A 72,089-nucleotide genomic window follows, 5' to 3' on the forward strand; every position below is an offset into this window, starting at 1 on the left:
AAATAGTTTTCTTCATTTATTGAGGATTTGCTAATAAAGTTTGCTAAATTTTAAGAGTAATGATATTGGTATAGAATATAATAAATCAAAGGAAAAGTGAAAAAAAGTCTATTTATAAAGATCCACTTCAAAGGGCATGGCTTAAAAAAAAATTGGGCTGAGCCCAATATTGTTACACATTTCCTTTGTTGATTTGCAATCAAAGCCTTGTGGCAAAGCACAAACAATAAGCAATATTCTTATTAGATAATGAAACAGCTTGTCTTTAGATATCCTTTTTAAAGAAAACCTTTGTAAGCCAAATTATAATGAATATGATAAGAGTGGCAAATTTAAAGCTTTGCGGGAATTTACATAATTATCATGTGTTTTATTCAGCCTTCTTTATCAAACACCTCTTTTAGATAAATATTACATGCATCAAAAAAAAAGACCCAATGATACAAAAACAAAGAAATTAATCACTACATGTTAGTTTTTATGACTATAATAAGATCTCTACTATGTTTGAACCCACCTTGATCCAAATAATTACATCAACCAATTAATATTAGTGGTTATTTTATATAGAACATATTACAGTATACCTTAGCCTGCCTGCCCCACCTAATATTTTTAAGCTTTTTATTTTTACTTGAACTTGGACCTAGTTTATTTATCATAATTGTTTTTCATTATTTGATACATATAAAAAAATATAATTTTCTAGACTTTTATGATCATCCTATGGGATTTGGATTTGAATATTATAATAACCTTAGTAATAATGATGAATGACTTATTTTACTAATTTTATAGTCATAACCATTACCACCATTTTTGTAAGTAGGACACGAGGTAAATAACAAGGTTGATCAAAGATTTGATCAACTAGTAATTGAAGGCTACTAATCATTTAGGATTTTTCCGCCAGTCCAATTAGTAGTATATCTAGGATGATAAATTTCGGATGATAACCCATTTATATACTACCAGATCAGTAAATAACTAATACTTATCTGGCATAAGTGCATAACGTTAAAAACAAATATTATTATTAATATGTATACTATCATACTCTGGCTTAAATTCTCGCTTCTTTACTATGTTGCTCACCCTTGACAAGAATGACAAGTTGATCGTAAAGATCGTCCTCATAAATTAATAGGCAGTCATAGAATGCAAAACTTTCAAGCATTGTACATGAGTCAAAGTCTTTTCCGATACGAACTGCAAAGAAATACGATCTGCAAATAGAGAAAACATCAGAGTAATACCGCAATTACATATTATCGTTTAGCTTTTAATGCTTTTAATGTTTATATTGAGAGTTAAAAAAAAGTTTATATGTAAAAGTTTATAAAAAAAGGTTTATATATAAAAGTTTAAATAAGTTTATATAAGACTGTTAAATTTATTGTAAATGATTATTTTGCCATATATTAATTATCATATGTTGCATAAAAATAATGGATATGATATTCAATTAAAAAAAAATGCTTAATTCCAGCTGAAATGGTTAATTTTGACCGGATTAAAATTAATTACAAATATCATTTTTCTGTATATCTTAATACACCGGATCCTAACATAATTTTTCATTTAAAATCCGATATAAGATTTTTATGTCTTGAATCTTGATATACCAGGATATTTTCTCTACTAGAACAAACCAAACCACTTATACAAAGAATATACCTATCTAATATTTTTAAGTTACCATTAATTAATCAATTTCTTTTATAAATTATAAATGCCAATCAATGAGCAATAGCAGTAATTTTGCATTTTTATATTATATAACCCAAATTCCTCCATTTCATCTTTCAACAAAAACAATTCCTCATGATCATAGACTTCATCAACTGATGTACTTTCAAAGGAATTTATAATAGCCGAATACTTAACTCTTTTCTTTTTCATAATATATTCTTTTATATAAGGCGAAATAACTTGAATATCACTACTAATGATAACATTCCTTCTAGGTAGAGTAGTTTTCTTGGAAATGATGAATACTTATCCTTTCTTACTTGTATTAGTTTTTTTTAACCCTATATATTAAAAAAATTAGCAATTCAATACATTAAGTAGTGCAGTTTTTCAAAATTGCCGTCCAATCGACAATATAACTTTCTGGTCTAAACTTTTCTGCTCCCTTTGTTTCTGCTTTCATTATTGCTGATTCATCTTCAATTTAATAATACTAAATTATTTAATGAATTTTTAGATCAATTGGTAGTGCTGAATGTACATATGTGCGGATACTAAGGGTATTCTGAAACACAAAATTCTAACAGTTCATTATTCAGCAATCCTAATTATGAAATAGTTGAAATCTAAATTGTCAATTCGAATTCCATAATCCTGGAAGGCACAATACTGAAATTTTATGATCATAAGCCTCAAAGACAAAATATTAAAATGAAAATCCTGATTAAATTATTATTAAATAAATTGCTTTAATTGTGAAAATTTTTTATTTTATTTGTACAGAAAATATTATTAAAATTTTTAGTTTTAATTTTTAAAATGTCAAATTTAAAGGAATAACAATAATCATAATGTTACATTTAAATAAAATAAAAAAAATAAAATTATAAGGAAATGTTGTGTGCAATTTCATTCCATTACAAAATGTCAGGAATATTTGTTATCAAGATTATAAAATTTTTGGATTACTTGCCCTTGATTATAGGATTGGGTTTATATTAACTTAGAATTATCAAATTTCAGGATTTAGAATATTAGTATACTATCAGGTTTTTAAGTTTTTCTTGGATTTCATACCAAACCCAGATACAAATAAATATAATTAAGGCTATGCTTGATAATGGAATTATGTTGCTTAGACTTCTTTTTCCTTTTCCTGCCCACAACATACATTTCTTTTCATTTATTTTCAACCATTCAACTTTTTAGTCCTATTAACAGTTTATTTTTTTCATTAAACAAGACAAGAACCTAATCAATGCATATATACAAAGAGCCCTTCATTTTTTTTAAAAAAAACAGAGAATCAAAATAAAATTTAAATTGTAAATCACAAATAAAATACATAATATAGCATAATTTGTATAAATTATGACGTGTCAATACTTTGTTTATATTGGATTTATTTTGTAAATAATAAAATTTATTAATAATCTTAATAATATATATTTATATATAAATGAATATTTATAGTAAAATAAATTTATCATATAATTTGTATAAAAGAAAAATTCCTAACAGATTACAACTAAATAATTAATTAATTTATTTGTTTTATAAACTTATACATGTTAATCAATGAGTCATAATAATTTTGCACTCTAATATTATACAACTCAAATTCATCCACTTCATCTTTCAAAGAAAACAACTCCTTATGATCATAGGTTCCATCATCTGATCTTTCAAAGGAATTTATAATAGCCAAATATTTAACTCTTTTTTTTTTCATAATATATTCTTTTATATAGGGCAAAATATCTTGACCATCTGTATTATTGATCAACAATTTTTCAATAAAAGTATCTTGAGAACTTTTTAGAAATATTTCAAAATCACTTGCTTTAATGGGAAGATTTAAATCTAAATATTCTAATCTAGGAGGAAGGGCTTGTCCTAAGTTTTGTAATATGATTGAATTACATTCCTTATTATCATTTGATACTACTAGATCATCGTCAATTACATTGATTGAAAGATAATTAAGACTTTGCTTAGTATTTTCAATTAAATTGAATACTAGATAAATAATCTGTCTTTCAACTCCATATGTACGAAGAAATTTGATACTATTTTTACAATATTTTATAATTGATTCAAGTATTTGTTGTTTTAATGGTAAGCTATAATTAAGACAAAATCTACACCCGAAGTTTTCTAAATAACTACCAGATTTTTGCAATAATAATAATAATGATTCATCGATTTGTGATCTCCCATTTATAAATAAAGATTTTAATTTAAATGGTTTAGTTAAACTAATAATTTGTTGAATAATACTAATATTTAGAAAAAGACAATAAATGATATGAACAGATTCTAAAACATTTAATTGTTCAAATATTTTGTCTAGATTGTTTATACCTTTAAAATTAACGCGATATAATGTAATAGTATTTAAAGTGTTTGAACAATTGTAATCTTTCGTTAATAACAATGATTGATATAAAGGAATACTGCCATAACTTAATAAAATTTTTTTAAGATTTTGATGTGAATTAATTACTTGTGATATACGATTTTTAATTAACGCATAACTATCATTGGTATATACAGGAGAACTGCCAATATAAAGGTTTAAATTTCTAACATTTTGGATAAAGTTATGATTTTGTAAAATTGATTCAAAAATATCATCATAGTAAGAATTCCAATTAGTATAAAAAGTGAAGATCTCAATGTCAAGAGTATGTAAATTTACTTCATTATCAATAAACATTTTAAATAGTGACATTTGTATTAACCTTCTAAAATTAGATACCGAATTAAAATTTCTATCTTGAGGTTTTAAAGTTCTAACAGCATTTTTAGACCACTTTTCAATGGAAGAAATAATTCTCCATGTATTCAAATATTTTATAAAACTAGGATAATTGAAAAGTGTATCTGAATGAAATAAATTATCTTTAATCCTATATTCATTTAATTTTGTTTTTAAATCACCATTTAAATTATGTAGGTAAATTCCAATAAAGTTATAATTTCCAGTAGGAATTGAAAATGGATTTTCCCATAGTAATGGAATAGCTAAACGACACCATAATCTGTTGACTAAAATACATGAATGTAAAGTTGAAAAATCATTCTGAAAATGTTTCATAATATCATATGTTAATTCGGGTAAATACCCTGAAAATATTTTTGGGCAAGACATATTGTAAGCGAAGAAGGAGAAAAAGAGATGTTTGTAGAATTGTGGTAACTATATGTTGACGGGATAAATTTGTATTACTTTTCGGGAACGGCGATTCAGGAATAGGCGTACAATATTGTCGTGTAACATTTTTAATAATTTGGCGTAAAACAACAGGGCGGACATACTCGTATTATCACATTGTTGCCGATCATTTTGCCGATTATTTGTTAGTTATCTATTCGATATTATCACATAACAAAACCACCATTTTGGGTTATTTTTGCAAATTCTGCTATACGTTATCAAAATTCATATAAAATCCTGAAAATCAATGTTTTCAAATCCAAAAATTAACTAAAACTCGGCCGAAAATGGTCTGAATTTTCAATAATTAGAAAAATTCAAAGTAATTTGATGATATTGCATCAACCAGTGATCAGAATTTAATGTTTTATAGCTTGTTGAATTCATCTCATCAAGACGAACATTTTGATAGTAAGTTCATAATATTTACACAAAATTGATTGAGAAATGATATTTTAAAAACCTCTATTTATTATATAAATTATAACAATATAATTGCAAATATAATTTCGACCATAACTTTTGTGTTACCTAAAATTTCACTGTGTTATTTCGGCTATAAATTTTAAAGCTGTTAATTTATAACCCATAAAAGTTTCAAGTTTTGCCCGAACTTCTGTGGCTTCGCCCGAAGCCTTAAAGTCCGATATCACCAAATTACTATATGATCGGAAATGATCGGCAAGGTGATATAAAGATGTCCGCCCTGTTGCGTAAAACAAGGTATTATGTAATGATGATCGTCATCACTCGTGACGAACATCACTTAATTCCGGTCAAAATTATAATTGGTTAAAGCTAGCTTAAATAGTAAATATGTTAATCGCCTAAAATTATTTTTTTTATACATTTACAGTACTGTAATTATTAAAAAAACTCAAACTTTTACAAAACAATTACTATCTACAATTCACATTATGATTATTGAATTTATGTTCCAAACAAAAAATCTTGAAGATTCAAAAAAAAAAAATCTACTACTGATAATAACAACAACTATTTTTTTTTTATCCCTCTATGTTAAATAAATTAGCAATTTAATACATTGAGTACAGTTTTTCAAAATTGCCCAGCCCAACGTAACAATACACAGTGAAATCGATATACCGGAACCTCCGATATAACGGATCATAAGCAAAATCTTGATGCATCGGAATAACGGAATTGGGTCTGATTATCAGAATTCTTGATATAACGGGTTTTGACAAATGTACTAATGGACGGATGGTTTCCATTATATCGAATTTTACTGTGTATTACTCTCTATTCTGCTCTTTTTGTTTCAACTTGATTCGTCTCACAATTTAACAATACATTATTGGATGAATTTATAGATCAATTGACAGTGTTAGATATAAATACTAAAGGAATTTGCTCAAAGTCCTGAAATTCAAATCCTGACAATACGTTATCCAAACATCTTATAATTCCATAATCCTGGAAATTATAATACTGAAATTTTATAATCATAACCCTGAAAAGTAAATTATTTAGTTGAAATGAAAAATCCTAAATACTAAATATTCATTTTTTCTTACTGAAATGTTTTAATCTTAATTGTATTGAAAATATATTATATCACATTTATTATTTTGAATTAATTTTTAAAAAAGTGAAATTAATTCTATTATTGAAATTAATAATTGCATTTATTAATTTTATATTAAATAAAATAAAGAAAAATAAAATTACAAAGAAATGTTGTGTACTTTCAACAAATATACAAGATTAATTTCTTCTAATCATGTATTAAAAATGTTGTTGCATGATTAGTAGTTATGAGCGAAATCAAAAATCCAAAGTCGAAACGTTTTGACGTTTCGTCGTAAATTCCAAAATTTTTTGAAAGTCAATACCAGCGAAATTACCACACTATAAAAATTAGTTCCGTGTTTTTTTTATTCCATATTATTTCCAAATGTACCACATTTACGAAATTTTTACAGAAATGATGGATAAAATTTTTTACAGGACTGAAACTCTTCGATATTGGCGAATCTCCCCGACTGACTATCGAAATAATTAATAACGTGATGTTGATCATTTTGCCAACGAGAATTTAAAAATTAAATATTTTTTTGTGAATTTCAGAAAATTTATTCAACTTATTAAAATTTAACAATTAATGCTTTCATAATGAAAATTGAAATTTTCAAATATTTGAGATTTAATTGCGATTAATGGTAAATTTTCAGGTTAATGATCGGCAAATAAATTATTACATACTAGGTTTTCAGAATTATAAAATTGCAGGCAATTACCTGTATTACCATTTTAAGGGTTAATTAAATAATTCAACCAATAAAAAGTTTTGGAAGTTTTGCTAATTTCGATAACTTTCGTCATAATTCGGTAGTTCGGAAATTTAGAAATCGGGCAAAACTTGTTTAGGAATCGACCCCTGGCGAAACTCAGATTTCACCCACAATACTAGCATGATTATAATACGATTGTAACAAATGTTGACATTGCTCAAATTTTAATAATAATACAACCACAACTCTAAGTTTAAAAGAAATTAAACAGGAACTGCGGTATGCATATGAACAATTTTATTTTCTTTGATATAGAATCGTATCATTTATATACTGTAAATGACAAATAATAAAACATATTAATAGAAATTACTAGACAAGTATTCAAATCATTTATGATATATTAGATTATATCAACAAATTTTATAGGATAATAAGATTACAAAGAAGCTTTATTTATAAAAATGAATATACATATGTGATAATTTCATATTATAACTAAATAATTAATCGAGGTTCTTAATAAATTGATAAATATCAATAGACAAATCATTATCTCTTTTAGCAATATATGACTCAAATTTCTTTATTTCGCCGCCTTTCAAATCTTCAATTTTAATGTTCCTAAAAGCCAAATAGTACTTAGTTCTTTTATCCACAATATATTCTTTTATGTAAGGTGAAATATCAACACCATAATCTTGTACATTATTAATAATTGATAATTTCTTAATAACAGTATTTTGAGAATTATTTTTGAAAACTTCAAAATCACTTATTCTAATATAAAGGATTAAATTTAAATATTCTAGTTTAGGAGGGAGGATTCGTCCTAAATTTCGTAATAAAATTGAACTACTATTATCTAAATGAGAAGTTTCACTGGCTTCAATAGTAAGATAATTAAGATTTGATTTAATATTTTCAACTAAATTGAGTACTAGATAAACAATCTCATCTTTAATTCCACAAATATCGAGAAATTTGATATTTTTACAATATTTTAGAACCGATTCGAGTATTTGTTGTTTTAATGATAGACCAGATTCAAGTCCAAGTTCGCCCTTGATATACTTTAAATGCCCGCACCCGAAATTCTCTAAATAATTACCATATTTTTGTAATAATAATAATAATGATTCATCAATTTGCGATCTATCATTTACAAACAAAGATTTTAATTTAAAAGGTTTGTTTAAATTAATTATTTGTTGAATAATATCAGTATTTAAAGGAGAACAATAAATGATATGAACAGATTCTAGAACATTTAATTGTTCAAACGCTTTATCTAGATTGATTATACCATTAAAATTGAAGCAAAATAATATAATTGTGTTTAAAGTATTTAAACAATTAGAACTTTCTGATTGTAACAATAGAGATTGATACAAAGAGAAATTATCATAACTTAATAAAATTTTTTTAAGATTTTGATGTAGATTAATTATTTGTAATACGCGATGTTTAATTGGCGTATCTTTGTTTTTGGGGGACGAGAAACCACGAGTTCTACCAGTATGAAGTTTTAAATATCTAATATTATTAATAAATTTTGTATTTTGTAAAATTAACCCAAGAATATCACCAAAATAAGAGATATGTTTACTATCAGTGAACTCAACGTCAAAAGTATGTAAATTTATTTCATTTTCAATAAATATTTTTAATAGTGACGTATGAACTAATCTTATAAAATCAGCATCTAAATTTAAAGATATGGTTTTTATAAAGTATCGTTTTCTGGGTTTCAAAGTTTTAACGGAAACTTCAACCCACTTATCAACAGAGAAAATAAATTCTTGTGTATTCAAATATCTTATGAAACTGGGATAATTAAAAAGTGTAGTCGAAGGTAGTAATTTGCCAATTCCATATCCATTTAATTTTGATTTTAAATTACCATTTAAATTATGTAAGTAAATTCCAATAAAGTTATAATTTCCGGTAGAAATTGAAAAAGGGTTTTCCCATAATAATGGCATGGCTAAACGACACCATAATCTGTTAACTAAGATACATGAATATAAAGTTGAATAATCATTACGAAGAAATTTTAAAACATCGTATGTTAACTCAGGTAAGTTTCCTGAAAATAGTTTTGAACAAGAAGGCATCGTAAGCGAAGAGAAAAAAGAAAGGTATTTGTGTATCACATTTCACGACCGGATAAATTATATTAATTTTGGGAATGGTGATTTCCGATATTGTCGTACAATTCGTAATTATTAATTTGTGTAACATGTTTAATAGTTATGAATCATTAGGCATAATAAGGTCACGATTTACAACATATCATTCCGGTCAAAATAGTGTTTGGCCATAGTCAAAAACCCGTCTTATTTGTTTTTACGTTTTACTTATTAAAACATATTTGTATTTTTCTCAAAACTTTCTGAACAGCCTTTTGAACTAGGAGAAACTTATTCTATACATAGATTTACATATTTATTTAGCTTCATTTTCAATTAAAAGTTTTTAAATCTATCACAATCAATAAGCTGATTAACTTTTTTCCTATAAAAAATTTATTCCGTGTTTTTTATTCCATATTTATTCTGCAAAATATTAACGGAATTTATAGCCCCAAAACATGGAAATTATCTGATTTTTAGTTATTTTCCCGTAAATGTATCATATTCACGGAGTTTTTACGGATAAAATTTTTTAAATCCTCTTTGTTAAATATAATTAGTAATTTAGTGTATTAAGTACAGTTGATTCTAATAGAATGATACATATGATATTTTGATCATCATCAATTAAGAAATACCAGATAATGATAAATTATTCAATTAACCTAATTATCGAATATATATATTTTTTGAATGAAAATTTCTTTTCTCTATAGGAATGATAATTATTACACTATTATTGAAAGAGTTATAATTTGTTGTACTAAGTTTTTTTTTTTTCGAAGGATGAAGGAATTCAAGTCACATAATATTAGTCCATATCTCAAAGATTGAAATTGATAATTTTATAAAGGAAATTATTGATTATTTAATAATGATTTAGAAATAATAGAAAATAATGATCTTTTGCTTATAAATTTACTCATTATATATATAAAATTTCCAAATATTAATTTTTAGATTGTTGAAAAATTTTTATTATTCATGAAAGACAATATATACATATATATATATGGTTCAAAAACTGAATCAATAATATGAACAAATACGAAATATGTGTTGGCATTGTCACAAATTTACGCAGATTAAGTTTATCAAATATGTCTAATTTTTCCATTATGTGATTTTAGATTAGTTGTAATGCTGGATGTATAGATTCTACTAGTATCCATTAGGATGTCAAAACCGGATCACGCAAGTAAATGACAGAAGGAGTTCAATAGTGTAGAAAATAATTTTTAATTAGGGGCTTACAGGGTAGTCAATTTTTCAACAATTGTACGCTTATTAAATGAGTTTAATAAAGAAGATTTAAAAAAGATTAATGGACTTCTTGTTGCTAAACCCGAAATAAAGAATCAAATCATAATAATAGGTTATTCTTGGTCAAAAAGGTTGTTGTTAAGATAGTTTTTGAGAAAACCCGCAAAATTTGGTTTCAAAAATGTTTGAACACCAGTTCATTTGTGCTCCGAAGATAATACGCAGCCATACGCACGTGATCGGCAGTAAGTCTGGCCATATTTATAATTCCAGCCGGAATTAAAAATATATCCTAATATGGAAATTTGTGTAGCACACCCGTAATATCGGATATGTACATTACACTAATTTCCAAGTTAGGAAATATTTTAATTTCGGCCGGAATTATAAATTTTGCCAGAATTACTGTCAATCAGTTATGATGATTGAATGACTACGTATGAAAAATTCATTGGAGAAAAAATGAATTTGGTGGCTCAATATTTTTGCAATTAGATGCAATGAACAAAAAAGTAAAAGCAAAAATTTTAACTCTGCCAACTATAATTCTTGACGGAATTGAGTGATAAACGTGCTTGTAAGAATGAAAGTGTTACAAAAATTTCTTTTAGTTTGGTTTTTTTTATTAAATCTTATGTATACTATTACTAATAAATAAATAAAAAATAAAAGTGTTACAAAAATAAATAATAAGTAATATCCTGGCTAATTAGGAATAAGTAAAATTTTTACTTTAGAATTGGCCTATCGGCCGATCATTTATCCGATTCTACTAAATTTTACTTATTCCTAATTTATCCAGGATATTTATACTTACAAAAAAATATGTAAATCGTGACTTTATCAGTATTACAACTAGTTATTTATATCACACACAATAATTGTGCGACAATATCGGAAATCAAATTAATGCAATTTATCCGGCCGTGAAATGTGATACACAATTACCTTTCTTTTTTTTTTCTCTTCGTTAAAATGTCATGTTCGAAACTAGGAAACTTACCTGAATTAACTTATGATGTTATAAAATATTTTCAAAATGATTATTCAACCTTACATTCATGTGTTTTAGTTAACAGATTATGGTGTCGTTTAGCGATTCCATTATTATGGGAAAATCCTTTTTCAATTCCTACTGAAAATTATAACTTTATTGAAATTTACCTACATAATTTAAATGGTGAATTAAAAACAAAATTTAATGAACATGAAATTAATGAAATTCTGTTACCTTCCAACACACTTTTCAATTATCCTAGTTTTATAAAATATTTGGATTTGTTGAAGTTTTCTACTTCTGTTCGAAAGTGGTTTTATAATGCTAAAATTATAAATTTAAAATTGGTAGAAGATACTAAAAAACTAATTACTATATCATTATTAAAAATATTTATTGAAAATGAAGTAAATTTACATACCTTTGAAATTAATATAAATAATTATATCATATATATTGAAGATATTCTTGAGTTAACCTTACAAAATCCAAATTTCATTCGAAATATTAAAAATTTAAAAATTTCTATTTTAACGAGATTTAGGAATAATGGTTCGCTAATTGACAATCTTATATTACAAGTAATTAAATTACATCAAAATCTTAAAAAAGTTATATTAAGTTATTATAATCTTCCTTTTTATCAATCTTTATTATTATCAAAAGATTATAATTGTTCAAATACTTTAAATATTATCACATTATACCAAGTTAATTTTAGCGGTATAAATAAAATTTTTGAACAATTAAACGTTTTAGAATCTGTTCATATAATTCATTGTGAGAATTTAAATACTAGTTTTATTCAACAAATTCTTAATTTAACCAAACCATTTAAATTAAAATCCTTATTCATAAATGCAATATCAAACATTGATGAATCATTATTATTATTATTACAAAAATCTGGTGGTTATTTAAAAAATTTCAGTGTCGATCGTTTAACATATTTCGAGAGCGAACTTATACAACAAATACTTGCATTAGTTATGAAATATTGTAAAAATATCGAATTTCTTGGTATTTATGGAATCACATATGAGAATGTTTATCCAGTACTCAATTTGATTGAAAATATAAAACAAAATCTTAATTGTCTTTCCGTCAGCTGCGTATTAGATAATAGTACTAGTTCAATTTTATTACAAAATTTAGGACAAATCCTTCCTTCAAAATTAGAATATTTAGATTTGACTCTTGGTATTGAAATAAGTGATTTTAAAGTATTCCTAAAAAATACCCAAGGTACTTTTATTAAGAAGTTGTTAATTAGAGATTCAATAAGGAAAACTAATTATAATCTTTTACGTCATTTAAAAAAATATATAATGAAGGAGAAAAGAGTCAGGTATTTGAATTTTAGGAATCTTCATAAGGAATTGTTTGATTATAGAGATATAGTGAAAGAATTTAAGTCACATAATGTTAGAGTTCAAAAATACAATGATTTACACTTCGACATGTATCAATTTATGCAAAAACTTGATTAATTATTTAATTATCATTTAATAAATAAAGTTTCTTTATATGTTTATTTATTCTAGTTAAAAATATGATGATTAACAACTATAAAAAATTTGTTTGACATTTATATAAATAATTTGAATTATGTAACATAAAACCAGTGCATGAAATACTAATGATTTCTTTCATTTATTCAATTTTATTTTTTTTTTATTAAACCATATATTTTATTAAACCTATATTTGAGATCCTTAAAAAAAAGTAATTATAATTCTTCTCTTACTAGATATAACTTTTTTAGTAGAAATAATAAATTAAATGGTTCTTATAATCTTATATGTTTGATTGTAAAAAGTAGTTATTTTCAATTGAATTTATTTTAAATAAACGACGCGAAAAATATGAACATGTAAGATTTTTATAATAACTACAAATTAATAGTCTAGTAAATAGTATACAATCTTTTTAAAGTTTTGGATTTTTGTTTTGAAACATAATTCTTTCTTTCATTTTAATTTATTAATTATATTATATTCACTCTTCAATATAAATAATTCATGCTACAAAATAATAGAGTAACATTTGTAATGATATGCACAAACGGTTCTTGCTAATAAATTCTTACAAATTAAGCAATAATATTATTAACTAAACATTATGATGATCAAGATAAGGTTATTTTTAATTAAGACAAAAAGAATTTGCGAAAATTGTAACCATGAATGCTTAGCCACATTATATTGTCTGAAATTATTTAAAAGAAAATTTTTAAATTGTACATCTTAAAAAATGATGATATTGATAATTTAATAGAGAAATGTCAAATGGTATCACTCATGCTAAATATGGTGGCTTCATGTAGTAATTTAGAAAATATTAAATATTTAACAAAAGGTATATTCTCAGAACTTGTTTGTAAAAATAAAAGTGTTACAAAATAAATAAGTAGAATCACAAAAAAAAATATGTAAATCGTGATTTTATCAATATCACAACTAGTATAACAACTATTTACTCACTAGTTACAGTATTAAACATGGGGGAATCTTACCACACTACCCTGTCATAATATAAATAGCATTTTAAACGATTAAACGTCGGTAGTAATACAGCAGGTGACATGACAAATAGAGATCAGGCTAGTAAAAAAAAGCCCCCCTCAAAAACATAATAAAAAACGTAAACAGGTCATCACATGACGATGTGACAAATACATTACAGGGTAATGTGGTAAGATTTTCCTTAAATATGTTACATAATAATTGTGCGACAATATCGGAAATCAAATTAATATAAATTATCCGGTCGTGAAATGTGATACACAATTACCTTTCTTTTTTTCTCTTCATTTAAAATGTCATGTTCGAAACTAGGAAACTTACCTGAATTAACTTATGAAGTTATAAAATATTTGCAGAATGATTATTCAACCTTACATTCATGTGTTTTAGTTAACAGATTATGGTGTCGTTTAGCGATTCCATTATTATGGGAAAATCCTTTTTCAATTCCTACTGAAAATTATAACTTTATTGAAATTTACCTACATAATTTAAATGGTGAATTAAAAACAAAATTTAATGAACATGAAATTAATGAAAATCTGTTACCTTCCAACACACTTTTCAATTATCCCAGTTTTATAAAATATTTGGATTTGTTGAAGATTTCTATTTCTGTTGGAGAGTGGTTTTATACTGCTAAAATTAAAAATTTAGATTTGGTAAAAGATACTACTATATCATTATTAAAAATATTTATTGAAAATGAAGTAAATTTACATACCCTTGAAATTAAGATAAATCATTACTATATCACATATTTTAAAGATATTCTTGAGTTAACTTTACAAAATCCAAATTTCATTCGCAATGCTAAAAATTTTGAACTTTCTATTTTAACGAGATTTAGGGATAATAGTACGCTAATTGACAATCTTATATTACAAGTAATTAAATTACATCAAAATCTTAAAAAAGTTATATTAAGTTATTATAATCTTCCTTTTTATCAATCTTTATTATTATCAAAAGATTACAATTGTTCAAATACTTTAAATACTATCACATTATACCATGTTAATTTTAAAGGTATAATCAATTTAAGTAAAATTTTTGAACAATTAAACGTATTAGAATCTGTTCATATAATTCATTGTGAGAATTTAAATACTAGTTTTATTCAACAAATTCTTAATTTAACCAAACCATTTAAATTAAAATCCTTATTCATAAATGCAATATCAAACATTGATGAATCATCATTATTATTATTACAAAAATCTGGTGGTTATTTAAAGAATTTCAGTGTCAAATATTTAACGTATTTCGAGAGCGGACTAGCACAACAAATACTTGAATCAGTTATGAAATATTGTAAAAATATCGAATTTCTTGATATTTATGGAATCACAAATGAGACTGTTTATCCAGTAATCAATTTGATTGAAAATATAAAACAAAATCTTAATTGTCTTTCCATCAACTGCGGAGAATCTAGTTTAGATAATAATAGTTCAATTTTATTACAAAATTTAGGACAAATCCTTCCTTCTAAATTAGAATATTTAGATTTGACTCTCTACATTAAAGTAAGTGATTTTAAAGTATTCCTAAAAAATTCCCAAGGTACTTTTATTAAGAAATTGTTAATTAGAGATTTAAAACAGAAAGTTAATTGTGATCTTTTACCTCATTTAAAAAAATATATAATGAAGGAGAAAAGAGTCAGGTATTTGAATTTTAGGAATCTTCATAAGGAATTGTTTGATTATAGAGATATAGTGAAGGAATTTAAGTCACATAATATTAGAGTTCAAAAATACAATGATTTACACTTCGACATGTATCAACTTATGCAGAAACTTGATTGATTATTTAATTATCATTTAATAAAGCTTCTTTATATGTTTATTTATTCTAGATAATCATATATTTATTATTGATTAATATTACTAACAACTTTATATTAAGATCCAAATAAAAAATTTGTCTAAATAATTTGAATTATATAATATAAAACCAGTGCCCCCACATTATATAATTTATGTTACAGTATTTATGAAATAATGATTTTTTTCATTTATTCATTTTTTTTTTTATTAAACTATATATTTTATTCTCTTACTAAATATAACTTTATTAGTAGAAATCGTAACTGTGTCAAATCACATGATTATTCCACTGTTTTTGTGCGTCATTATTGAACGTCATACAACGCGTTGTAAGTGAAAAAAGTATTATCACTACGCTTTTTCAATTCACTGTAAAAATGGTTTTACTATGCCATTTATGTTATTGTAAACACACAACTAATGCACTGTATATTATATTGCAATAGCACATACTATACAACAAAGTTACAACACAAGGTGTATACGATATGTATTACATTGCTACAACAAGGTCACGACACGGCATAAATTACTATTATGCTACACTTTAGACGTTTTTACCGGTATCAACTGAAAGCTATACATCTCCGTCAATGACTTGAAGAAGTTCATCCAAAGTTATCCATAACAATCATTATAGAGTTAGTTACACCATCAATATCTGTCGATACAAGTCTCTGTTGAAACCTAATATCATGCACCACATTCGAAATAGAGAAAACTTCCACAACATTTTTAGTGCCATTACTACAAAGAATATTCACAATTAAAGTTCATCTCAACAAAAGATAAGATAGAATCGCCTTACTAAAATGATATTTGCACAAGAAGCTGCTACGGGCTATGATTAACTGTTTTTTCTTCATGAACCTGACGCGGTTACTACTACTATAAATACAACACATTCCTAAGAAATACGCTGGTTGGAAGAATGAAGACCCAACTGTTCAAGACTTTCAAGGAAACATTAAGGCTTTTAAACATCGTAAACGTAAAATCAAAAAAGGTTGTTAACTTTATCTCCTTTGCCTTTGATTGCAAAGGTGACCCTAAGTTATACTATTGTAGAGAATACCAAACTGATCTATCTATCTGATCCTAACGTGAAAATAAAAATTACACTAAACAAAGTCTACAACAAATTTATTACAACACTGTAATGAAATGATTAACAGATTTTTACAACTCTTTACAGAACCCATTATAATTGAAAACATCACCCCATTGATTAATTCTGACACTCAATATGCGATTTCAGACCGAGACAAGAATCTCTTGACCTATTTTTATGGTGTACTCCTCCACTGGATGATGATGCTAATATAATCAAAGCTACAGATCTCAACATGGATATTGACCAAACTGCGTCGTCTTCAACACCAAGTAAATTTCCTTATGTTCCGCAATGCCAGAACATTATTAGACATAATTTTAAACAATACCAGACCTCACTAATATATACCTGACAGTTATACGTATAGCACCTCAGTGAAAGAAAAATACGGATCAGCTTAGATAGCTTTTTTAATTTTTTCTCTGTTAGAACAGGCCAAGACTCAAGTTCTTAAAATAAAAGGTGGCCGGCTCCCTAGTTTTCTTTGGGTTTCCATGTATTTTGTTTAAATAGATTTGTATTTAAATAAAAGTTAAAATAAAGATTAAACTTTGTTAATTGTTACTAATAAATTCCAAGTAACTCTCGATTGAGTTGCAAAATTTATCTTTTTGAAAGTTGTTTATACATTTTAACATTAATTATTCTACTATCAGTTGACGTAATACTTACTGTATATCTAAACAATATATTTATTTACACTTACCAATATAATTGGTGTAACATCTTTTGAATGTCTTGCATTATATACCAATCAGATAATATTGGATTGAAGTAATAGATCTGTAGTAAGATTTACTAAGTCTTGCTCAATAGTTGAAAACTGATCATCTTTACCAGTCCGAAATACATCTGTAATTGTAAATTTTCATTTTCCAAGACTCCTTTATATGTTCAGTTACTGATATAGTATAAGCATCTTTAAAAGGCTTTGAAGTGGATGGGTTTCATAATTTTAATAGGAATACTATGACTCTTTACTGTCTGAAGTAAAAGTTGGTTATATAATAATCAAATATTTTCAATTATATGTTCAGTTCAAAAATTAGGATTCTTTAAAATGTATATAAGATCGTATGCCAAATGATTAATTAGTAAGTTAATAGCAAGAAGTAATTTCGTAAAAAAAATCAAACAGACCATGTTTAACTTACATATCATGTTTTTAGTAATCAAAACAGCATCATTTTTGTAAAATTCTAGAGATTCAAATTTTGTTTTGCCTTCTATTATCTCTTGAATAACCTCTATATTATTTATTTTTCACTATCAGTTAACAATTTTTTTGTTAGTTTCATCTAAAATAAAATCTGCATCTGACTATTCACTATTATTCAATTCATCTGAAGACAGTAAAATCAGATTCAAATTGTTCTAAGGTTTCGTATTCTTGATTATGATTTAATAAACCATCCTGTAAATCTTCGCTGCTATCATTTTTATTACTATGTAATAAAGCAGTATATTGTGGTTGTAAGCTTTATACTGCTTTTTGTATATTATTATTAGTAATTTTGAATGTTTCACATATTCGCAACGAAATTTTTTGTTTTTTGTTTAGATTGTTTAGAATTTATTTGCTTCATTACAATTTTTTAAACAAGTTGTACTTAGTGTTTCGATCCGGGTAGAAACCGTTACCCGGATAAATTAAAAAAATTATCCGGTTTTTATCCGGATTATCCGCCTCGGATAAAAATCCGGATATATCCGGATAGAAACCGAAATCCGGATAGAATTAATATTAATTTTTTTTATAGATTGGGAAATTCATGGCATATATTAAATAAAATTCATGGTATAAGTTTAATTAAGTTCCATAGTAACAAATTTGATTAAATTGGTGGCGTTTATTTAATTAAATCGTAGATCTTAAATTAAGGTTAGAAACTCTAATTTCGGCCGGCACTATGAATTTTGCCCAAATTATGCTGTAGGTTTGATTTTCCGAAATTTTTTAGAAAATGTGAACTTTTTTTTTGTCCGTGATCATCAAGATTGTTGCATGCTTTTAGTGCACAAAATGGCTTAATATCAATAAGTCAAAATAATAAACCGAATTTTAGAATTGAAACTTAAGAAATGAATAATAATCACGATTGATTGACTCTAAAAATCAATTCTTATTTTGGGAATTGATTTCAATCCTTCACTGAATAAAAATTTAGAAAGAAAACTAATTTAAACATTTAAGAAAAACTTTTTTTTATTTTCATTATCCGGATTCCGGGTCAAAACCGGATATTTTTTAACCGGATATTTATCCGGGTAAAAACCGCGATTATCCGGATATCCGAAAAATAAAATTATCCGGGTTCAACCGGTTGGACCCGAATACGGATCGAAACACTAGTTGTACTAAATTCTACGAAACTAATAACGAAATTGATGAAAGTTCTCATCAATAAATAATGTCATGTGTTATCATTTAAACTCAAAATAGTATAATATTTAAATAAATGAAAAAAAGGCAACGTCATTTGCTGATTTTTTCACACGTTCGAAATGTATGACAGGTTACGCAGAAATACCAAATTATCTATGAATTTCACAGCTCCCCATGAATGATGGACTCTTGTTTAATAATTATTGTCTATCCAAATTAAGTAGTGATCTGATATTTCGTTGTAGTTCCATTGCCGTATATACTTTCATATCAACCACTTGCTTTCATCATATTTAATGTTAAACTGATGAGCTCTGGTTGTTGTGACATATATAGAAGACTTCAAGTTCAGTTTTTAAATGGACCAATATCAGTAGTATTTGTTATTGATAGTACTCTTAGATAAAACATGAAATATATTTTGCAGACTATCAGTGTTTTCGGGTGAATCATAATGTAATTCATTTTATGAGTCATTTGTATCTTCAGGTGAATTATCATTGTTAATATTCTCTGGTAAATCATTTCAGGTGTAGGTGCACGTAATGTCGTAATGTAGAGTGAGGTGCTTAGTGTATGTGTAGTTGATAATACATCTAAATAATGGTAAAATTAATACATATAGTTAAAATGAAACAATTGAGATTTCAGATTTACATACCATCATCACTGCTATTGTCCAAATTAGAGTTAGTAACTTCGTTAGAATCAACATTTATGTATTTTTGATGGCGCCTTTTTATTTTTTTTAATAGTATTTGCATTTGTGCTTCGTAATAATTCAGTTTGACTTGTTATTGTTTTTCGTTTCTTTGTTTCAATAGAATTTATCCCAGATTCTTTATCTGTATTTGGTAATTCGTATTCCTCATTCGTATTGTTATTTTTAGCTAAAAATCATAGAAAAAGCGTAAATATTACAACTTGCAAGTCGAAAAATACATAAAGGCATCTTATTTACATTTCCCAGCTTCTCCTCTTCCTCTTCCTCTGCTTCTGTCTCTTTCTGGTTCTTGTCCTCCTTTGAGTCCTTTCCTTCCTTGTGTTTAATTTTTTTAATATTATAAAATAAATTCGTTATCAAGAAAAAGTATAATTATTGAATAAAGAATTATTTGTTTTGTTAGCTAGATAGGTTGTTTAATAACTCATGTGTGCGTCGCGTAACGTTGAATCACGTGATTCAAGAAACTTGGTTAGAAAAAAATTTATTATACAAAAAAAAGGTTATTCGCTATAATGTTGCCTGCTTTACAAAAAATAAATAAATAAATAAATAAAAGGTTATTTAGTTATTTGATATAGTTTCATGAAGTTTATCAAATGAAAATCCTTTTGACTTCGTATTAATGGTTACTGACGATCATTTAGTATAGTCACTACGGCACTACGCAATTGAAATTTGATATTAAAAAAATATTTGTTTATCATACCATTTTTAACTGGAAAGCTTAAATAAAAAATAATATCTACAGTACCATCTAACAACGCAGTCACAACATGAATTATGCTACGTATGCTATGTATATAATACCAATAATATAAGCCTAAGTTTTGACCTAAGCAAATTAAATATGGCTTATTTACTGATTTTCAGGCTTACTCGACTACGTGAATTATATCAAGTACTTTACCACAATATTCGTTGGGGAAAAAAAGGTGATAATTATTTCATGTTATATTTTTCAATTCTTATAAATACTTCAAATTTTCACAAATCAAAGTATAACATTTTACAATATCTTAAATAAACTTTTTAAAACTAATTGAAAAATATGAATATCAAAACTTTTTGCTATTTTCGTGATCACCATTTCAATTAGCTCTACCTCGGTATCAGGTAATAGTTAAATGAAGTTTATTTTATTTATCGAATAATTTAACTTATATTTATTAAAACTATGATTTTTAAGCACAACGTTGTCCTCCTGGATGTTTACCTATTAAAATTCCAAGTGGCTGCTATTGTGATAAATAGGTTAAGTATCATTAGTTTTAATTTACTTTTAATTGAAAAATTTATAAAACTATACCGCAATTTTTTCTTATTAGTTGGTGTCGCACAAAAAACGATTTTTATTAAGCAATATGTGTTGAGAAGAACCATGTTACAATAAATTTTTCACACTTAACTTTTAAATCCTCTAGTTTTCTTAATTAGTAAATGTCAACAGTTGTAATTTGTAAATATAAATAACTTATGCAGAACAGCGAAACAAAATTATCCTAAATAAAATAAACTTAATCGAAATTCCATCATTACAACTAAACTTTTGTAATATTATAAAGAGTCATTAATATTTTCATTTAAAAAAATGACAGGCAAAAAAATTAACCGCATGACATATAAAAAATGATCGATATCATTAACCTATTTAGAGATTTTGAAACTTTGTAATTTAACACGTTTTTTGCAAAAGAGAAAACTTTTTTATCGAAAATGTTATTGTTGATCTGTTTCGTAATCTACTCTCGATATTTTCTGTTGTATCATAGATCCAATTATTAAAATAAAAAATTTTGTTCGACATTTATATAAATAATTTGAATTGTGTATCATGAAACCAGCGCCCACATTACTATATAATTCATGTTACCCTATATTTGAGATCCTTAAAAAAAAGTAATTATAATTCTACAAAAATTCTTCTCTTAGATATAACTTTTTTTAGTAGAAATAATAAATTAAATGGTTTCTCATAACGTTGTTTATTTAAAATAAATTCAATTGTAAATATACAATCATTTAAAAATTTAGATTTTTGTTTTATCAAATTAAAATATTAATCCACTATTTATTAATTATAACTATCAAATTTGTTAAAACACAATTTGTATTCGCTGAAAAAAAAAAATGGGAATTGCTAAACATCGTCGGGTCTTCGATCACGTGGCAGATTTGATATTTTTGATTGGCCACATGATCACGTTGTTTATCGAATCTCGTTTTTCAGTATAGGTAGGTATTTTTCTTTTTTTCTTTTATTTTTATTTCTAACTTACATTTTTACACTTTGTTTCTTATGTCCTAAGGTTCAGTTGTTTTCCACTTTACGTTTAATTTCTTGCTCATTTATTTTTATTTTTTTTTTATTTTGTTTCTGTTTCATATTTCGGTTTTCTCTAATTTTATTTCTTTTTTTTAGATCTTTTAGTTCTTTCGGTTCTACAATTAATAAAGGTATATTTTTCATTTTTATTTATTTTTTTATTTTGTTCTATCTTATATTTCGTTTCTTACTAACTTCATTTTTTTTATTTCATGCTTTTATTTTTTACTTGGTTTCCTATCATTATTTTTTGTTACCCAACCTCCTATCATGATCGTTTTTTTATTTTTTGTCTCATCATTTTTCACCTCCTATTGCTTCTCGTTATTCCATCCTTTTCGTCTCCCATCATTTTCTATTACATCTTTTCATTTTCCATTATCTCTTTTTCTCTCCTATTTACTACCCATCATTTCTTTTCGTCTCTCATCACTCCTTTTCGTCTCCTATCACTCCTCTTCATCTTCCCATCACTTCTTTTGTCTTCCAACACTTCTTTTCGTCTCCCATCACTCCTTTTCGTCTCCCATAACTCCTCTTCATCTACCCATCACTTCTTTTTGTCTCCCATCACTCCTTTTCGTCTCCCATCACTCCCTTTCGTCTCTCATCACTCCCTTTCGCCTCTCATCACCCCTTTTCGTCTCCTATCACTTCTTTTCGTCTCCCATCATTCTTTATCATCTCCTATCACCCTTTTATGTCTCTCATCGCTTCTTTTCATATTCCATCACTCCTCTTTCATCTCCCATCACTTCTTTCATCTCCCATCATGTTCCATTTCTCCTTTTTGTTTCCTATCACTTTCCATTACTCTTTTTTTACTCCTTTTCATCTTCTATTACTTTCCATTACTCCATTGTTATTTCATTTTTTTTTTAACAAATAAAGAGCAGAAAGAAAATTTTTCGATTAGAAAATTCACAAAAGTTCATTATATTTATTATTTAGATGGAATAAATGGAATAAATGTTACAAACAATAAACTCATAATTCATGCGTGTAACCCAATATACATGATGTACAAATTTTAAAAAACGTAATATGCGTTATAACATAAATATTCTTCTCAATTTACTTATCTTTATTTGTATCACTTCATTAAAAATAAATACAGTGATTTTTTCTTTAAATCGTAAATATGTAACTTAAATTTTAATATTTGAAATAAAATTTCATTAGGTAAAGATTATTTTGAATAAATATGGTTGCAAAAAAAAAATTTTTTTTTTTTAAAATGTCTTTTGCGATAAAATTTTAAGTTTAGCTGATCAAAATAAAAAATCAGCCGTCAGCCGATGATATATTGTACATCATGTGACATATTCAAAAAAGAAAACCCAGGCGGTGATCGCCCAGGCGACGTTTAGCAATTCCCAAAAAAATCATTAGTTTTAATTCTTTTTTTATGGTTATGAGGCGCAAAATATTATGCCTCAAGATCACAAAATTTACGTGAAGTTTCGATCACCAATTCACATTTACTAATTTATCTCGGAGTAACGAAATTGAAACATAATTCTTTCTTTCCTTTTAATTTATTAATTACATTATGTTCACCCTTCAATATAAATTAATTCATGCAACAAATAATAGAGTAATATTTACAATGATATACACAAACAGTCCTTGCTAATAAATTCTTACAAATTATGAAAATCTTAAGCAATAATATTATTAACTAAAAATTATGATCGAGATAAAGTTATTATTAATTCAGGAACAAAAAGAATTTGTGAAAATTGTAACCATGAATGCTTAGCCACATTATATTGTCTGAAATTATTTAAAAGAAAATTTTTAAATTGGACATCTTAAAAATGATGATATTGATAATTTAATACAGAAATATCAAATGGAATCACTCATGCTAAATATAGTGGTTTCATGTAGTAATTTAGAAAATATTAAATATTTAACAAAAGGTGGATTCTTAGTACTTGTTTGTAAAAATAAAAGTGTTACAAAATAAATAAGTAGCGTCATAAAAAAAATATGCAAATCGTGACTTTATCAGTATTACAACTAGTATAACAACTAGTTACCCACTAGTTATTAAACATGGGAAATCTTACCACACTACCCTGTCACAATATAAATAGTACTTTAAACGTGGTAATACAGGTTGTTTCTGAGGGGGTTTACTAGTCTGATCTCTAATTGTCATGTCATAAAAAACGTAAAACAAGTCATCACGTGACGATGTAACAAAACATCACGGGTTGTGTGGTAAGATTTTCCTTAAATATGTTACACACAATAATTGTGCGACAATATCGGAAATCAAATTATATAAATTATCCGGTCGTAAAATGTGATACACAAATACCTCTTCGCTTAAAATGTCATGTTCGAAACTAGGAAACTTACCTGAATTAACTTATGAAGTTATAAAATATTTTCAGAATGATTATTCAACCTTACATTCATGTGTTTTAGTTAACAGATTATGGTGCCGTTTATCGATTCCATTATTATGGGAAAATCCATTTTCAATTCCTACTGGAAATTATAGCTTTATTGAAATTTACCTACAAAATTTAAATGGTGAATTAAAAACAAAATTTAATGAACATAAAAATAATGAAATTCTGTTACTTTCAAACACAATTTTCAATTATCCTAGTTTTATAAAATATTTGGATTTGTCGAAGTTCTCTAATTCTGTTCGAAGGTGGTTTAATACTGCTAAAATTAAAAATTTAGAATTGGTAGAAGATACTAAAAAACTAATTACTATATCATTATTAAAAATATTTATTGAAAATGAAGTAAATTTACATACCCTTGAAATTAAGATAGTAGATGATTATATGACATATCTTAAAGATATTCTTGAGTTAACTTTACAAAATCCAAATTTCATTCGCAATACTAAAAATTTAAAACTTTCTATTTTAACAATATTTAGGAATAATAATAGTATGCTAATTGACAATCTTGTATTACAAGTAATTAATTTACATCAAAATCTTAAAAAATTTATGTTAAGTTATGATAATTTTCCTTTCTATCAATCTTTATTATTATCAAAAGATCATAATTGTTCAAATACTTTAAATACTATCACATTATACCAAGTTAATTTTAGCGGTTTAAATAAAATTTTTGAACAATTAAACGTTTTAGAATCTGTTCATATAATTCATTGTGAGAATTTAAATACTAGTTTCATTCAACAAATTCTTAATTTAACCAAACCATTTAAATTAAAATCCTTATTCATAAATACAATATCAAAAATTGATGAATCATTATTATTATTATTACAAAAATCTGGTGGTTATTTAAAGAATTTCAGTGTCAAATATTTAACGTATTTCGGGAGCGAACTAGCACAACAAATACTTGAATTAGTTATAAAATATTGTAAAAACATCGAATTTCTTGATATTTATGGAATCACAAATCAGACTGTTTATCCAGTAATCAATTTGATTGAAAATATAAAACAAACTCTTAATTGTCTTTCCATCAACTGCGGAGAATCTAATTTTAGTAATAATAGTTCAATTTTATTACAAAATTTAGGACAAATCCTTCCTTCTAAATTAGAATATTTAGATTTGACTCTCCGCATTGAAGTAAGTGATTTTAAAGTATTCCTAAAAAATTCCCAAGGTACTTTTATTAAGAAATTGTTAATTAGAGATTTAAAACAGAAAGTTAATTATGATCTTTTACCTTATTTAAAAAAAAATATAATGAAGGAGAAAAGAGTCAGGTATTTGAATTTTAGGAATCTTCATAAGGAATTGTTTGATTATAGAGATATAGTTAGGGAATTTAAGTCACATAATATTAGAGTTCAAAAATACAATAATTTACACTTCGACATTTATCAATTTATACTGAAACTTGATTAATTATTTAATTCTCATTTAAAAATATTACATAAATAAAGCTTCTTTATTATGTTTATTATTCTAGTTAAAAATATGATGTTTATATAATTATTATTAACAACTTTATTAAGATCCAATTATTAAAATAAAAAATTTGTCTGACATCTATATAAATAATTTGAATTGTGCAACATAAGACCAATGCCCCCACATTATGTAATTTATTTATGAAGTAATGATTTCTTTCATTTATTCAATTTTACTTTTTTTTTATTAAACCATATATTTTATTCAGCCTATATTTGATCGATTTTTAAAAATAACTACAAATTAATAGTCTAGTAAATATACAATCATTTGAAAGTTTGGACTTTTGTTTTTAAACATAATTCTTTCTTTCCTTTTAATTTATTAATTACATTATGTCTACCCTTCAATATAAATTAATTCATGCAATAAATAATAGGGTAACATTTACAATAATACAACAAACAATTTGACAAACAAGCAGTCCTTGCTAATAAAATTCTTACAATTTACAAATGATGAAAGATTTTAAGCAAGATTATTAACTGAACATTATGATCGAAATAAAGTTATTTTTAATCCAGGAATAAAAAGTAAGACCACAAATCACAATAGAAATGGAATTAAGTATGGCAAGACTAAACTATCAGGCCATGGATGGTCAAAATGTCACATTATGTCTGACATTTTACCTGTTCATGCTTGATGTTCATCTGTCCGTGTTTGATGTTTATCTGTCATGTGATTGATAGTTTAACTTCCCTTGTCGGACCATTTTCTGAATACCATTTTCCTGAATATACCTTTTCCTGAATCCAATTTTCTGTATGCCTATTTCCAGAAATTGATCATTTCCTGAAACTCCATTTTACCGGATGCCAATTTCCCGAATCTCAATTTCTGGAATTATATGAAACATCCAATTTCCCGAATTCTTTTATCCTGAATTATTTTATCCCAAATTCCAATATCATGAACCCTGATATTCTGAATGGATATTTTACTGAATTTAATATTATTTTGTATAATTTTACATCATAAATTAGAATTATTAATTTCATAAACTCAACCTTTATTTTATTTATTATATCGTACTAATCAATAAATTATATATAATGCATATAATATAATATGTAATAAACAACTTGTATTAAAACAAATACTTAAAATAAATAATGCAAAATCAATCAAAGTATCTGTTTGAAATTTGTACCTGTACCAAATCTTTTTCTCCTAAAATGCAAATTGATTATATTTACTTGATTATTATCAAGCACTTAAACTCAGTGGGTCAGAGAAAAATTTTGTTAGCTAAAAATGTAATATTTCCTAATTGATTGTATATTGCATTATGTTTATTCATATTTACTTCAATTGATCGTAATACTTGTACAGGTAAGGGATGCTTGAAAAAGCCACTCCCCAAATTACATATAACATGTTGGCGTTTATACAATTATAGCAGAGATGCGCAAAGAGCAACATCAAACTCATTTGCTAGCAGAAAGTATTCTTCGTGGAGAACCTTTACCATACAAACGCAAGCATCTAATAGATTGTGAAAATCGAATTTTAACAGTTAATAATCAGTACTTTAAAAAATTTTTACAATTGTTAACATTATATCTGCTTATAAATACTGTGTATTTGAACAATAAAACTTATAGTTATCAATAGTTCTTTATTTTTTAAATTTAGTATATAGTTTATTATAAATCATACGAAAATATACAGTTTATTATATAATTCAAGAAATTGTCCATTCGGAATATTAGAATTCGGAATATTAAGATTAAGGATATTTGAATTCGGGATATTGGGATTCAGGATATTGGGATTTAGGATTCGGGAAATTAGACTTCAGGAAATGGGATTCGGGAAATAAGGATTCGGGAAATTGTATATTTCAGGAAAATGTTCAGTTCAAAAAATTGGCATTCAGGCAAATGACTTCGGGAAAAGATATATTCAGGAAAAGGCATTCGGGAAATCGTACTGCAACCTTTAACTTGTTATTGCTTGATATTTACGTGTTTGTGCTTGATATTTGGTCCATCTGTAAAAATATCAGGCATGAATAGATAAAATATAAGGCATAAACAGATAAACATCAAGCACGAACAGCTAAAATATCAAGCACGGCCCTATAAAAAATTTTTATCCGAATATTTCCATTATTTCTCCGTGTCTTCCGTAAAAATTCCGTGAAAATGATACATTCACGGATATCCGTGTTAGCGAGATGAAAATTTCCATGATTTAAGGCTATTAATTCCATGAAAATGATACATTCACGGAAAAAACATGGAAAGATAAAACACGGATCAGATTTTTTACAGGGCGGACAGATAAAACATCAAGCATGTTATAGATAAACATCAAGCATGACATGACAGATGAATATCAAGTATGGACAGATAAAATGTCAAGTACGGACAGATGAACATCAAGCATGAACATGTAAAATGTCAATCCATGCCGCTCAATGCCTAATAGGTTAGTCCAACTCGGCTGCCATAACTAAGGAGTGATGCTCATTGTGACAATGGCATCGGAATTTAAGAATTTAGGAATTTATATTATTAACAATTAAAGTTAATTTTGGAATATAAGAATGTTATATAGACATTACAAGTGGTCAAATAATAATGTTCAAATAGGGAATTTAATTATGAATAATGAAGATAGATCGTTCAGATATATATTAATAAGGGATACAGAACTACGTGGGAACTGAAAAGTTATAAAAAGAGTGAATTTTGGAATTAAAAATGGGCGTAATATTTTATTAGCATATGGGGAAATAATCGATAAATATTAGTAAGTTGGAAAATTAGGAATATTGTAATAATGATTTTATGGTTCCGATATATTATTTTATTAATGAATATATGAAAGTTGCAAATCGAAATAAGATTGACTTAGGGAAAATTATCGCAGTTTGGAAGTTATAATTAGGATTTGGAATTGTATTAAGATAATAGAAATTTGGATTACGAAATATTAATATTTTTATTAGTTTATTTTAGTATTATTATATTTTATTTAGAACGAAGCATGAACTCGGGATATTAATACCCTATAAAAAAACTGGATACGTTTTTTATAAAGTTTTTATAAGATTTTTTTTCCTTAGAAATAACGTATCATGAGAGGATACGGAAAAATGCACAATTCCGTATCACAAAAACGTATCATTTGCACGATTTTATCACGGAATTTACACTGATTTTGTTACTGAATTTACATGGTTTAGTCACAAAATTTATAATGATTTGGTCACTGAATTTATTGCTTAAATTACTATTATTTACTAGTGCTTTATTAAATAAAATAAAAATAAAATAAAATACAAATATGAAACATTCCCTCACAAAAATCTTTATTAAAATAAAAATGCCATGCATACCAACGTTTCTATAAGATATTTGAAGTAGTCCTAAGGAAAAACCTGTTCTTACAAAATATACAAAAAAAAAATGTTAACATATTACTTTGATGCAAATAAAAACCCAATTTAAAGTCCAACTTCCCTTATAAAATTAGACCTAGGTTCGACTTTTCAGGAGTCTGACGACCTGAAAAACAAAATAAAGAATGTTACTTTTACTCAAACTCCTTCCTATATAGTACCTACAGTATCCCAGGCTCATCTAAGTCTCCAAAATCCAGCAACCTAAAAAAAAGAAGAAATGTCACTACATTTCTAATTAATATCAATTCCCTCTATTTAATATATACAGAAAGTCTGGGTCTCCAAGAGGCAACATTCCTATAAAAAAGAAGCTTAGTGTCATAAAAAAAGAAGTCCTAGCGTCCTACACGTCATCCTACAAGAAAAGAAATCAAACCGCCCTACAAAAAAAAGAGGGAAACCAAAAAATCCTAAAAATTGTAAAAAAATTTTTAAAAAACTTTTAAAAAGGAAGTAGACAATAACAATAAGGTGGAAATAAATTAGAAATTTTTTTTTTTAAAAAAAAACCAAAGGGAACGAAGTGATATAAAAAAAAAATAATTTTTTAAAAAAGAGGGAATGAGGTGGAATCTATAAGAAAAAATTATTTTTTTTAAAACAAAAGCACGAAGTGGAATAAAAAAAGGAGTGAGATAAAAAAGAAGAAAAAAAGAAGTGGGGAAATATAAAAAAAAAGGAAGAAAAGAAAAAGGGGGGAAAGCAGGAATAATAAAAAAAAAGATCGGTGATCTAAATAAATAAAAAACGTATCACAGATCATAACAATAAACAATCACGTGGTCACATGTTATGATACGGAAAGTATACGGAATGGAAATGCGGAATAATAAAATTATTAAGTTTAAAAATTCAGTATAAATTCCGTATACACAATATTCATTCCGTATACATTAATTTTTTAAAAAATCTTCAAAAATGAATTACTTATGAAATATACAGTCAAACCTCGATATAACGAACTCGCGGTTCAAGGGCAAAAGTTCGTTATATAGTAGAAGTTCGGTATGTAAATTTTTTTTGTGTACCGAACTCCATAAGTTTTACAGTAGCAGTTCGGTATATAAAGTTATCACGTGATTAAAGAATATTAATTTTGGCCAGAAATTAAGATTTAACAGTATAAATTATGTGAAATTTCAACCACGTGATCAAGTTCGGTATATAAAGAATTTTTTTTATATGCTTTATTATAAACGGTAAATCATAAAAGTTCGGTATACGTTATATCGAGTTTATATGAAATTCGGTATATCGAGATTTTTTTAAATAATATGAACCCAGTTTTTAAAAAAAAGTTCGGTAAGTCAAGAGTTCGTTATATCGTGGGTTCGTTATATCGAGGTCAGACTGTACGGAATTGTGATACGGAATTTTTAAACCCATATATAAAATGTATACAAAACGTATCATTTCCGTATATAAATTTTTTATAGGGATAGGATATTATGTATTTTGTTATGAATAAAGTTATCAATGTTCAAGGACGTGGTGTAAATGTATATTAACACGGGCGTGTCCTTACAACTGATAAAATTTAGTACTAGTACGAATTTGAAAATCTGTACAATACGATATTCTGCAATCACGAATGAATATGAATAAAATTTGTGACTCCTCGGATGATGAACCGAAGAAAAGTAGAAAAAGAACAAACGAAAAAAGGTAGTTTGCTTTTCCCTCAGTTTCCAATTTGACTTAGGCGGATATAATTTTCTTGTGATTTTTAGAATACTAGGGTGGCGGATTTAAATCACGTGACTTGTTTTTTTTTACTTGACGAATGAAATTATGTAATTTGTAATTAATTGTGGATTTTTATTTTAGGTTTTAATTATTTTAAGCCTTATAATTCGTTAGCGGAAGTGTATATAAAATTTTTTTTTTTTCCATAGAATACTCAGTTTGTTTGTTGGTTTTATGCGTTAGTTTATGATCTATGTAATTCTTATAATTCATTTACTCTAATAAAAGATTAAGACTGAAATAACAAGCATATGGAAAAACAATAAATTTCATAAAACCATTTTCTGTTGTACCAAAGCAAAACAACTAACTGTAACTTTTCTAAAATTATTAATAAACAAGAGGTCATTTTCATGGGGGAGTTTGACATAGTACTTTTAAAAGATCTTTTGAAAGTTATTGTAAAAAAAAATGACTTCAATTTATAAATATACAAATTGTTGATCTCTTCTTTAACAAAAGGGAGAAATATGGCATGATGGTAGATGAGTGATGGGAGACGAAAAGGAGTGATAAGAAGATGAAGAGGAGTGATGGGAGACGAAAAGGAGTGATGAGAAGATGAAGAGGAGTGATGGGGACAAAAAAGAATGATGGAGGACGAGAAGGAATGATGGGAGACGAAAAGAAGTGATGGGAGACGAAAAGGAGCGATAGGAGACGAAAAGGAGTGATGGGATACGAAAATGAGTGATGAGAAGATAAAGAGGTGTTAAAATTAGAGATTTATTTTTAGCAATATGTGAAAATTTAAGGGGCAGAATAATAGATTAAATCTAGTACAATATAATGTTGTGATTTACTAAAATTAGTAGAAATATGTGATTAATTAAATGTTAAGATGTGTTTTATTTCTTCAAATATTGTAGTACAGAATTTTGAATTGGAAATTTATGAGAACACAAATTTTAAGGTGGAGGAAAGTTTGTAGTGCCATAACCATAGGGTAATAATTTTTTACTTTGGATTTTGGAAATCAGAATAAACTGGAATTATAGTGATCGTATATATTTTGTGTAATATTAATAGTCTGAAGTAATTTGGGTCAGAAGTGAAGATTATTTCAATAATAATAATGATATAATTGTTTATGTTGATCAAAGAATCAACATAGAAATTATTATATAAACCCAACTTTTTGACTTAGTTTAAGAGTTCTTTTTTTTAAAAACAGTTCTTTTAAATTTTTTCTTTTGAACAGTTCTTTTTGAGTCCTTTTACTTCTAATCTTTAGTTCTTTTAATTTTATAATTATTTTATAATATTTATAACTGTGTTATAATTACATATCCTTATATAATAAAGAATAAACTTTTTATTAAATTATAAATTTTATGACTGTATGAAATGAATAAAAATCTTGTAGTGTATAGAGTGGCAGAAGCTGTCATTAGAGTATGTATAAAATAAAATTTTATGGAGTTTTATAATAACTCAGTTTTCAATTTAAAAATTAAAGTGCGGGCATTACTACTGTGCATAATTTTATGAGGTATGCTGGCCAAAATTAATTCTTTGATTGAATAATTCTCATTTTCTAAAGAAAAAGTGGCTGATTACTAAAAGATAACTGGTGGGTTAATAAAAAATTTTCTGATTCATCATACAAAACTCTATAATTTGATGGCTAAATTTAACGTAACATGAAAGTGCCACAGGAAAACAGGAAATTCAAAATTGCGATTTTGCCCCCTGGATACTTGTACTGTACTGTTCTGTACTGTACTGTTCTAGTACTATATTAGTACTATAAAACTTTCAGTAAAAAATTGATAAAGATCATGCCCATATTTTTAATAATGACAATGTAACCTTGGCCGATCAATTTTTTAGGTAAAAAATAAGGATGAGCAAAATTATGTTCCAAAATCCATTGAAAAAACAAAATTATTTTTTAAATATGTTAATTATTATTCCAGTAAACATTATAGTGGTGTTAATTTACAGAAAGTGAAAATATTGTAATAATTAAAAATGATTGATATTATAATATTTATTATTTAATTATAAATTTAAGAAATTTAAGGAATGAAAATTGAAATTAATAATGATGAAATTATTAAAATTTTCTAGTGAAAGCTGATGTGCAGTCATCAGGTATGACTTTATTTATGTATTTAAATCACAACAATTTATCTAACATTGAATAATTAGTTAATCAAGATTTCTTTATAAATTGATAAAGTATTAATATATAAATCATATCTTTGAACTATAATATTATAAAGCTTAAATTCCTTAATTAAATCTTTCAAATCAAACAAATCATTATTTATAAAATCCCTAAAACTCAAATACCTGATTCTTTTGTTATACTTAGTATAATCTTTTATACAAAATAATATGTCATAATAATTATCTACGTGTATCATATTTTTAATTAATAACTTACTAATAAAAGTATTCTGAATATTTTCTAAGAATATTTTAAAATCACTTACTGCAATGTTAAGGATTAAATTTAAATATTCTAATTCAAGAGGAAGAATTTGACCTAAATTTCTTAATATAGTTGAACTACTTCTAATACCACTAATACTTTCATCAAATGAATGAATAGAAAGATAATTAAGATTTTGTTTTATATTTTCAATTAAATTGAGTACTGAAGAGATTATGTGATATCTAGATGTATATAAATAAAGATTTTTAATATTTCCACAATATTTTTCAATTAATTCTATTAATTGTTGATTAATATCAAACTTGAGATATTCAAAACTCTCTAAATAAACACCAGATTTTTGTAATAATAATTCTAATGAATTAATTTGTAATATTTCACTTTTTTCTATAAATAAAGTTTTCAATAAGAATGGTTTAGTTAGATTAATAATTTGTTGAATAAAGCTACTTTTTAAAAACAACAATAAATTATATGAACAGATTTTAAAACATTTAATTGTTCAAATACTTTGTCTAAGTTGGTAATACTATTAAGGTTTACACGAAAGAATATGATAGTATTTAAGGTATTTGAACAATTATAATCTTTTGATAATAATAATGATTTATATAAAGGAAAACTTTCAGTTCTGAATGTAATGGTTTTAAGATTGGAGCGTAAATTAATTATTTGTAATAGAAGATCTTTAATCAACATATATTTGTCACTATTGTTGCGATTTGAGTATCTACTAGAAGAAACACCAATAGAGAGATTTAAATTTCTAACATTGTTGATAATAAAATTTGGATTTTGTAAAATTATTTCAAAAATGTCATAATAATAGGATTTATAATTTGAAATAGAAAAGATAACAATGTCAAGAGTATGTAAATTTACTTCATTACCAATTAATATCTTAAATAGTAATGTTTGAATTAATTTTCTAAGACCAGATTCATTTCTATTTATAGGCTTTAAGATTCTAAGAACATCTTTGATCCAAATATTAATAGAAGAAATCATCTTCCATATATTCAAATATCTTATAAAACAAATATAATTAAAAAGTGTGTTTGAAGGTAACAATTTATCAATATTATATATATTTAATTTTTTTTTTAAGTCATCATCCAAATTCTGTAAATAAAATTTGATAAAATTATAATTTTTGGTACGAGTTGAAAATGGATTTTCCCATAATAATGGAATCACTGAACGACACCATTCTCTGTTAACTAAAATACATGAATGTAAAGTTGAAATATCATTTTGAAAATATTTTGTGATGTTATATATTAGTTCAGGAAAATTTCCTGAAAATACTTTTGAACATGACATATTGCAAGCAAGGAGAAGATTTATGACTGATTAAATTATATCAATTGTTTAACATGAGTAAAAATTAGACATAATAACTAATGTGGTTATGATTTATATACCAACTTAATTCCGGTCAAAAACTATATTTGGCCAGATTAAAAAAGACTTTTTTTTTTGAAGAGTAGAATATAAATAACAAATGTAAGCTCGTCCAGAATTACGACCGTCTATCGTTTAAAATGTCCTACATGTCAAATAGAACAAAATAGAAAAAAGCAAATGACGAATAATAACTAGGCTATAAGAAGTGAGTATAAAGAAGAAAAAACAGATAAAGGGAAAATAAAAAAAAGTTTTTCAAAGGGAATAATACTATAATATTTAAACTTTTCGTTGTTTCTATGTGCATACCATGAGCTTGAGTGAGGAAAATTACTCTGAAGAATGATAGTAACGGATCTGTATTGAAAGGTGGCGTAGGTGACGTAAACGAGTGAACATGGCTTAGTTTGCTTACGTGCGATTTTGAGTAGTCGAACGAAAAATTTGTTAATACTTCTTTTTATGTAATGTTGTGTGATCTTTAAAAAAATCGAAAATTCTCAACATGATTAATTAATAAAGCTTTAAAAGATTGAAATCATCGAAAAAAATTGAAAAGTGTTAAAATTATGGGTTTGTTTATTAAAAGGTCAGAGTTAAAAAACACCATCTTAAGATTAAATTAAAGTTCATGTTAATATTACCACTGATGATGAGAATATATCAATCAACCCTTTTTATTAAACTTAATTAGCAATTTAATGTATGCCAATTTTTTATACCCTTGGACCCCTCGGTACTGTATTGCAATTAATCTAACAATTAAATCACTAATATGTTACTAGTTACTAAGATTATGCATTATTATGGAATTACTGCACTATTACAGCATCGATTCATATTTTGTTGTTTCTTGCCTGCATTCTCCTTTCTTTCCACTATTATTACTCCTCTGTTTCAACAGTAAACAGAACAAAGAGTACACATATTTATATTTCTTTTATTTCTTTTATATATTCGGATTATTTATTGGTGGTGGACTATATTAAATATAATTTGAATATAATTTGCAAATTTGTCCCTAAATTTTAAATCAATGATTCATATTTTTAGATTTATATAATTGTTAATATAATTATTATTAAATACAAGTTTTAACTAGGGTAAATAAGTATATAAAAACGATTTATTTATAAAAATTATAAAGATAAATGTACATGTGTAATACTTTTAAATTATATAATTAATCAAGTTGCATAAATTGACGATCTTCGATGAAATTATTACAATATTTTTGAACTCTAATATCATACAACCTAAATTCCTTCACTTCATCATTCAAATCAAACAATTCTTTATTAAAATTCCTAAAATTCAAATACCTGACTCTTTTCTCCTTCATTATATATTTTTTTATATAAGGTAAAATATCATTATTCATTTTCCATTTTAAATCTTTAATTAACAATTCCTTAATAAAGGTACCTTTGGAGTTTTTTAGGAATACTTTAAAATCACTTGCATTAATCAAAAGATGCAATTTTAAATATTCTAATTTGGAAGGAAGGACTTGTCCTAAATTTTGTAATAATATTGAACTACCATTAGAACATCCACAGTTGATAGAAAGATAATTAAGACTATGTTTAATATTCTTAATCAAATTGAACAATAGGTAAGTATGGCTTTTAGGGTGATGAATATTATAAATATTAAGAAATTTGATATTTTTGCAATACTCTGTAATTAATTCAAGTAATTGTTGTTCATACAATGAATCATTATAATTTAATTCAATTCCAAAATTTTCTATACAATTACCATATTCATGAAATAGTAATTGTAATGATTCATTAATTTTAAGTTTCTCTTTTATAAATAAAGACTTTAATTTAAATGGTTTAGATAAATTAATAATTTGTTGAATAAAACTAGTATCAAAAGAATAACAATTAATGAAATGAACAGATTTTAAAACATTTAATTGTTCAAAAACTTTTTCTAAGTTGATTATATGTTTAAGATTAACATCGTATAATATGATAGTATTTAAAGTATTTGAACAATTATAATCTTTAAATAATGATTGGTGCAAAAGAATGCTTTTATGGCATAGCACAATTTTTTTAAGATTTTGATGTGAATTGATTAATTGCAATATACGATTATTAATTAGCGTATTATTACTAAAAAATAAAATAGAAAGTTTCAAATTTTTAATATTGTGAATGAAATTTGGATTTTGTAAAATTAATTCAAAAATATCATTAAGATACGAGATAAAATAAAAATCAGTTAAGATCTCAATTTCAAGGGTATGTAAATTTAATTCATTTTCAATAAACGTTTTAAATAGTGACGTTTGAATTAATTTTTTAAAATTAGATTCTGAATCTCTATTTTCAAGTTTTGAAGTTCTAAGAATATCTCCAGACCACTTGTCAATAAAATCAACAATCCTGCATATATTCAAACATTTTATAAAACTAAGATAATTGAAGAGTGTGTTTGAATATAATAAATTATCAATAACTTTATATTCATTCAATTTTGTTTTTAATTCATCATTTAAATTATTCAAATAAATTTCAATAAATTTATAATTTTTTGTAGGAATTGAAAATGGATTTTCCCATAATAATGGAATTGCTAAACGACACCATAATCTGTTAACTAGGATACATGAATGTAAAGTTGAAAAATCATTCTGAAAATATTTTATAATATCATGGATTAGTTCGGGTAAATCTCCTGAGAATATTTTTGAACAAGCCATTGTAAAGAGAAAGAAAAGAAAGGTATTTGTGTATCACATTTCACTACAGTATCTACCGGATAAACTATATTAATTTTCGGAACGGTGATTTCCGATATTGTCGCACAATTCATTGCTAATTAACCGTGTGTAACATGTTTAATGATTTACTTACTGTCGATGATCCAACTTAATTCTGGTCAAAATTATGGGTATATAGTAAATCAGTAAACCGTATTAATACAGTACGTAAGACACGTTAATTATGCCTACAAATAATTTGATTCAAAATAGAGGATCTTTCAAATGATCCTGTAAATTAAATAGGTAATACTAAATAATTTAATTTAACAAATTAATTTTTTAATGTTTCTTAAAATTAATGGAGCTGATTAATTTTTAAAACAAAAGAATCTTTAGAATTACCATAAAATAATATTATGTGATGCTACATGTAAATTTATATTAAATAAAATTATTATTAAAGAATTGCGAAATTATTAAATTAACATCGAAAGGGTGCATTTTCTCGAAAAAGGGTCAGATACGAACGGTCACGTGATTCCGGACGAGAAGTGCTCGACGTCATTAATGATTTCAGGAAAAAAGGAAAAACGGAGAAGTACCAGTTTCCGAAGAGGACATGAGTCTATATAATAAGGTGAATCAACCTTGTTCATCGCGTCTGCCTGAAATTAAAAAAGAAGAAATTTCAGAAGAAAAAATTGGTCACAAGCGATGTAGCAAGGAGAAATTGAGTAGGGGGTCAGTTAGTAGTGATGAAACTGATGGGAAGATTGAATCAGAAAATATTGCTACAATAGTGGCGAAAAAAGAAAAATCTGCTCAAGCAGGGAAAGGTAAAAAGGTGGGAAATCGAAGAAAAAGAATAAGAAAAAGTGATAAATTTATTAGTAAAGTATCTATCGCTAGTGATAGTAGGTATTAGAGTAGATTTTAATTAAAAATTTAAAATTAAAATTATAAATAGCTAGTACGTTTTGGTAGTTTATAGTTTGTTTAGTTTTATTTTTATTTTTATTTTTTAACAGGTTTTTAGATAGATACTTTATTAGGAGATGCATGTCGTCTAAATTATGACAAATTGTTTTGCAATAATTGTTATAATATTAATAAAGTTTTTAAAAAAATAAAAAAATAAAAAAAATTATTAAATTAAATTTTTAATTTATTGTTTATTAATAAGAAATGTTTTCGCAACATTTTTTGTTAAAATAATTAAAACCGTTTGAGAAAAACGTTTTTTTTTTATGAAATTATTAATGAAAAACGGTTTTTTTTTTTAATTAAAAAATATTGCGTAATTTAAAGGTTCTAAAATCATGGGGACTTTCTTATTTAAATTTGTCCGGTCCCGGTCCGGCCAGGTTGAAAGACCGGTCTTTTTGGACCGGACCGTACAACCAGAGTCAAAAAAAGCACGTTTTAATAAAATTAATAAAATTTATATTTATCGTATTAAAATATATATATATAGTATATGTTTTTTACATTTTATTTATTGGTTGTGTCAATAATATTACTATTGACATTAAGTTGGTTGACCCTCTTCATTAAGTAATTTAGTGTATTAAGTGAATTATTTGAACATTGGAACTTCTATGAAAATTTTTTTCTATATTCCCTCATATTGCCAACTTTTTATTTCCTATACATGGTGGTCCATGGTAATTCACCCCATTCGCCTGATCGGCAAAGGATATAACCTTATCCATCGTGTCTCAAATGCATAGGTTATATCCTCCATGGAAACCACGGTTTTTATTGGCCAATACTAAGCAGTGATCATGTGACCTTATAAGTGTAGACATTTTATCCTCGTAACTTAAGGACATTATTGTCTTAATAAATTTGAGGACATTTTTGTCCTCATAATTTTGAGGGCATTGTTGTCCTCATAATTTTGAGGGCATTGTTGTCCTTGTAAATTTTGAAGAGATTTTTGTCCTCATAATCTTGAGGACATTGCTGTCCTTGTAAATTTTGAGGACATTTTTGTCCTCGTAATCTTGAGGACATTGCTGTCCTTGTAAATTTTGAGGACATATTTGTCCGAGAACATTGTTGTCCTTGTAAATTTTGAGGACATGTTTGTCCTCATAATCTTGAGGACATTGTTGTCCTTGTAAGTTGAGGACATGTTTGACCTCATAATATTGAGGACACTGTTGTCCTTGTAAATTTTGAGAATACCATTGCCCTTGTAAATTTGAGGACATTTTTGTTCTTGTAATTTGAGGACATTCTTGTCCTTATAATTTTGAAGATTTTGCTGTCCTCAGGACATTGTTGTCTTTGTGGATTTTGAGAACATGCATTGTTGTCCTTATAAATTTGATGTCCTGACATATTTGTCCTCATAATTTTGATAATATTATTGTTCTCGTAATTTTAATGATATTGCTGTCCTCTACTGTTCTTATAAGTTTGAGGACATTTTTGTCCTTGTAATTTTGATAATATTGCTATTCTTATAATTTTGAGAACATTGTTGTCCTTGTAAATTTTGAGAACATACATACATTGTTGTCCTTGTAAATTTGAGAACATTTTTGTTCTCATGATATTTTGTCCTCATAATTTTGATGATATTTTTGTCCTCATAATTTGGATGATATTGTTGTCCTCATAATTTTGAGGACATTTTTGTCCTCATAATTTTGATGATATTATTTTCCTCATAATATTAATGTTATTGCTGTTCTCATAATTTGAGGACATTTTTGTCCTTGTAATTTGAGGATGTTGTTGTCCATATAATTTTAATGATATTGCTGTCCCCATAATTTTGAGACATTGTTGTTTTTGTAGATTTAGAACATACATTGTTGTCCTTATAGATTTGATGTCCTTGCAATTTAAGGACATTTTAGTCCTCATAATTTTGATAATATATATTATTGTTCTCATAATTTTGATGATATTGCTATCCTCATAATTTTGAGGACATTTTTGTCCTCATAATTTTGATGATATTGCTATCCTCATAATTTTGAGGACATTTTTGTCCTCATAATTTTGATGATATTGCTATCCTCATAATTTTGAGGACATTTTTGTCCTCATAATTTTGATGATATTGCTATCCTCATAATTTTGAGGACATTTTTGTCCTCATAATTTTGATGATATTGCTATCCTCATAATTTTTAGGACATTTTTGTCCTCATAATTTTGATGATATTATTGTCCTCATAATATTAATGTTATTGCTGTTCTCATAATTTGAGGACATTTTTGTCCTTGTAATTTGAGGATGTTGTTGTCCTTATAATTTTAATGATATTGCTGTCCCCATAATTTTGAGACATTGTTGTTTTTGTAGATTTAGAACATACATTGTTGTCCTTATAAATTTGATGTCCTTGCAATTTAAGGACATTTTAGTCCTCATAATTTTGATAATATATATTATTGTTCTCATAATTTTGATGATATTGCTATCCTCATAATTTTGAGGACATTTTTGTCCTCATAATTTTGATGATATTGCTATCCTCATAATTTTGAGGACATTTTTGTTCTCATAATTTTGATGATATTGCTATCCTCATAATTTTGAGGACATTTTTGTCCTCATAATTTTGATGATATTATTGTCCTCATAATATTAATGTTATTGCTGTTCTCATAATTTGAGGACATTTTTGTCCTTGTAATTTGAGGATGTTGTTGTCCTTATAATTTTAATGATATTGCTGTCCCCATAATTTTGAGACATTGTTGTTTTTGTAGATTTAGAACATACATTGCTGTCCTTATAAATTTGATGTCCTTGCAATTTAAGGACATTTTAGTCCTCATAATTTTGATAATATATATTATTGTTCTCATAATTTTGATAATATTGCTATCCTTATAATTTTGAGAACATTGTTGTACTTGTAGATTTTGAGAATATACATTGCTGTACTTGTAAATTTGAGGCCATTTTTGTCCTTGTAATTTTAATGATATTGCTATCCTCATAATTTTGAGGATATTTTTATCCTTGTAATAATTTGAAGATATTGTATCCTTGTAACTTGTGTTTTCATAATTTTAAAAACATTTTGTCTTCATTACTTGAGTTGCCTCACATTTTTGGATTTAATTATTAGAGATTATTTTTATCTATATGTTGTATCTTAATTAAATAGACTACATTCATATATCATTTTCCATAATTCATATTAATCTTATGATCATTTACGTAGGTAACAGTTGGATTTGCATTTTTGTTTGCCGATCATTCATTAATATCATATAAAGAGATTATCTTAATAATTGATCTTTTTCGATTTTTTTTAATTAATAAAATGTCAGATTTCAACAAAGTATGTTTTAATAATGTTAAAAATAATTTATGAATACTAATATAAACATCTTTATTTATTAAATTTAAGGTTAAAGAGATAAATTCTATGAATTTTGAGAAAAATACTCTTAATACTAAAACAAAAAAAGGTCAGTCAATATAATTAAAGTTTAAATTTTTTAAGATGTAATAACAATTTTCCGCTTTATTTTACATTTAAAGGACCAAAATTTTATAGACCTTATAGAGTTTCCTTTAATAATAAAGATGCTGGAAGAGTTATAAACAATAAATTTTCTAAAGGAATAAATAAGTATAAAGCATCCAGTTATACAAAACTTCAAGTTAAGCAAATTTTAGAAGCAAAGAATGATGAATATGAAAATACTGGTGAAATAGAATTTGCTGATAATAAATCCAATCACAAAAATATTAGTTATCAACAAAGACAAATTACACTTTCAACAAATTGGAAAATGGGGATGGATGATATTTATAATATTATGTTAGAAAATGAAGCAATTCCAAGCAATGCAACTTGCATTAATTGTAATAATTTGGCTGTATTAAGGTGCTTGGATTGTGGAACAAAAATATTTTATTGTAATTCATGTTTTAATATTTTTCATCACAAGGTCAATTTATTTCATCGTACTCTTATATTTGAAAATTTTCAAATTCAATCAAATGATGTAAAATTGCCACAATTATGTGAAGGAAATTGTGAGCATTCTATAATTAGAATTTTAACAATTACATTAAAAGGTAACTAAAGTAACTTTAATTTTTCTAAACTTCAGTTATTTAATAATTTATAATTCTAATTGTTTATATTTTAGGATGGTTTTATATTCAGCTTCCAGCATGTGATGGAAATGTAAATTCATTAATCAAAAATGGATTATTTCCTGCAACACCTTGCAACCCTTCACTTGCTTTTGATTTTGAAGTATTTGAACTTTATTATAAATTACTTTTTGAAGCACATGTGCCATATTTGGCATTTTGCAAAGTTTTAGAAGCATTACAAAGTAAACAAATTATAACACAAGTAAGTTTTTCAGCTTTATATATTAAAATTTTATTGTAATAATTCTAATTTTATATAATTTGTAGAATATATATCATTCATTTATTTCTTCATTTCATCAATATCTTGGATTGAAATCAAGAATTCAGACTAATTTTAGAAAAGCTTATAAAAATAATGATAATGAGTTTGGATGTCCTGCATGTCCACAAGTATATTTTTATTTTTACTTATTTATAACAAAATAAATAATTCATATTTATAGTATAAAAATATTATATTCATTCTTTAGACCAATATTTTATTAAAACATTAATCAATATAATTAATAAAAGCTAACTATAATATTTTTACAACTTTTATTTAGCCAAATGAAGAAAATTCAAATACTATTATAGCATTTGATGGAAACTTTCAGCTAAAAAGATTAAAAAGTGCGGGAAATGATGTTGAAAATCGATTAGTTAATGATAGATTTATTATTTCTGAAGATAATTTTAGATGTTGGTTGTTATCAAATAATCAAGCTTCAACTACTAATATTCACTTAATGAATAATAACAATAAATCCGAGGTAAATATTAATTTATTTATAAGCTATATAAGTTGTTAATATATTTATTAACATATATAAGATTTTTAATTTTTATTTATTTATTTATTTATTTATTTTAAAAAAATAGACCGGGCCAACATCATGTGAATCCAATTTTAAGGCCACTAACCAAATAAAATCTCTTCAAAAATTTAAACATTTAGATGATACAGGAATATTTGGAAGTACATGTCGGCATGGAATTCCCTTAAAATTTTTAAATTTGCGTAATATGGGTGAAAGGTAATAAATAAATTTGACTATTATAATATTATTATTCATATTAATTTAATAATTATTAAATAATTTAATTAGATATGTTCTAGCAGAATGTTTAATTGATCATTTTCAACAGCAATTTTCAAAATCAAATCAGAAATTTATATTTTTATATGATATTGCTTGTTTTCTTGATGCTCATATTGCCAATCCAAACAATATCCTTTACCCTTATCATGAAAGATTTACATGGGCAGTTTCTATATTTCATGCATATGCCCATACATCAAAATGCCAACAAAAATACCATCCAAGGGTAATTAAATCAGTAGGTCTTACTGATGGTGAATCACTGGAGAGATTGTGGTCTTACCTTGGCAAATTTGCCAAAACTACTAAATATATGAAATTTGGTCATAGATTGGATATTATAGGAACAGCACTTGAATTTCATTATCAAAAATCTGTAGAAAAATTAGGTTTGAAATGTATATTATCGATTATAATTATTTTCTAAAAGTAAATTACTAATTATTATTTATTTATTATAGCAAATAATCTGTTCAAGAGATACAAAAATGCAAAAAAAGTAGAACATGAATCATTAGAAAAATTAAGTCTTCTAAATCAACAACATAATATAGATTTCAAGTTAATTGAAGAAACAATAGAAAAACAAAAGACTTCTGAATATGGTACAGTATAAATATTATTATTAAAATATGTTAGATTGTATATAACTAATATTTTTTTACCATTAGCATTTAAGCATCATTTAGAAGGAGAACATGCATACTTTGAATTATTAATGGAATTAAGAAGTATTAAGTTAGTGTATTGCATTATATATTGTAATAATTTGCAATTATTAATAGAATACTAAAATTTTATAATTCTACTATTAGCACTGAAACTACAAAGATTAATAATATAAAGAAGAAAGAACTTTTAAGAAAAAAACATGATAATATACTTAAAAAAATTGAAAATTATGAAATATCATTAAGTATACCTAAAACACATCGGTGGGATCCTATGGATTCAAAATATAGTGCATATCTTGAATTTTATTGTATTAATCAACTATCTAAATTTATTGATGGATTGAGAAAAGAAAGAAATGAATATTTATTCAATTCATCTTATTTATATAATGAATTTCACAAAGGTAATAAAATTTTTTTATATGTAATGTATAAATTGTTAATTATATATTAATTATAATATTATTTTTAAAAGGTCAAAAGTTAGCATCAAAAATTAAAAATTTGAATGCTAATGCATTAACCAATATAAATAAGACAATTGAAAATTATAATCAAACAAGAGAATTTTTATCGTCTACACAAAAGAAAAAATATCTAACAGCATCAATCAAGAATGTTTTAGATAATCAATCTAATTTTTGGATATCACTAGATATTATTTTAGATGAAAATTGCAATATACCACGAATTATTATGTACAATGCAATACAAAATTTCAATAACCTTAATAGAAGTAAAGAAGAGCAAGAACTTGTCAAATCTGAAATTACAAGACTTGTTATTTTTTGGTTAGAACAAAAGGAACTCATTGAAAAAGCTATTAAATTTCAGGAAAAAAAGGTAAATAAATTTATATGATTGAATTACTTTATTAATAAATTAATAAATTTTATTATTTTAGGATGGAATATATTGCAATTTAATGAAAGAGTTAGATAAGATATCATTAAATTTAGAAATAGCTAAAAATATGAAAAATAAGATTTTTGGAGACGATGATAATAATCAAAATATTATTTATGATGAGGATTTTAACTTTATTGAGGAAGATGAAGAAGAAAGATATGAAGAAGAGAATGAGGAAGTAGAGGATAAGGAAGAAGAAAATGAAGAAGAGGAGAGTGAAGAAGAGGAGAGTGAAGAAAAAGAAAATAAAGAAGAGGAAAATGAAGATTAAGATAAAATTAAAGAACAGAAAGAAGTAATAATATAATGATTATAAAAATATTGAAAGAGGTGGATACCAGAACTTTTACCTCAGTTGGACATTTTTACTTTTTCATTTTGTGATTTATTTGAATATTTAGCATAGTATACACAACAATAAATTTATACATATTATTGTATTATATATTATAAAAAAAGAAAATTTTGTATGAATTTTTCTTGCATACCAGTTTATACTATTAGAAAAAAAAATTAAAAAAATTTCAATAATGATTATTATTATGTGAACTCATTGTTATTTATTATTATTTGTTAAAAAATACTTAGAAAAAAATTTATTTAATGATATATCTGTATAATTTATTTTTTTAAATGATGGCATTCAAATGCCTTTTTTAATTAATAAAAATAAAAGATCAAGGTTTTAAATTTTAATGGGTACTAGGAATTATAAGAAATTCCTTGATGTGTCAAGAAAATACCATCTGATTGGTCAAGATCAATACTTTTGCATCCAAGCTAAAGCAGCCATATTTTAGATAACAAAAAAAGTAAACTTGCTATAAAACTCAAATTTAGATATATTTAATAAACTTTTATCTATTTATTAAATAATAATTATCAACTGATTAAATTACTAGTAATTATTGTATGAAAAATATGCTTTTAACACACTAAATAATATGCATTTAAATTCCTAATATTCAAATTTAAAATACTAATTTTTTTTCCTTTAATGTTGATTTTTTTATTATGAAGATATTAGTATTTTTAAAATTATTAAACAGTAAATAAATTTAATTAAATAAAATTAAATAAATGGAGTTAAAAAAATAAAATAAAAGTGTCATAAAAATAAAAATAAAAATGCTAAAATAATTTAAAAGAATTATTCAGGTAAATTAACTATAAATTTAAGAAAATAATAAATTACAAATATAATAAAATTAGTAAAATTAAAAAAAATCTGAAACTAAATAATACAAAAAAGGTTATTAATAATTAATTAAAGATAAATTAAAAAATATTATTATGAAATAAAATTAAAAAAAATCTGAAATAGATAATGAAAATAAAATTAAATTACATAACAGATTAACTAAAGATAAAATTAAAAGAATTTAAGCTAAAATAGAATTCTAATAAATAAGCTATATGGACAATAGACAATTTGTCTTTGCTTTTTTTATTGTGGTATATAAAGATATCAATTACAAAATAGATAGCAGAAACCTTTAAAAAGATTAGAAGTATAACAATAATTGCTATAAAAAGCATTTTTTTTACTCATTACAAACTGTTTTTAAATTTGTATCCTTTTTTTGATTTTTTCACATATTAGTAATTTATTTTTTAATATTTATCAAAACAATAATTAAAATTATAAATTTATTCAAATTATAAAATTTATCTTCTGACAAAAGAACTATTAGTAAAACAAATTCCTAAAAAAAATTCCAATGAAATAATTCTTAAAAAAATTCTCTAACAAATTTATTAAACAAAACCATACTACCCTAATACTTATTAAAAAAAATAAAAGCCTGGTTAAAATTTTTTAAAAAGGATTGACTAGAAAACTTATAATCATATGCATTAGTATTAATGTTGTCTATTTTAAGCATAAAGAAAATATGCATTATATAGTGACCAATGTATGATGATGTACAGTCGCGTCCGAAAGTGTTGCCCGATTACTTACAGATGAAGGCCATAATTATTAAGTCACTATGATCATCTCGGCATCCAGTGATCAGAATTCGACAAACAAAGGCTCATTGGATTCATCTCGTCAAGACGAAGTGAATGGTGGTTGGCCTATATCTCTAGGATCAATAGATGCCAAGATATAACTTAAAACATTCTTTACCTGAAAATTTTTCGAAACTCTAAATTTCACGAAATTGGGAATATCTCACTATCCAGTGATTCTATTCTGACAAACAAAGACTCATTGGATTTGTCTCATTGATACACGTCGAATGGTGGCCAGTTCATACATGTAGCATCATTATATCTCAGGATAAAGGCCAAACCATCAAAAAAATGTTTTAAGGTACACCTTAGTATCTATTAACCCTAGAGATATGAGACATTCACCATTCAACTCATCTTGACGAGACGAATCCAATGAGCCTTTGTTCATCGAATTCTGATCACTGGATGCCAAGATAATCACAGGTTTCCAGATGATTATATCCTTTATCTTTAGGCCAAAAATAAGCTAAAATTAAATAAAATTGCAACTACTAATTTTCCAACAAATTTATTTGGTTTAAACCAAGTAGAGAACATTTAAAAATGAACCAATATATTATCCAGAAGTGTGTCCCTCTCCCAAGAGCTGTAGGCGAATTTAAAGCTATATTAAAGAAAAAATAAAAATTTAAATAGTTCTGTTTTTGAGAAGGTTGCCACCCTGGCATTATGAAAATTTGATTTAGTATGAGAAACAAACTAGGTATGAATATTTTACTAATGTATACACTAGTGAAAAAATACAGATATTTTTGCTTTTGTCTTCATTTTCAAATCGGGCGTCACTTTCGGACGCGACTGTACAGTAATGTATAATAATATGCAATACATTTTATAAATATACAATTAACAAAAACCTATTTACATTCCTCAAAAAAAGTATTTAGAAATTAGAATTACAAAAAAAAATGCAAAAAAATAAAAAACTGGTGATTAGGGCTTCTTCAAATTTTATAAATTTGTTATTAAATATACAAAGTTACAAACTTTATGTGTATAAAATTTCAACCTTCTATCTTGAAAAAAAATTTGTTAAAAATTTAAGCTATGAAAAATATTAAATTTTTATAAAGCATTCAATTTGCCAGTTTATTAAAAATTGAATAATTAAAATTTTGATTTATACTATCAATTTTATTAAAAAAAGTTTAACACTTTATTATTTGATAGTTATTGAAAATATCATGATGATCAACATTTATATTTAGTTTTAATCAATAATTTTCAAAATAAATAAAAAAAAATTATTAATTTAAGTTTAATATATTAAAATTAATCATGATGATCAACATTTATATTTAGTTTTAATCAATAATTTTCAAAATAAATAAATAAAAAAAATATTAATTTAAGTTTAATATATTTAAATTTATCTTAATTTTAAAAATTTAAATTTTGAGTCAATTTTAATTTTAATTTAATAAAAAACTAGCAAAACAAATTTTTCAATAAATTAACCCTTTATGTTTATAGTTTTTTTAATAAAAATATAGGCAGATTGACAATATTTAAGTAAGTATTTAAGTATTTTTTAAAATTTTAACAAATTTGCAAAATTTAAAGGTATTCTAATTATGATTCTTTATTTTTTGCATTTTTTATAGTTCTGATTACTTTTTTTAAGAACTGTATATATGAATAATATTACTATACTAATAATATTATTACTTATTTTTATTTTATTGTAGCTTTCACGTTTTACAATGAATAAGAAATGTAAATAAATAATAAAAAATTAAAAATAATAATAATAAATTTGAGAAAAAAAATTAATAAATGATAAAAAAAAAAAGGCCTAAGGAGGGGGTCTGGGGGGTCTTCAGACCCCAGAAAAAAATTTTTTTGTGTTAAAATTTTTTATATGTTTTTGAGCGAAATTTTATTAAAAATAAAAATATTTTAATTAATAAAAAATGCGAAAATAGTGATAAGGTAAATCAATGATATAGACACTAATATTATAGCTATTTCAGTAATTCATTCATGCATTTACATTTTGATAAACATTTATTTAGAGATAATTTAGAGTACTGGTCAAATTATATTTTTTTAATGTAATATTAAAAAAAAAATGATTACTCCCAAAGATGAAGAACAACAAAAATCACATTCCAAAGATAAAAAATAACAAGATTAAAAAGTAATTATGTCTAAAAGGTAAAAGAACAATAAAATTCACATGCTTAAATTCTGTAGTCCTACAAACATTAGCTAACTTTTCATTCAAAAACAAAAAAACATTTTGGTATATACCTTTGAAATGTAGAAATACATATATAGAAATGTTCAAATATAAAATAAAATGTTATTTGACATTCTATTAAAAGAAGCAACAAAAAAATATTTTAGTATAAATTCTTTCAAAATGTCAATATTCCATCTAAAGAAATACCTAAAATCTAGAAAAAAAGAAACATTAGCAATATTTTGTTAAAATAATCATTTAAAAAGCTGTACAAATGTCTACAAAAAATTTACCATGTTTGCAGATTGGAATATGGAGTAAATAATTTTACACCTGTAATAAAAATAGTTTACTAATTTTAGTATCATCTCAAATAAATCTAATAAATCTGGGACAAGTTTATTGTCTGATATCTAATTAAACATGTTTTTTCAATACTAAAAATATAAAAATAGTCTCAAATGTTTATTGAGTTAAACGCGTTTTTCAATATTAAAATAGTAAACTGTTTTTAGTATTATCTCATTATTGAATTAAACGCGTTTTTTCAATATTAAAATAGTAAACTATTTTTAGTAGTATCTTAAATGTTTATTGAGTTAAACGCGTTTTTCAATACTAAAATAGTAAACTATTTTTAGTATTATCTCAAACGTTTATTGAGTTAAACGCGTTTTTCAATATTAAAATAGTAAACTATTTTTAGTATTATCTTAAATGTTTATTGAGTTAAACGCGTTTTTCAATACTAAAATAGTAAACGTTTATTGAGTTAAACGCGTTTTTACAATACTAAAATAGTAAACTATTTTTAGTATTATCTTAAATGTTTATTGAGTTAAACGCGTTTTTCAATACTAAAAATAGCAAACTATTTTTATCACAGGTGCGTAATGCTTCAGAATATGTATCATTTTGTGAAACATTTAAGAATATAAAATAAACATCACGTCTATTTTTTTTTTGCTCTATTTGACCATAAACATCACGTCTATTTTTTTTTTGCTCTATTTGACCATAAACATCACGTCTATTTTTTTTGCTCTATGCTCTATTTGATTAAAAGTTCAAAATAAAAGCTAAACTGGTAAGCTTTATATTTTGTATTGTGGATATGCATTATATACATAAAACCAAAAATTTTTAAAAGGAAATACTATGACCTTATTTTTTCTTAAGAGTATTATAAGCAAGTCTGTATTATTGATAACAAAAATATGGCAGAAATATTTACCTTAAGTGAAGATGACATAACTCAAATTAGCAAGGCATTATCACTAATTTGGAGAAGAACTAAATATCGGTTACGTAATGTTACTATAACAGATAATATTGCAAATATTTCTTATGGTAAACGTATTGACAGGATAACAGTTAACCTTGAAGATTCCAATTATATTATAACCGATCAGGTTCATATAATTAATATTTTAATTATATATATTGTAATTTTTTAATAAAAGTATTAAATGGTAATCATTTTAATAATTTAACTTCTAGGATTCTGAAAAAAATTGCGATGTTGAGCATGTAAAGAAAATAGATCAATTGCAAGTAAGGTTTACATATATAATAAACCTTGTTTATTAACGTTAATTTAAGCAGCTTATCTTTATAATTTAATTTTATATTAGGAAAAGTTGCTAATTGCCGAAAAAACTTATGAAAAATTAAAAATAAAAAATAAGCAACTTAATGATGAGTTAAATTCATTGCAAATTTATAATCATAATCTTGAGGTAAATGTAAATGCATATTAGATTTAGTTTTTACGTTTTAAAGATTAATTCAATTTAATGAAATTCTTAATTGCAAATAGAAAAAAATCAATAAGTTCAGAAGAAAATCCGACCAAATTAATATGTCAAAAAGCTCTTCAACAATAGTTTCTAGTTCAGATAGTGAAGATGAGGATAATACTTCACTACAAAGAAATAATGACCATATTAATATACTTGTAAATGATTTACATCAAATGGGATTTACGATAGAAAGCAATCCAGATGATGTTTGGGAGTCACTAAATAAACGTTGTCATGAAAAATTTGGTTTTGAAGAACTTATTAAAGAATCAACTGATATAGAAGAATTACGATGGGCAGAAAAAACATTACCTTCTTATACAATTTGGGATAAATTTAATCAATATTATTTACTTGTTGAACTTTGGATTAATAAAGTTAATATAACTCTTATGAAAAAAAAGGAAGAAGGTAAGAATTTCAAGTAGCAATAATATTTATTTATATGGCTTATATTAATTTATTTGTTTTATTAAAATATATTGATATTATAAATTTACCATAATTAATCAATCTATATTCTTATATTAAAAAAGGTCGTAATATGGTAGTTGAAAATTTTGAGAAAAAAGTTATTGCTAGCAAAGGTAAATGACATTAAAATATTGATAATTCTAAATTTATTTTAATTTTTATAATTTGATTGAATTTTTTAAATTAAATAACAGAATCACAAGAAAGTGAAAAGAAAAAAAATATTCTAATTTTGGAAAAAGTCTAAATAGTTTGGTAGTAAAAACCATTGAGAACAAGACTTTAGTAGAAATTAAAGACTACCAAATTCGCACAAATTTTAACCAGGCTTTAAAAGTTATGACTTCAGAACCAATTCAAATTACAGATGAAGAGTCTGCTAAGGAAAGAATTACGCAATGGGTCGATCAAAAAAATCATTCTAAACAAGTTGAGCTTGCTACTAAAGCTTATAAGCTTTATCATCGAATGTCACTTGTTTATATTTACAATGATTTACATATCATTTCAGTGGAAAAACATCCAAATGATGAGAGAGAACAAAGAAGATTTGAACGAAACTTTATGTGCACCCAATTAGGTATTCATACTAGAACTGAACGGCGACAAAAGAAAAGTGCTTTTAGAATATATAAATTAATTAATATTGGGATTACGCTTGATCAGTTAGTAAATACTGGTCTTAACATTTCAAATTTTGAAGTTACAGATTATTATTACGATATATTTTTGACTGATTTAAAACTAGGAACGATCAAAAATTTATTTCAAAATCCTAATATGCAAGATAATATGGATCTAGATACGGAAGATAGTGAAAGTAACGAAAGCAATGTTGCAAATTAAAGTAGTTAGACATTATTATTTACTTTTTTACATGTACTTTCTCTTTTTGTTTTATTCTATCTTGTTATTAAATAAAATCAATAAAATTTGGTGGATTTACTATGAGATAATACAATAAATTTGTTTAGATTGTAAATTTACATTAAGATATATAATTTTTTGAAATAACGTTTTATCACCTGACTGATCGGCAAATATATATATGTTATATTATGACGCATTGTTACGCGTTATTCTTGGCTTCGTTCATTGAGATGGAAAATAATAACTTTGACTTAGATTCTGACTTAAGTGGTAAATATTTATAAAATACAAGAATATATGCTAACAAAGAATAGAAAAATAGAATAAAAAAACTAAAATATATTTTTGGCTAAACAGTATAATGGGTTGATATACTAGATTTTATTAAATGCAAATTTTATAAATTTAATTTAATAAAATATTTTATTTAGTAATTTTTTTTAAAAAAGGAATAAATACTAATAATTTAACAATTTATAGTTTCAGAATTAAATGTAGAAGCATTTGCAAAAATTAAAAATTTGCAGCAACAGCATGATTCTGAAATTGAATTATTAGCTAATGAACTTAATGTGCATTCATATTTTATTAAGGTAGGCAAACTTAATAATGTTTAATCCTTAAAAATTTGATATTTAAAATGCTCATTTTATATTAGAGTGTAATGAAAGATTATAGAGAACCTGCTATTAGAAAACAAAGAAAAATCAGTGGATTTAATATTTGGCAATCTAATTGGTGGGCAACACATGGAAAAGGTGTGTATATATAAACTGATTTATATTACTTAAAATTTAAATTTCAATGTTTTAACAATTTTACTTTATTTTAAAGGCTTAAATATTAAAGATAAAGGGTCCCAAAAACTCTGTGCAGATGCATGGAATGCATTAAATAATGATACACGTAAATATTATGAAGAAGAAGCTAAAAATGCTGCAAATTTACGTGTTAAAGAGCAAAACTCATTTATTACAAATGCAAAATCACGAAAAACACAACTAAATAATGGAATTCAAGATATCCGAAAAATGGTAAATTAATATTATCTTGGTAGTATCAATCTAATTTTGTAATAATAATAAATTACAACTTGTAGTTTCGAACTTTACATGTTACTTGTGGCATGGAGTTTATTACATTGGCTGTATCCAATTATGATGAGCTTAGAAGTCATTGGTTTGGATCAAATATTGGTGAAGAATTTTATCAGACTTATAGCAACTTAAGTGATGCAATCATTCCATTTCGTTGTTTCTCTATTTTAAAAAAAAAGGTATATAATGTTCATATATTATTATATATTACATTTGATTTTTTAACAACAACCTGTATGTATTTATTCTGTATATAAGAAAATGAAGGAGTAATCAAATCTGTTGCTGAAACTAAGTCATCTGAAATTTTGCCAGATGAATCTGAAACTGGACATACTTTTAATCTATCTGCTATCAATATTTCAAAACCTAATAGCATTGAAACAAGAAATAAAGTAAGATTTATTTTGCGGCAAAAGTTTGGTAAGTATTCAATTAATTTTAATTCAAGTTTAATTTAAAAATAACATTTACTGTAATTATATTATAGAACAAGATGTAAAAGGTAATAATATACCATATAAAAGATGGAAAACACAAACTTCATATAAAGTTATAGGATGGCCATTAGATGTTGAATTTCAGGATTATTCTAATCTTAAAGAAGAAGAAAGAATTAAAGTTCTGGATTCACTTTATAACATTAGATTTGAACAAAATGAATAGGATATTGGTGAACTAATTAGTGCAATAAGAATAATAATATTAATCAATAATAAATAAAATACTCAACAAGTTTAATTCATGTAATCAAATCTGTTGCTATATTATAATTTAATCAATACATTTGAATTAATTAATTTTTCATTAATAAACAGATGAAAAGAAATAATAATCTTAAAGATTGATTAAATAATCATAAAATTGATTTCCGCATTTCTTACATTACAGGTTGTTTATAAGAACAAATTTTTTTGCATTTATAAAGTCTTATTTTTATGTAATATTTAGAGCTTTTCATATATATATGTGTATATATATGTGATATGTCCATTAAATCCCAGTAAATAGTTTTTGTATAAATTTATACCAAACGGGCTCATTGGCTCGAAATTAGCTCAAATTTATGCAAAAAATAATCCAAATTTAAGCCAAATTATATATGGATGAGCCCATTTGGTACAAATTAATACAAAAACTATTTACTGGGAATAATATTAATACATTTTAACATTTTAAATAATGAAATAAAAGTTAATTTTAAATTACCACTATACAAAAAATATGAATCATGAGGACATAAAAAAATGTCTCAAATTTACTAATGTCCTAAAATTTACAAGGACAACAATGTCATCAGCCCTATAAAAAAGGTTTGTGCTAAATTTGTGCCAAATGGGCTAATCATGCAATATTTATTCGAAATTTGTACTAAAAATTATATAAAATTCAAACAAATTCTAAATAAATATCATATGATTAACCCATTTGGCACAAATAAAGCACAAAATTTTTTTATAGGGCAAGACTACAAGGACAATAATGTCCTCAAATTATGAGGATAACAATATCATTAAAATTACGAGGACAAAAATGTCCTCAACTTATGAGGACAGCAATATAATCAAAATTACAAGGACAAAAATGTCCTCAAATTACAAGGACAAAAACATCCTTAAATTATGAGGACAGCAATACCATCAAAATTACGAGTACAAAAATGTCTGTAAAATTATAAGGACAATAATATCCTTAAATTTACGAGGGCAACAATATCATCAAAATTATGAGGACAAAAATGTCCTCAAATTATGAGGACAGCAATATAATTAAAATTACAAGAACAAAAATGGTCTCAAATTTACAAGCTCAAATTACAAGTATAACAATATCATCAAACTATGAGGTCAAAAATGTCCTCGAAATTATGAGGACAAAAATATTCTCAAATTATAGGGACAATAATGTTCTCAAATTACAAGAACAAAAATGTTTTCAAATTATAAGGACAAAAATGTCCTCAAATTTATAAGGATATAGTGTCCTCAAAATTTACAAGAACAATCAAAATTATGAGAATAGCAATATCATCAAAATTACGAGAATCACAATTTCAAAATTTCTCAAAATTTACAAGAATAACAATGTCCTCAAGATTACAAGGACAAACATGTCCTCAAAATTTACAAGGACAACAATGTCCTCAAAATCTACAAGGACAGCAATGTCCTCAAGATTACAAGGACAAACATGTCCTCAAAATCTACAAGGACAGCAATGTCCTCAAGATTACAAGGACAAACATGTCCTCAAAATTTACAAGGACAACAATGCCCTCAACATTACAAGGACAAACATGTCCTCAAAATTTACAAGGACAGCAATGTCTTCAAGATTACAAGGACAAACATGTCCTCAAAATCTACAAGGACAGCAATGTCCTCAAGATTACAAGGACAAACATGTCCTCAAAATTTACAAGGACAACAATGTCCTCAAGATTACAAGGACAAACATGTCCTCAAAATTTACAAGGACAACAATGTCCTTCAAGATTATGAGGACAAACATGTCCTCAAAATTTACAAGGACAGAAATGTCCTCAAGATTATTACGAGGACAAAAATGTCCTCAACATTACAATTTACAAGGACAAACATGTCCTCAAAATTTACAAAAACAGCAATGTCCTCAAAATTTACAAGGACAGCAATATCCTCAAGATTACAAGGACAAACATGTCCTCAAAATTTACAAGGACAACAATGTCCTTCAAGATTATGAGGACAAACATGTCCTCAAAATTTACAAGGACAGAAATGTCCTCAAGATTATTACGAGGACAAAAATGTCCTCAACATTACAATTTACAAGGACAAACATGTCCTCAAAATTTACAAAAACAGCAATGTCCTCAAAATTTACAAGGACAGCAATATCCTCAAGATTACAAGGACAAACATGTCCTCAAAATTTACAAGGACAACAATGTCCTTCAAGATTATGAGGACAAACATGTCCTCAAAATTTACAAGGACAGAAATGTCCTCAAGATTATTACGAGGACAAAAATGTCCTCAACATTACAAGGACAAACATGTCCTCAAAATTTATTAAGACAATTATGTCCTTAAGTTACGAGGATAAAATGTCTACACTTATAAGGTCACATGATCACTGCTTAGTATTGGCCAATAAAAACCGTGGTTTCCATGGAGGATATAACCTATGCATTTGAGACACGATGGATAAGGTTATATCCTTTGCCGATCAGGCGAATGGGGTGTGGTAATTCGACAATACACCATATAATGTCGAAATATATTACACCAGTCATCACCAGACCTGATTTAAAAGCACGTGCCGATTGCCGAATTGCCGTAATGCCGATTTGTGCCGATTTGGTGAATTGACGTAATGCCGAATTGCACCTTATTTTAGTGACACAGATGATACTGAACCCCCATATAAAGGTAGACAAAATTTTTTTTTTTGATAAAATTTAGGGGTCAAAGGTGTTTCTTTTTCCTGTTCGAAGTACTATATTTAGAAAAAATTATTAAGATCATTGATGCCATTAGTGATACAACTGATATATAATCTCCATATAAAGGTAGGTTTGATTGTTGTATAATTTAAAGGGGAGTTGGACGTTTGTTTTTTTTCAGGAAAATTGCGCGACTTCACCAAAAACTTCTTTCCTGATAGGATTTTTAATTTTTTTATAATTTATAGACGAAACTCCTTTTACTAGAGAACCAGTTTTGTCATTTCAATGGAATTTGTCCTTCTATTATTATTGCAATTTAACCAGAAAGTATTAAATTGCTGACATAATGGCATATAGCACGTAATTTACTTACAAGTGCTGTACGTTACTTCTTTATCATGATTACTCGAAGCTTTTTAATTTTTATTATTTTATTTAGGGACATTTCTAACGTGTTTTCTTTTTATTATTTTCAGATATTGCTTTCTTGGGCTGATGGTTAGATAATAGTACAGGGTGATGGTGATCTAAGAGGACGTTTCTTCGATTTTCTTCAGAAACATTGTTAGTACTTCATTTCTTGTAGAATGAACTACCTTTCCTTGGAGTGCACCTTAAGCAGTTGAGCTATATTTTTTATGGTATGTTTCAAAGAGGGTTCCTTGTTTTTTTTTATTTTTGGGAATATCATTTATAATTATATACAATATATTTTTTAGAGAACGGTTCAGTTTTGGTTTCTATTTAATAAAATTCAAATAAATTATCAACCCGAAAATTTAAGACTGAATTAGTAAGAATAATAAAACTGAAATTATGATTATTTGCGAAACTTAATTATTTTGCCAGTGGTTAAGAAATAAAATATTTTTCGTATCATAAGAATGAATTTCATGTAATCTTTAAATTTTATTATTTATTCATTTTCAAAAAAACGTAAACTTTAAAATCATAAACTTTATTAAACCTAAAATTTTTCGTTATTACTTTCTTTTTATTTTAATACTGAGCATTTCTAGGCGATTTTTTTTTTAATTCTAATATCATTATCCTAAAAGTTGTATGATTGACGCTCCAGTTAATGATTGGCTAAAAATGTAATTAGGTTAATCGAAAAAGGTTTTCGCGCGTTATTTTTTTTTCAAATTTTCTATTACAAAAGATAACTAAAAGAGAAATTATGGCTTGTGAAACAGGTTCTCTTGATGAAACAGGATCTTTTTAAGATTTAAATGTTGTAGAATTACCAGATCTTCCAGAAACAGAACAATTCAAGAAGCCTGGCAGGAAGAAAAATGATGTTTGGAATTATTTTATCAAAGAAGAAGCTAGAAAATTTGACCACTCACCTAGTACTTATGTATGGGCGGAGGATCAAAATCAGCATTTACACTTGCTGTTCAAATGAATAATTATGATGATTTTTAAGTCTCCTTTTAGTTTTTCTTATATTGACGAACTTCATATGGTTAAGATGTAAACAATCAAATCATTATTTGCAAAAATTGGCTTTATATATTCTTTCTATTGTTCCTCATAGTGCAAGCTGTGAGCGTATTTTCTCAGTATTAAATTGGTTTATCCAAAAAAGACTAAGTATATTTATAGAATACTTTTATTTTATTAAAATTTAAAATTTTTTTATTAAATTCGTTTTTATTTTTATTAGACATAAGGTAGAAAAAGTATCCAATATGGCAAGATTGCATTCATTTTATATTTTGAATGCACAACAAGAGCTTAATTATCTGATGACGCTTTTAATGAAATAATGCAAAATTATACTAATTCACTTACTTCAGATTCAGATGTGTTTATTAATGAAATAGAAAATGATAATGATCCTTTTGAAAATTTGGTTTCAGATGATGAAGAAGAAAATAAACAGAAGATGATTCAGATTTAATTAAATCATGGAACCTGAAAAAATTGATCATGGTGAAATGGATTTAATGTAGGTGATATTCTCGCTTAATAACACTAAAGAAAATGAAACGCAGTAATTACAGTAGTATTTTTTTTTTTTTTGCTTTTTATAGTTTTTTCTATGAGTAGTAGTTTTATATATAATAATTTTTTTTTGTACTGCTTTTATACATGTTATAAACTTATAATTGATTTACAATAAAGATTTATAATTTGAATTAAAAGAAAAATTTTATTAAAGTTAGCAATTCATCGGTATAATATATTTTATCAATTCGGCAATTCGGCATTACGGCAGTGTAATTCATTTTGACATTTTGTGGTGCACCGCCGTAATATTTTGGCATCCCCATCATTTCAACGTCTTAATGATACTAGTATCTATAAATCTTATTAAAGTTATGCTTTACGATAGAATTACTACTATAACGATACTTGGACTTTTTTCTTTCCCGCCTGCATCCTCTTTCTACTATTGTTATCCTCTGTTTAAACAGTAAACAAACAGTAGGAACTCAGTATACTTTCAATAGACTATTTTTTTTGAGTGATGAGCTCTATGACGTAAAATTATCATGTGCATCAAAGATTCATATTTGAATCAATAAAATTTTTAATATAATCAATAATAAATACATGTGCATCATATTTTAACTAGATAAGTAAATATATAAAGAAGCTTTATTTATAAAGATGAATGTTCGTATTAGTATTAGTATTTTAAATCATAAATAAATGATTAATCAAATATCTGTATAAGCTGACGATTGTCAATAACTAAATCATTATATTTTTGAACTTCAATATTATGCAACTTAAATTCATTTACTTCGTCACTAAAGTCAAACAATTCCTTACCATTATTCTTAAAATTCAAATACCTAACTCTTTTCTCCTTCATAATATATTCCTTTATATAAGGTAAAATATTATTATTATATTTTTGCATAAGATCTCTAATTAACAATATCTTAATAAAAGTACCCTGGGAATTTTTTAGGAATACTTCAAAATCATTTGCATTAATGTAAAGAAACAAATTCAAATATTCTAATTTTGAAGGAAGAATTTGTCCTAAATTTTGTAATAAAATTGAACTACTATTATCTAATTTAGACCTTTCACAACAAATAGAAAGACAATTAAGATTCTGTTTCATATTTTCAATCAAATTGAGTACTGGATAAACAATCTCATCATTCATATTATAAATACCAAGTAATTTGATATTTTTACAATATTCTATAACTGATTCAAGTATTTTCTGTTGTTCAACTTTGCTCAAGAAATTCACGCTCCTGAAATTCTCTAAATAACCACCAAATTTTCGTAGTAATAATAACAATGATTCATCGACTTTTGATGATGCATCTATGAATAAGGATTTTAATTTAAATGGCTTAGTTAAATTAAGAATTTGTTGAATAAAACTAGTATTTATATAATGACAATAAATGATATGAACAGATTCTAAAACATTTAATTGTTCAAACATTTCATTTAAATTGATTATACCTTTAAAATTAACGCGGTATAATGTGATAGAATTTAAAGTATTTGAACAATGATTGTAATCTTTTGATAACAATAATGGTTGATAAAAAAGAAAATCATTACTATTACTTAATACAATTTTTTTAAGATTTTGATGTGAATTAATTATTTGCAATATATATTTGTTAATTTGCGTATTATCATAAAAACTTAAAATAGAAAGTTTTAAATTTTTAATATTGCGAATAAAATTTATATTTTGTAAAATTAACTTAATAATATCTGCATAATCATGTAAGATCATACTATGAGTTTTTATCTCAATTTCAAGAGTATGTATATTTATTTCATTTTCAATAAATATTTTTAATAGTGATGTTTGAATTAATCTTCCAAAATCAGATTCTGAACCTAAATCTTCCAAAGGATACTTATATTTGGATTTTCTAAAAACATCTTCAGACCATCTTTTAATAGAATGAATGAACTTCCACATATTCAAATATTTTATAAAACTGGGATAATTGAAAAGTGTGTTTGAAGATAATAAATTATCATTAATTTCAAATTTATTAAATTTTGTTTTTAATTCACCATTTAAACTTAATAGGTAAATTCCAATAAAGCCATAATTTCTAGTAGAAAATGAATTTTCAGTAATTAAAAATGGATTTTCCCATAATAATGGAATCGTTAAACGACACCAAAATCTGTTGACTAAAGTACATGAATATAAAGTTGAAAAATCATTTCGAAAATACTTTATAATATTTTCTGTTAATTCAGGTAAGTTTCCTGAAAATATTTTTGAACATGTCATTATAAGCGAAGAGTAAAAAGAAAGAGAATTGTGTATCACAGTATCGACCGGATAAATTATATTAATTTTCGGAAGTGATTTCCGATATTGTTTTACAATTCCGTCAATTGTGTGTAACGTGTTTAGGGAAAATCTTACCATTAATGTTTTGTCATGCCGTCACGTGATGACCTGCTTACGTTTTTATTATTTTTTCCCACTTTAGAAAAATTGCGTTTTTTATTATATTTCTGAGGGGGACAGACGGACAGTTAGCCTGATCTCTACTTGTCACCGCATTATATATGTCACCTGTACTACCACGTTAAATGGCGGGAGTGCTATTTATGTGTGGTAAGATTCCCCCGTGTTTAGTGATTAGTTTATGATTTACATACTGTGCCAATACTGGTGAAGAACCGATTGAACCATATAGATAAGCATGTCTTATTATAATTTATATTTAAATTGTTGTCTTTTATTAAATCAAATTTTACACATTCTTCTAAACAACATCATTTTTTGACCTAAGAAGAACTTATTCCATTAATGACCTATTTTAGTTTTGAAGATCAAAAATAATTTTGTGTATTATTACCACCGTTGTTGACAAATATAATTCTCAATAAATCAATCAACTTTTTTTAACCCTCTTTATTAAACGCAATTAATAATTTAATGTATTATTGCCGCTTTCAAATGGTCGAAATTGATGTTGATCACGTTACAGTCGTTACATGGTGACAAAAAAAAAAAAAAAAAAAAAAAAAAATTTCAAAGAACAAATAAAAAAAAATGTTTTTTATTTATTTGTATTATATTGTCTTTAATGCTAAAAATCTTGTTACATTCTCAAAAAGGTTAGTAAAATATATGATTGCTAGTAGTCATTTGATTTCTTAAACTTTTATAAATTTTTGGCGCAAAAAAATAGTGTATCTATAACCTGTGTCACATTACATACTATACATTATACATCCTTTGTCTTATGTACTTTTTGAAACTTTGTTTTTGTGTTTTTTTCTGTCACCACCTTATGTGATCCAAATTAACTTCACCCTTTTTGAAATGGATAAGTACCTAGTAAAAAATTTTCTTATACTTTTGGACCCTTGTTGCCAACCATTCATTTAATTATGTAATCCATTATTTAATGTTACTACTAGAATCTATAAATCTATAAATCCAGAACTACATTTATACCTAGTTTATGCTTTATGATAAAATTACTATTACTATGATACTTGGACTCCATTTCGTTTTATCTCCCGCATTCTCATTTTCCTAACACCATCGCCATTCCCCCGCTAAAACAGCAAACAAACATACATCTAAATGATAGTTTTTTGTAAATGATCAAATTATTTGTGAGCGGCGAATTGGTTTTCATTTTGTAACGTAAAATTACTTTATCATCCAATTAAAGGTATCAATGATTTGTATTAATAAATTTTTAATAATAATCAATAGTAAATGAATACATGAACACCATGCTCTTAACTAGAATGAATAAACATATAAAGAAGCTTTATTTATAAAGATGAATATTCGTATTAATATTTTAAATTATGACCAAATATTTAATCAAGTTTCTGCATAAATTTATAATTGTCAATAACTGAATCACTATATCTTTGAACTCTAATATTATGTAACTTAAATTCCTTTACTTCATCACTAAAATCAAACAATTCTGTATCTTTAAAATTCCTAAGATTCAAACACCTGACTCTTTTTTCCTTCATAATATATTCCTTTATATAAGGTAAAATATCATTAATTAATTTCCATGATGTTAAATCTTTAATTAACAATTTCTTAATAAAAGTACCTTGGGAATTTTTTAGGAATATTACAAAATCACTTGCATTAATGTAAAAAAATAAATTTAAATATTCTAATTTAGAAGGAAGGATTTGTCCTAAATTTTGTAATAAAATTGAACTACTATTATCTAAACTAGATCTTTCGCAGCTGATGGAAAGACAATTAAGATTTTGTTTTATATTTTCAATCAAATTGAGTACTGGATAAACAATCTCATCTTTAACATTAAAAATACCAAGTAATTTGATATTTTTACAATATTCTATAACTGATTCAAGTATTTTCTGATGTTCAAGTTCGCTCCTGAAATACACGTACCTGAAATTCTCTAAATAACCACCAGACTTTTGTAATAAGAATAATAATGATTCATCTATTTTTGATGATGCATCTATGAATAAGGATTTTAATTTAAATGGCTTGGTTAAATTAAGAATTTGTTGAATAAAACTAGTATTTAAAGAAATACAATGAATGATATGAATTGATTCTAAAACGTTTAATTGTTCAAACATTTCATTTAAATTGATTATATCTTTAAAATTAATGCGGTATAATGCGATAGAATTTAAAGTATTTGAACAATTATAATCTTTTGATAATGATAATGGTTGATAAAAAAGAAAATCCTTACTATTACATAATATAACTTTTTTAAGATTTTGATGTGAATTAACTATTTGCAATATACGATTGTTAATTGGCGTATTACAATTAATACTTAAAACAGAAAGTTTTAAATTTTTAATATTGTGAATGAAATTTGTATTTTGTAAAATTAATTCAAGAAAATCTTCAAAATATATATCAAAATAAGATTTTGTCTCGATTTCAAGAGTATGTATATTTATTTCATTTTCAATAAATATTTTTAATAGTGATGTTTGAATTAATATTCCAAAATCGGATTCTGAACCTAAATCTTCCAAAGAAGACTTATATTTGGATTCTAAAGTTCTAAAAACATCTTCAGACCACCTTTTGGCAGAAGAAATAAACTCCCACGTATTCAAATATTTAATAAAACTAGGATAATTGAAAAGTGTGTTTGAAGATAATAAATTATCATTAATTTTATATTCATTAAATTTTGTTTTTAATTCACCATTTAAATTATGTAGGTAAATTCCAATAAAGTTATAATTTCTAGTAGAAATTGAATTTTCAATAATTGAAAATGGATTTTCCCATAGTAATGGAATCGCTAAACGACACCAAAATTTGTTAACTAAAGCACATGAATTTAAAGTTGAAAAATCATTCCGAAAATATTTTATAATACTTTCTGTTAATTCAGGTAAGTTTCCTGAAAATATTTTTGAACATGACATTGTAAGCAAGCGAAGAAGTAAAAAGAAAGAGATTTGTGTATCACATTTCACTACAGTATCAACCGGATAAATTATACTAATTTTGGAGTGGTGATTTTCCGACACTGTCACACAATTTATTGTGTGTAACGTGTTTAGCAAATAATTAGGCGTAATGATTTACATACTAATACTGGTGATAACCCACTTAATTCCGGTTAGAATTATAGATAAGCACGTCTTATTCGTCTTAATATAAATCTATATTAATCAAAATAAAATTTGTTTTTTTATTTTACTTATTAAATCAAAATTTTACATTCTCAAAAACAATCTAAAAGATAGCATTTTTGATCTAAGAGAAGATTATTCTACTCATGACCTATTTTAGTTTTGAAATCCAAATAATTTTGTGTTAATGTTACCACTATTGGCAATAAGTTCAATAAGTAGATCAATTTTGATCTTTATTAAACGTAATTATTTAGTTCATTATTGTCATTTTCAAAATGGTTGAAATTGATGACGATCACGTAAGATGGAAAAATTTTGAAGAACGCATAAGAAAAAATATGTCGTATCAGTACTGTAATAAAAGAACATAAAATGCGCTTTTTTTTAATGCTGAAAATCTTATATTACGTTCTCAAAAAGTTTATAAAATATCATATAATTTTAATCATTTGGGTTTCAACATTACCTCTTATAAGATTTTAGCTGGAGGTAGAAATCGATAAGGTTAATCAATTAATCGATTAAGACGATTAATCGACTAAGATACCTCAAAAATCGGTTAATAGATTAATTTTATCGATTAATTTAACCAATTAGAACGTAGAACATCTAAAAAAATTAGATATTTATTACTTCGATAAGTTTTTTTTAGTTAGACTGACTTCGTAAAAAAATAAAAAAAATAAAAAAATCTCATTTTATGAAATTTTTTTTAAAAATAAGTCATTGTTTATCTTTGTAAAGCAGTTATTATAACCACCGGTCGAAGTGGTATAGTTTCCACTATGAAATCCTTCCAATTTGCATTGCATTTCCACAATAACTGGAAACTTCATTGAAATCTAGAGTACACTATGGAAATTGGACAGGATCACCAAATTTTAATAGTATAAACTTCATGTAAACCATATCTCTTCGACTTGTGATTTTTCTGAATATATCAACTATAGTAGTGTTGAAAATGTTAAAGAATCCTTCTTTTACTACAATTTCTAAAAGGTCATCATTTTTGGGTTCATAACTAGTAGTCAATAGCGCAGTAAACAAAAAAAAAATTTTCTTTAAAAGAAATTTAAAATATATTATATGCTCACGTTGCTAATAAGAATTACATAATTGAAACAATCTCTTATAGTAAACTTATAAAGTTTTATTTATTAAATTAATTAACATTGTATTTTACAAAATTTTCATATTTTTATTTTTTTTAGCATGATAATACGCTAAATAAACTTAAATCGTATCTCTCGTAATTTTTGGTACGGATTATTTTTTAACGTTCTCGTTAAAACTTTGTTTTAATAATTAACCTCTTTTACCAAAATAACCTTGAGAATAGTTTTCTACCCTATAAATTATAGCTTTTTATGCCCTTTTTTTATTCTCTTTAGATATATTTTCGGTTTTGAAAATTTTAGGAATAATTAATTCTTTTTCGTCCTAATGCTTGCAAAATCTTTTTATGTCTACAGATGACACCTGTACACACCCAAAAAGCCGTTTTTTTGACTTTACAAAGCAATAAAATCCAAAAATATCCTTTCTCTTTCGACAGCTGTGCCACGCTTAAGAGGTAGTGGTACACTTTACTCAAAATTCGCAAGATATTACTTTTTATAACTAGATCTGGCTACACTCACCGTGATTTCTTTGTTATGACAACAACAAAGTTCTATGCCTGTAAAACGTTTAGATCCTCAAGCAAGATACCCTTACCGGCCTTACGTGATTAAATATATGAGTGGTCGTCATAAGACGTCACCATAACCCTCGACAACATAGAGTATGTTCGAACACCTCATTCTATGTATCGAGTCGCCATTTTTTATAAACTATACTAATCACCTCAATTCAACGTTATTCATATGAAACAGCAAATAAAAAGATGGAACTGGATCACACGCTTCCGTTTACCCATCCCTGATTCTAATATGCTTGAAACCCTCAGATAAGAATAAGATTCCTATTATCGGCAAGGTTGTTAAAGTAATCCAACACTTACCAGAAAAAATTTTATTATATCCAGTTTCAAACAGAAACTTAAAAATGTTAGGTTTAGATATAATAATAAAAATTACGGGAAAGGCTAACAACGATTAGATGTTCACCAACGATGACTTGCCAATAAAAAAATTTATCATCACCCAGGTTTCACTAATCTATTAGAAATGAATGAATGAATTCTTCGTCCCATACTACCCATGAAACTTTTCCTTCTCCGGTATTAAATTGTAGATGATATTACTAAATTTATTCCGATGAGCAATTAGATGATTTACTTAGCCAACCTGACTTTTTATCTACCTTTGATTTCAGATGAAAACGATATTACGAATGATCATACTCCTAAATGATCAATGATGATTTCCAAACTCCTTCCTCACAACATGAATAAAAGTTTATTTTGAAAATGATATCACGGTTTACTATAATGTGAAAGATCAATACAGCTTGTTTAAATTAGACTTTTTCTTTTAATTAATGCTTTTTCTTACTCAGTATGTTGTATTAACCAATTAATTAATTTCGGTCGATTCCAACTTCTAATTTTAGCACAAAAAAAGTGTTTTATGATCCTGCGTTATATTACATACATACACATGTTTTTTTTACTGTGATTTTAAAACTTTTTGTTTTTTTGTTACCACTAGAGTTCGGAATCAGTCGTAAAAGCCGGTTTAAACAGTGGTTTAAACCCAGTTCATTGTTTGGACCCGAATTTTTATTCAGTTATAACCGGGTTGATTTAATTGACAATCAAGTAGAGCTGACATAATATAACTAATAATTGGGTCCGGAACCAGATTAAAATATAACTAATAATTGGGTCTGAAGTCTGAACCAGATTAAAATATAACTAATTAATCGGTTATGCCTACTAGTTTACTAACATACTGATCACCCAAATTTTTCCAACCAATTCCAAACTCTAATCACCATCTTACATCAATTTGAAAATGAGCAATAAGTGCAATTAGTGCAATTGTTGGTTTCCATAGACTCCTAGCTAAAATTTTTTCTACACTTTTGGACCTTCTTATTGCCAAACTTTCATTTACTTGCGCTATCCATTCTAACGTCTTAATGATACTAGATAAATTAGTAATTTAGTACATTAACTGTTAAGTGCAATTGTTAAAAGCTGTAGACTCCAAGTTAAAAATTTTTCTACAATTTAAACCCATTCAGCCATTCGCTGCCGAAGATTGACTATTCTATAGACTCCTAGTAAAAAATTATACTTTTGGACCTCTTGTTGCCAATCTTTCATTTACTTAAATGATCCATATCAACGTCTTAATGATACAAGAATCTATAGAACTATACATTTAAAACTACAGTTATTAAGATTATGCTTTATTTATTAAAATCACTATTACTATGATACTTGGACTTCATTTTGTCTATCCTTATAAAATTTTATGGTAAAAACTCAGATAAATGATCATATTTCTAGTTTTTATTCCCAAAAAAATCCGAGTCAGTCTCCACATGGAATAATTTTCTAAAAAATTTTTATAGGACATCTCTTTATTATTATTCCTCAGTTTTTTTTATGAAGAATCATATTATTCATATGAGTAGTTGTAAATTTAATTTGCAAATTTGTTTATTTTGGTTCAATAATATTGTAATACATGAAAATCATGAAAATCATATTTTTAATATAAAGAAACTTTATTTATAAAGATAAAAGCTCGTATGTAATATTTGAAGTGATAATTAAATAATTAATCAAGTTTCTGTGCAAATCGATAAATGTCTATATACAAATCACTATAACTTTGAACTTCGATATTATGTAACTTAAATTCTTTCACTTCTTTACTAAAATGAAACAATTCTTCATAATTGTAGTAAATACTAAAACTTAAATACCTGACTCTTTTCTCCTTCATAATATATTCCTTTATATAAGTTAAAATATTATCCTTATCTTCTCGCATAAGATCTCTAATTAACAATTTCTTAATAAAAGTACCCTTGGAATCTTTTAGGAATACTTCAAAGTCACTTGCTTTAATGAAGAGAGTCAAATCTAAATATTCTAATTTAGAAGGAAGGATTTGTCCTAAATTTTGCAAGATTATTGAACTACCATTTAAACATTCAAGGCTGATAATAAGACAATTAAGATTTTGTTTTATATTTTCAATTAAATTGAGTACAGGATAAACATCTTTAATTCCATAAATTTTAAAAAATTTGATATTTTTACAATACTTTATAACTGATTCAAATATTTGTTGCCCTAAACGATCGACACTGAGATTCTCTAAATAATCACCAGATTTTTGCAATAATAGTGATAATGATTCATCAATTTTTGAACGCTCATCCATGAATAAGGATTTTAATTTAAATGGTTTAGTTAAATTAATAATTTGTTGAATAATACTAGTATTTAAAGAAGGACAATAAATGATATGAACAGATTCTAAAACATTCAATTGTTCAAACATTTTATTTAAATTGATTATACCTTCAAAATTAATGTGGTATAATGTGATAGTATTCAAAGTATTTGAACAATTGTAATCTTTTGATAATAATAATGGTTGATAAAAAAGAAAATCATCAATACTTTTACATAATACAATTTTTTTAAGATTTTAATGTGAATTAATTATTTGTGATATACGATTGTTAACTAGCGTTTTACCATAGGAATGTATAATAGAAAGTTTTAAATTTTTAATATTGCTAATGAAATTTGTATTTTGTAAAAATAACTCGAGAATATCATCAATATATGAGATGTGACTAGTATTTATCTCAATTTTAAGGGTATGTAAATTTACTTCATTTTCAATAAACATTTTTGATAGTGATATAATAATTAGTTTTATAATATTTTTTTCTGGATTAAAACCTGACCTTTGTGTAAAAGGATTGAACCACTTTATAACAGATTTAGGAATCTTCAACAAATTCAAATATTTTATAAAACTAGGATAATTGAAAAGTGTGTTTGAAGGTAATAAATTATAATTAATATTATATTTATATAATTCTGTTTTTAATTCATCGTTTAAATTATGTAGGTAAATTCCAATAAAGTTATGATTTTTAGCACGAATTGAATGTTCAGTGATTGAAAATGGATTTTCCCATTATCGTCGCACATTGATTGTGTGTAATGTTTTTAATAATCAGCCCGTACAAATTAAATAAATTAAATAAAGTTACGATTTACATATCAATGATCTCATTTGTAAGACCACTTTAATTCCAGCTAAAAATTATAGTTGACCAGAATTAAAAAATCATTATTTATTAATCGTTATTCGTACTAAAATTTTTCTTTTATTTTTTTTTGCTTATTTACGGGTTTTCTCAAAAACTATTGAACAATTATTTATTATTGGATTTATTTTTAATTAATAGTTTTGAAAAGATTTCGGGTTCATATTACCACTAGCGACAAGTCCATTAATATTTTTTAGACTTTCTTTATTAAACCCCGTTTAGTAAACGTACAATTGTTGACAAACCCCTGTTAAAAATTTTTCTATAACCCTCACATGCGTGATGCTGTGATCCATTTCTGACGGTCCGTTGATCTTTCTGAATCAAGTCATGTCAATTTTTAGCGGAGTCATTGTGAATTCACGTTCATATATATTTATAAACAGTGATTCGCTTAAGATTACTTGATTATAAAGCTTGCCATTCATTTAATAATGAGTTTTAAAATTGTCATTATATAATTTAATAAGTAATAGTAAAAAAAAATATAAAATTTATTATAAAATATAAAAAAAAATTATTACATGATTGATTAATCCATTTCTTTAATAAATTCATAAACTTTAATAAATAAATCATAATAATATTGAATTTTAATATTATATAATTTAAATTCTTTCACTTCATCTTTCAATGAAAATAAATCTTTACTTTTAAAGATAACTTCTGAAGAATTTTCAAAAAAAGTATCCATAATAGCCAAATATTTAACCCTCCTCTTTTTCATAATATATTCCTTTATAAAAGGTAAAATATCTTCACTATCTTCTCTCATTTTATTATTAATTAATAATTTTTTAATAAAAGTATTTTGAGAATTTTTTAAGAAAATTTCAAAATCACTTACGTTAATATTAAGAGTCAAATTTAAATATTCTAATTTAAAAGGTAAAGTTTGACCTAAATTTTTTAATATTATTGAACTACGTTTAATACCATCACTTAATAATAAATTTTCACATACGTTAATAGAAAGATAATTAAGATTTTGTTTTATATCTTCAATTAAATCAAAAGAAAGATAAATAATTTGATCTTCAAATCCATATAAATCAAAAAATGAAATATTTTTACAATATTCCATAATTAATATAAATAATTGACGTTTAAATAATAAATCATAACCAAAACCAAAACCAAAATTTTCTAAATAATCACCAGATTTTTGTAATAATGATTGTAATGGATCAACATGTGACATTTCATTTATAAATAAAGATTTTAATTTAAGTGGTTTTGTTAAATTAATAATTTGTTGAATAAAATGAGTATTTAAAGAATAACAATAAATAATATGAACAGATTCTAAAACATTTAATTGTTCAAATACTTTATTTAAATTAATCATACTTTTAAAATTAACATAATAAAATATGATTGTATTTAATGTATTAGAACAATTTGAATTTAATATTGTTTGATATAAAGGAAGACTATTATAACTAAATAAGATTTTCTTAAGATTTTTT

The 72,089-nt window shown here is 25.3% G+C and overlaps 18 protein-coding genes across 19 annotated transcripts in view; 8 read left to right on the forward strand and 10 right to left on the reverse strand.

Moving 5' to 3' along the window:
- Nucleotides 1-3,063: 3,063 nt before the first annotated feature.
- OCT59_019077 (uncharacterized protein) lies at nt 3,064-4,846 on the reverse strand (the record flags this gene model as incomplete). Its single annotated transcript, XM_066135788.1, has 1 exon — nt 3,064-4,846. The coding sequence occupies one exon, from the start codon at nt 4,844-4,846 to the stop codon at nt 3,233-3,235; it is 1,614 nt and encodes a 537-aa protein (XP_066005045.1). The 3' UTR covers nt 3,064-3,232.
- A 2,827-nt stretch (nt 4,847-7,673) lies between these two features.
- On the reverse strand, nt 7,674-9,284 carry OCT59_019078 (uncharacterized protein; the record flags this gene model as incomplete). The annotated part of the gene is made up of 1 exon (XM_025332183.2): nt 7,674-9,284. The coding sequence occupies one exon, from the start codon at nt 9,282-9,284 to the stop codon at nt 7,674-7,676; it is 1,611 nt and encodes a 536-aa protein (XP_025176027.1).
- A 2,256-nt stretch (nt 9,285-11,540) lies between these two features.
- Nucleotides 11,541-13,052, forward strand: OCT59_019079 (uncharacterized protein; the record flags this gene model as incomplete). The annotated part of the gene is made up of 1 exon (XM_066135789.1): nt 11,541-13,052. The coding sequence occupies one exon, from the start codon at nt 11,541-11,543 to the stop codon at nt 13,050-13,052; it is 1,512 nt and encodes a 503-aa protein (XP_066005046.1).
- Nucleotides 13,053-14,346: 1,294 nt separating this feature from the next.
- OCT59_019080 (uncharacterized protein) lies at nt 14,347-16,699 on the forward strand. The gene is made up of 3 exons (XM_025332184.2): nt 14,347-15,616; nt 16,174-16,248; nt 16,366-16,699. The coding sequence occupies exons 1-2, from the start codon at nt 14,381-14,383 to the stop codon at nt 16,180-16,182; spliced, it is 1,245 nt and encodes a 414-aa protein (XP_025176029.2). The 5' UTR covers nt 14,347-14,380; the 3' UTR covers nt 16,183-16,248; nt 16,366-16,699.
- An 8,112-nt stretch (nt 16,700-24,811) lies between these two features.
- On the forward strand, nt 24,812-26,335 carry OCT59_019081 (uncharacterized protein; the record flags this gene model as incomplete). The annotated part of the gene is made up of 1 exon (XM_025332185.2): nt 24,812-26,335. The coding sequence occupies one exon, from the start codon at nt 24,812-24,814 to the stop codon at nt 26,333-26,335; it is 1,524 nt and encodes a 507-aa protein (XP_025176030.2).
- Nucleotides 26,336-33,712: 7,377 nt separating this feature from the next.
- Nucleotides 33,713-35,289, reverse strand: OCT59_019082 (uncharacterized protein; the record flags this gene model as incomplete). The annotated part of the gene is made up of 3 exons (XM_066135790.1): nt 33,713-33,888; nt 33,955-34,353; nt 34,497-35,289. 3 exons carry the CDS (start codon nt 35,287-35,289, stop codon nt 33,713-33,715), a joined length of 1,368 nt encoding a protein of 455 aa, XP_066005047.1.
- Nucleotides 35,290-36,556: 1,267 nt separating this feature from the next.
- Nucleotides 36,557-38,089, reverse strand: OCT59_019083 (uncharacterized protein; the record flags this gene model as incomplete). Its single annotated transcript, XM_025326467.1, has 1 exon — nt 36,557-38,089. The coding sequence occupies one exon, from the start codon at nt 38,087-38,089 to the stop codon at nt 36,557-36,559; it is 1,533 nt and encodes a 510-aa protein (XP_025176033.1).
- A 622-nt stretch (nt 38,090-38,711) lies between these two features.
- OCT59_019084 (uncharacterized protein) lies at nt 38,712-39,017 on the forward strand (the record flags this gene model as incomplete). The annotated part of the gene is made up of 1 exon (XM_025326468.1): nt 38,712-39,017. The coding sequence occupies one exon, from the start codon at nt 38,712-38,714 to the stop codon at nt 39,015-39,017; it is 306 nt and encodes a 101-aa protein (XP_025176034.1).
- Nucleotides 39,018-39,984: 967 nt separating this feature from the next.
- OCT59_019085 (uncharacterized protein) lies at nt 39,985-40,438 on the reverse strand (the record flags this gene model as incomplete). Its single annotated transcript, XM_066135792.1, has 2 exons — nt 39,985-40,158; nt 40,283-40,438. 2 exons carry the CDS (start codon nt 40,436-40,438, stop codon nt 39,985-39,987), a joined length of 330 nt encoding a protein of 109 aa, XP_066005048.1.
- A 303-nt stretch (nt 40,439-40,741) lies between these two features.
- Nucleotides 40,742-40,957, reverse strand: OCT59_019086 (uncharacterized protein; the record flags this gene model as incomplete). The annotated part of the gene is made up of 1 exon (XM_066135793.1): nt 40,742-40,957. The coding sequence occupies one exon, from the start codon at nt 40,955-40,957 to the stop codon at nt 40,742-40,744; it is 216 nt and encodes a 71-aa protein (XP_066005049.1).
- Nucleotides 40,958-51,324: 10,367 nt separating this feature from the next.
- Nucleotides 51,325-52,630, forward strand: OCT59_019087 (uncharacterized protein; the record flags this gene model as incomplete). The annotated part of the gene is made up of 6 exons (XM_066135794.1): nt 51,325-51,519; nt 51,608-51,661; nt 51,742-51,846; nt 51,927-52,320; nt 52,446-52,496; nt 52,578-52,630. The coding sequence occupies 6 exons, from the start codon at nt 51,325-51,327 to the stop codon at nt 52,628-52,630; spliced, it is 852 nt and encodes a 283-aa protein (XP_066005050.1).
- Nucleotides 52,631-52,722: 92 nt separating this feature from the next.
- Nucleotides 52,723-53,229, forward strand: OCT59_019088 (uncharacterized protein; the record flags this gene model as incomplete). Its single annotated transcript, XM_066135795.1, has 1 exon — nt 52,723-53,229. One exon carries the CDS (start codon nt 52,723-52,725, stop codon nt 53,227-53,229), a length of 507 nt encoding a protein of 168 aa, XP_066005051.1.
- A 254-nt stretch (nt 53,230-53,483) lies between these two features.
- Nucleotides 53,484-55,016, forward strand: OCT59_019089 (uncharacterized protein; the record flags this gene model as incomplete). Its single annotated transcript, XM_066135796.1, has 7 exons — nt 53,484-53,523; nt 53,734-53,846; nt 53,912-54,011; nt 54,088-54,287; nt 54,353-54,529; nt 54,647-54,773; nt 54,841-55,016. 7 exons carry the CDS (start codon nt 53,484-53,486, stop codon nt 55,014-55,016), a joined length of 933 nt encoding a protein of 310 aa, XP_066005052.1.
- Nucleotides 55,017-57,601: 2,585 nt separating this feature from the next.
- On the forward strand, nt 57,602-58,528 carry OCT59_019090 (uncharacterized protein; the record flags this gene model as incomplete). The annotated part of the gene is made up of 5 exons (XM_066135797.1): nt 57,602-57,694; nt 58,138-58,160; nt 58,257-58,278; nt 58,367-58,421; nt 58,500-58,528. The coding sequence occupies 5 exons, from the start codon at nt 57,602-57,604 to the stop codon at nt 58,526-58,528; spliced, it is 222 nt and encodes a 73-aa protein (XP_066005053.1).
- Nucleotides 58,529-60,445: 1,917 nt separating this feature from the next.
- Nucleotides 60,446-62,020, reverse strand: OCT59_019091 (uncharacterized protein; the record flags this gene model as incomplete). 2 transcript variants are annotated; one of them, XM_066135798.1, is made up of 1 exon in its annotated part: nt 60,446-62,020. In XM_066135798.1, one exon carries the CDS (start codon nt 62,018-62,020, stop codon nt 60,446-60,448), a length of 1,575 nt encoding a protein of 524 aa, XP_066005054.1. The 2 variants fall into 2 exon arrangements, with proteins under 2 accessions (XP_066005054.1, XP_025164995.1); XM_025334310.2 differs by having other exon boundaries at nt 60,446-61,201.
- A 1,480-nt stretch (nt 62,021-63,500) lies between these two features.
- Nucleotides 63,501-65,157, reverse strand: OCT59_019092 (uncharacterized protein; the record flags this gene model as incomplete). Its single annotated transcript, XM_066135799.1, has 1 exon — nt 63,501-65,157. The coding sequence occupies one exon, from the start codon at nt 65,155-65,157 to the stop codon at nt 63,580-63,582; it is 1,578 nt and encodes a 525-aa protein (XP_066005055.1). The 3' UTR covers nt 63,501-63,579.
- A 3,944-nt stretch (nt 65,158-69,101) lies between these two features.
- OCT59_019093 (uncharacterized protein) lies at nt 69,102-69,713 on the reverse strand (the record flags this gene model as incomplete). The annotated part of the gene is made up of 1 exon (XM_025328824.2): nt 69,102-69,713. The coding sequence occupies one exon, from the start codon at nt 69,711-69,713 to the stop codon at nt 69,102-69,104; it is 612 nt and encodes a 203-aa protein (XP_025164998.2).
- A 1,439-nt stretch (nt 69,714-71,152) lies between these two features.
- The window catches only part of OCT59_019094 (uncharacterized protein), a gene marked incomplete at both ends in the record, with an annotated part of 1,638 nt that continues 701 nt past the window's right edge, over nt 71,153-72,089 (reverse strand). Inside the window, one exon of the mRNA XM_025332945.1 lies at nt 71,153-72,089. This exon is cut by the window's right edge and continues 701 nt beyond it. Coding sequence (XP_025164999.1) covers nt 71,153-72,089 — 937 coding nt within the window.

Source organism: Rhizophagus irregularis, chromosome 28 (genome assembly GCF_026210795.1).
Source record: "Rhizophagus irregularis chromosome 28, complete sequence".
In the NCBI taxonomy this organism is placed as follows: Eukaryota; Fungi; Glomeromycota; class Glomeromycetes; order Glomerales; family Glomeraceae; genus Rhizophagus; species Rhizophagus irregularis.

What these genes read in the sequence shown, in the direction of transcription:
- OCT59_019080 (XM_025332184.2), top strand. Translation starts at nt 14,381, where the DNA reads ATGTCATGTTCGAAACTAGGAAACTTACCTGAATTAACTTATGAAGTT.